At 46.4% G+C, this 72,089-nt stretch overlaps 1 protein-coding gene across 1 annotated transcript; it reads left to right on the top strand.

Annotated features, from left to right (window-relative positions):
• Positions 1-40,138: 40,138 nt before the first annotated feature.
• On the top strand, positions 40,139-54,349 carry CD2 (CD2 molecule). Its single transcript, XM_055586865.1, has 5 exons — positions 40,139-40,280; positions 40,420-40,722; positions 45,426-45,659; positions 50,009-50,131; positions 53,901-54,349. Exons 1-5 carry the CDS (start codon positions 40,220-40,222, stop codon positions 54,194-54,196), a joined length of 1,017 nt encoding a protein of 338 aa, XP_055442840.1. The 5' UTR covers positions 40,139-40,219; the 3' UTR covers positions 54,197-54,349.
• The last annotated feature ends 17,740 nt before the right edge of the window (positions 54,350-72,089 follow it).

The following is a 72,089-nucleotide window of genomic DNA, read 5'->3' as shown; positions in this document are numbered from 1 at the left end:
CCGAGGTCTGTGGAGAACAAAACTGGGTGCTATAGACTAGACCCAGGCAAATGTCCTGAATGCAAAAAATAGAAGCTGAATTCTGAGAACCACAAACGATAAGCAACTTGGATCTTGGGTAGTATTTATGAAAGAATTGTTTAAAGGGAATTTATGAGCACCTATAAAAGGAAGTAGTGAGTTCTAGGAGCCAGTATAGATTCACTCCTATTGTGAAGGCGTAGTAACCATTTTTCTCTTTTTGAGAGGACTATCAAGGGGATTCTGAGCCAGGGTCTGTGTTTCAGGAAGACAGCAAGACTATCCACTCCATATCTGACCCCATAAATTAGAAATTACAAATCTGTGGTCTGTGGTTCCCTGTGTTGTCTCTGCCCAGCTTTTATGATGCTCTTGATGAAGTTGCTGATGGTTAGAGACAGGGGAGGGGGGAGATCGTTCTTGTCCCAGTTTCCTTCTGCCCTCCCACTAGTGGTCACATGAATGGTTATGCCTCCCCGTGGGAGGTAGAGGTGGGTGGGCGTTCACTCTTCTTCCCAGTCACTCAGGCTTGGCCAGGACACTTGCTTTGGCGGACAGGGTGCAAGCAGAAGTTCCCTCTGCTACCCGGGAGCACTTCTAGGACCCGGGCTGCTCTTCAGCCTGAAGCCTTGAACAAGAGGAAACACAGAGCAGAACCATCTCTGCGGATAAGTAACAAGAACAGGAATGAACCTTTATGGGACTTCCCTGGCAGGCCAGGGGTTAAGACTTTGCCTTTCGATGCAGATGGTGCACATGTGAAAGTGTTAGTCGCTTAGTCGTATCAGACTCTGCGATCCCATGGACTGTAGCCCACCAGGCTCCTCTGACCACGGTGTTCTCCAGGCAAGAATACCGGAGTGGGTAACCATTCCCTTCTCCAGGGGATCTTCCCCACCCTGGGATCAAACCCATGTCTCCTACACTGTAGGTGGATTTTATTTTATTTTTTTACCATCTGAGCCACTAGGGGAGCCCAAGATGTCACATAGCTCCCTGCCAAAAAACCAAAACATAAAACAATAACACTATTGTAACAGGTTCAATAAAGACAAGCAAACAAAAAGAAAACAAATGAACCTTTACTGTTACAAGCCACTGATACATTGAGGGCTGCCTGTTACCACAGCCTAACCTAGAAAATGTGACAGAAGAGATAGCCCATGAGAATCTGAACCTTGCACTTCCCTTAAAGAATCAAAAGATCCAATGACGGCCTCCAGGGCCCCATGGCAACAAGTGACTGGAGATGAAGAGCAGCTCCCCTTTCACGTGGAGACCAGTCGCCATCTGCCCACTTTGCTCATTTGCATGACTTGTTGGCCCTTCTAAGGGTCTAACTCAAACTCCCATGCCACCCTCGTATAACAAGAGCCACAGAGAATTAGACAGACGCTTTACCGTCTAAGCCACCAGGGAAGTCCTTGTAATAGCCAGTCCCAAGTAATAAGGCCCTGTTTCAGGCACTTGTCACATGTTCCACATGGCTTCCTTTGCTTCCGACCTCACTCACACACCTACCTACAGCCTGGCAGCTTCTCCAAGCTCCTCGAACACAGAAGGTTTGCTCACAGCATAAACCATGTGAGGAACAAGGGCTGACTTGACCCTCTCCCAGCTTTCATGAGTCGTTGCTGGAATCCATGAGCACTGCAGTTCACCCACTGCTCAGCTCCAACACTGGGAGATCCCATCCACCCTCCTCCCATTCCTGGAAACTTGGGCAAGTGCTTCACAGCAGCGTGTGTGTGTGGGTGAGCTCAGGAGAGGACGGAAATGAACACATCCAGAGTCCTACGCCACGTGGAAACCACCAAGTGCCTGGGAGCAAACCGAGAGTCTTGAAGGGCTATTGCTGACATTTGGGTGGTTATAGCTACCCTCTGGCGGCTTCCCAGGTGGTTCAGTGGTAAAGAGTTCACCCGCCAATGGAGGAGACACGGGTTCGATCCCTGAGTCAGGAAGATCCCCCGGAGGAAGGAATGGCAACCTGCTCCAATATCCTTGCCTGGAAAATCGTATGGACAGAGGAGCCCTGAGGGCTACAGTCCAAGGAGTCACAAAGAGTTAGACACGATTGAGTGGCTCAGCTCACACAACTACTCCCTGCAGACTTTCCCTGTCTTCCCTGGCCTCTCCTAACTGGAGAATGCCAACCCCATGCATCTGAAATGCAGTTGCCTCATCTAGATGTCTCCTCTCTGGACACCCCTAAGGTGCCAAGACTCTAAACACTTAGGTTATGACATGGCAGACCTGAGTGCCCAGGGGGCATCCCAAATATCCTCTGTTCAGACAGACCCCGAGACTCCGAGCACATTCACGCTGCTGGCTTGCGGCAGGAGTGCATCAAGGTCCACCATCCCTTCAGGGTCCCTGCTGGATGGCGAGGGAAGGTAGGATGCAGAGCTCAATACAGATTCAGAGATGCCACTGCCTTTCCCTGGAACCCATGGTTTTAGGAAACTAGACCCAGATGGTACCCACCCCCTCACCTGGCACAGGGAGGAAGAAAGTGGAAACAGCTTCTCAGGCTCCCATTGGCTAGAGCGAGGCCATGTGGTCTGTGTTGTCTTCCAGCTGAGAGGAGTTGGGATCCTGGACCACCCCAGGGCATCACTGAGTATTTGCCTCACCTGTCCTCTAGTCTCACACCCTTGCCAAGCCCATTTACAGGCTGCTGCCAGGAGGAGCCTCATAAAATGCACCCCTGATTATGCCATTCTCCTGCTTGGCCTTCTCTTATGTGGATCCCATGCTTTCAGGATATAGTTCAAGCTTCTTAGCATAACAAGCAAGTCTGTTCATGGTCCGGCCCACAGGCCTTTCTGCCCTCTCCCACGGCTACTTCCCTCCTGCCCCTGAGCTCACACCATAGCAGACTGTTTAGGGCTCCTCACACCCCCCAGGCTGTGGGAAGTCTCCTGTCTTCTCTGTGCCAGAATCTCTTCTTCTGGCTTCTCCCAGCCAGTTCCTTCACATGTCACCTCCTTTGGCAAGCTTCCCAGACCCCACAGCCTAATTCTGATGCCCATCCCCTGAGATGCTGAGCACCCTGGGCTCCCTGTGGCAGAGCAGCCCTCACAGTATGCTCACACCTGTACCCACACCCGCATGAGAGCAGGGGCGCCACACATCGTGTCTGCATTTATTTTGGCATCAATTAATACCTTACTCGGGCTTCCCTGGTGGCTTCAGCAGTAAAGAATCTGCCTGCAATGCAGGGGACATGGGTGCGATACCTGGGTTAGGAAGATCCCGTGGAGAAGGAAATGGCAGCCTGCTCCAATATTCTTGCCTGGAAAATCCCACGGACAGAGGAGCCTGGTGGTCTATAATCCAAGGTATCACAAAGGGTTGGACGTGACTTAGTGACTAAAACGACAACAATAATTTGCTCAGTGTTAAAAACTGCGAAAGGAATCATCCCACATCCTTTCTTCTCCCCACCCCACAAATAAAAACCTTATTGTTTTACCCACTGGTCCTTGAGACTGTTGGTCTGTTCATTCATTCATTCATCAGACATTTATGGAGCCACTACATCGCAGCAGGCACTGCGGCAAGCCCTGAAAACACGTGGCACTGAGCAGCAAGCTAGAGAACCGAGACTATGTGAGATGACGGTGTGTGCTGTGAAGTAAAATAAAACAGTGCAAACTGGGCAGAGAGTGTCGTGGTGGCAGGTGATTTGCTTTCATCGTCCGAGAAAGCCTCTCGGTTAAGATGATGTTTGAACAGAGACCTGAAGGGAGTGAAAAACTGCATAGATATCTGGGTAAAAACTTTTCAAGCAGAGGGAACAGCCAGCGCAAAGGCCCTGTGTTGATCCAGGAGATGCTGTCGTGACAAACAGATCTAAAACTCCACACTAGGATGAAACTGGAGCCTATTATAAGAGTGAAGGAAGCCAGAAAGAAAAACACCAATACAGTATACTAACGCACATATATGGAATTTAGAAAGATGGTAACGATGACCCTGTATACGAGACAGCAAGAGAGACACTGATGTATAGGACAGTCTTTTAGACTCTGTGGGAGAGGGAGAGGGTGGGATGATTTGGGAGAATGGCATTGAAACATGTAAAATATCATGTATGAAACTAGTTGCCAGTCCAGGTTCAATGCATGATACTGGATGCTTGGGGCTGGTGCACTGGGATGACCCAGAGGGATGGTATGGGGAGGGAGGAGGGAGGAGGGTTCAGGATGGGGAACACGTATATACCTGTGGCAAATTCATGTTGATATATGGCAAAACCAATACAATATTGTAAAGTTAAAAAAAAAAAAAACTCCACACTAAACGGATGGCACAACGAATGCTTATTTCCTGCTCATGTTCCAGTTCCATGTTAAGCTACTGGTGATGGGCAGTCTTCATTTGGGTCCAGAGACTCAAATGCCTTCTGTTCTGTGGCTTTCCTGTTTCCAAGGGTCTCGACGACCACTCCATTAAGGGGTAGATGAGGGAATGCAGAAGGCGCAGACGGTTCTTAAGACCTGCACCCACAGTGGAAGTGACAAGCACAACTTTCTATCACTTTCTATCAGAGCGAAGCAGTCAGGAGGCCACCCGTGGATGCCAGGGGTCTGACTGGGTTGCCCTCTACTGGCAACAAGGCACACTGCGGACAGGCATTTTGGGGCCAGCTGGCCATCCCTGGTTGAGTGGAGACACGGGCTGGCAGTTCAAGGGTGAGTAAGAAGACTGGTGTGGCTGGGGCAGAGGAAGCCAGGTTGAGTAAGGTGGGTGGTGGTGGGGGTCTGGCAGGTTGTCCAAGGACTTTGGACTTGACTCTATGAAATAGGCTTCCCAGGCGGTGCTAGTGATAAAGAACCTGCCTACCAATGCAGGAGACATCAGAGATGTGGGTTCAAGCCCTGGGTCGGGAAGATCCTCTGGAGGAGGAAATGACAACCCACTCTAGTATTCTTGCCTGGAAAATACCATGGACAGAGGATTCTGGTGGGCTATAGTCCATAGCGTCGCAAAGAGTCAGACACTACTGAAGCAACTTAATATGCACACTTGCTATGAAATGGAAGCCCTTGGAGGGCTTTGAGCAAGGCAGGGACAAGAAAGGATTTATGTTTCAAAGGGACATTCAAGCTGCAGGGTGGCAAATAGACTGCGGGGGGCAAGGGAGGTACAGGTAGGTGGGAAGTTGGGCAGTCACATAGGGGCAAGGTGATGGTACCCTGGACCCAGTAGGGGGCAGGGTCGGTGAAAATCCTTCCAGAAAGACATCCAAGCAGGATAGGATTGAGACCTCTGATCTATCCCAACTCCCGCCTTCTAAGTCAAGGGAAGGAGCAGACAGTATTTTAGGCTTTACAGGTAGTATCTGCAGCAACTACCCAGCTCTGCTATAGTAGCGTGGAAGTTGATATAAACAATGTGTAAACGGGAGCTTCCCTGGTGGCTCAGGCCGCCTGCCAATGCAGGGGACGTGGGTTTGATCCCTGGCACAGGAGGATCCCGTGTGCCTTGGAGCAACCGGGCCCGTGTGCCACAACTGTTGAGCCCATGCTCTGGAGCTGGGGAGTGGCAACTACTGAAGCCCTTGAGCCCTAGAGTCTGTGCTTCACAGCGGGAGGCCCACGTACAGCAGCTAGAGACTGGCCCCCGCACACAGTGGCTGGGGGCAGGAGGGTAGGGGGGCATGTGCAGCAACGGGGACCCAGGACAGCCAAAAATAAATAAATAAAATTATTTGTTTAAAAAGAGAGAGAGTGAGAGAGAAAGTTCCAGGTCAAAGACTAAATAAATCATTTCAGGCCTATAATTAAAAACAAAGACAATATGTAAATGAATGAGCATGACGAATCTCCTGATAAAGCTTTATTTGCAAAAACAGGAGGTCCAGCCACGAAGCTTCCTGACCCTGATAAACCAGTCACAAATGGCACCATTCTTCTCCTGGCACACCTTTCCAGTCCAGGTGCTGGTGGTGACTGAAGAACACGGCTGAGAACTCTGTCACTGCTCAAAGTCTGTGCGACAGCCACGCCCAATAAACTGAATTTCTTATAGTAACACTAAGGCAGAGGAATGAATCACAGCTTTCCACTGTCTTTGAGCAAGTTCTCTCTTGACAAAGGAAATGGCGTTTGGCAAGACCTTTTTATGATAGTGCAGGCTCATCAGCTATTCTTCTCCAACTAAATACCTTTATTATGTGTAATTAAAGCAGCAACTGAGAAAAGATGCAAATGTGTTCTTAAAAATCTGACTTCGCAGCAGCTGGGAGCTTTGCAACCTTTTAAAAGAGCACGTTTAATGAAAGCACATTTGGCATGTGACAAAATGCGAAGCAGGGGGGAAGAAGAGCTAAAGAGGAGGGAAAAATAAGGAGGCTGCAGCTTAGTGCTCAGGAATTCAGGCCAGTCTAGCAGTCACCCTGTGAGCTGAGCTGACTGCAAACTCCACCCTAGGCCGGCTCTGCCCTCCACAGTGGCTCCTCAGCCCCACAGTTAAGTACTGTAGCAGCAGAAAAATCACACACACCACTTTTCCAACTTGCATCCATATTTTCCTTTGCAGAATTTCTTTCGTTCTTTGCAAGGCTAAGCTGTATGTGTAACAAGATGGGGCAACAGAAACAGGAAAGGAGGCCAGAGAAAGGATGAGAATATAACATCACCTTATTTATGATGGGAGCTGAAATCCAGGAATGATCCAATTCCTGTAGCCCGAGGTGGTCCAGTAGAACTGTCTGTGAGGTTGAAAATGCTCTGCATATTCACTATCCAATATGGTAGCTACTAGTCACATGTGGCTTGGAGAAGGTGATGGCACCCCACCCCAGTACTCTTGCCTGGAAAATCCCATGGACAGAGGAGCCTGGTAGGCTGCAGTCCATGGGATTGCGAAGAGTTGGACATGACTGAGCGACTTCACTTTCACTTTTACTTTTCACTTTCATGCATTGGAGAAGGACATGGCAACCCACTCCAGTGTTCCTGCCTGGAGAATCCCAGGGACGGGGGAGCCTGGTGGGCTGCCGTCTATGGGGTCGCACAGAGTCGGACACGACTGAAGCCACTTAGCAGCAGCAGCAGCAGTCACATGTGGCTACTGAGCCCTTGAAATGTGGCTAGTGGGAACTGCGTTTTTAATTTAATTCCATTTAATTAATTTAAATCTAAATGAATGTGTGGCTGGCAACCACCGTTTGGGACAGCACAGCTGCTACTATATGCATATGTGTGTGTATTAGGCTCCAGAGTCAGACAGACAGAGGTTTTGATCCTGGCTTCCCACTTACTAACTGTGATTGGGCAAGATGCTTATTGCCACTAATCCTTGGTTTTCTCCTTTGTAGGCTGGGTAGAGTTGTGCCTACCTCATGGAGTAGCTGTGATACTGAGGTGAGAAAGTGGAGATAAAGCACTTCACACAACATCTGGCAGAAGGTAAATCCTCAACAAATGTTCACTATTTTTATTATTCCCTAGAAAACTCATTAAAGGACCCACAACCTCCTTCCAGGAATTTCAGAAAGGTAGCTTCTAGGGTATTTGTACTGATCATCCCCATTGAGGCTTCTTGTTATTGATATCTATAACCCTGCAGAGAGCTGATGGCCACCAAAGCAGACCTCTTACCACCTCGAATTATCTTGAGAGTTCCTTGGGGAGGCAAATACTGTAGCTTCCACTCAATTCCACTCAAATATTCCACTCAATATTTGAGCGGCAGTGTGCCCAGCTAAAAGAACATAGTATCCCAGGCTGTCCTGAAATTAAAGACGGTCGATAAGATGTAAGCAAATGTTGTTACGTGCAACTTTCGGGAAGTCTTAAGAAGGCAGCTTGTATGTGCCCGTTTGTCTTTTGTTCTTTCACTCTTCCTCCTATTTCCTTTCTGGAATGCAGATATGATGGCTGGAGCTCCAGCAGCCTTGAAGAAGTGCCCTTGCAGATAGAAGCCTGAACTACTAAGGATGGCAGAGTAAAAACAAAAGAGTCTTGGGTTCACGAACACTATGAAGCTACCATACCAGCTGGGACTGCCCACCTCCAGATTTCTTTTATGTAAAGGAAAACTCAGTATTATGTTCACATCGTTGTTTCTTTTGTTTTCTCTTATATCAGGACCTAATAACAGCTATGGGTAATTATTCCTGAGCAGTGATTAATTGTGTAAGTCCAGGTTTTTATGGCATGAACAGTCAGTGCAAAACAAATTCTACAGCCACAGGTTCTGCATCTGTGGATTCAACCAGCCATGAATCAATTTTTTTTTTAATTCCAGAAAGTTCCAAAAAACAAAACTTGCATTTGCCTTACAATGGCAATTACTTACATAGCATCTGCACTGTATTTACAACTGTTTATATAGCATTTGCATTGTATTAGATATTATAAGTAATCTAGAAATGATTTAAAGTATACGAAAGGGAGGATGTACATAGGTTATATGCAAATACCACACCCTTTTATATAAAGAACTAGAGCCTCTGCAGATTTTGGTATCCACAGGAGATCCTGAAACAAATCCCCCTTGGATACTGAGGGACAACTGTATTTGATGAAACTAAGAGCTGGAGAAAAATCAGTTCAGTTCTTATTCCTCTATCTTGCCTGCAGGGGGCACTTAAGCCTGGGAGTGACATTAGAAATCATATAGTCAATTTTTTTTTTTTTTAATCATCAAGCCTGTTTATTACTTTTTTCTTCTGTGGATCCTATGTTTCAAAATAAAATTTTCTCCACTGATTAAATTCAATCGGTTTATTCATCATGACAAACATTACAACCGTTGTGGATATCTGCCATTTTGGGGGCTCTTCAACAACTTATCCTGTCTCTATATTTGGGGGATTTTCCTAATACGATGGAGCCTCTGAAGACCTGATGCTAGCAAGTATCCAGCAAGTATCCCGGTCCTCCAGCAGCTGGACACAGGCACAGAAAGTTTGAAATTAGCCCACAGGAGGGTCTTACCTAAGACCTTGCATCTGGAGTGACGCAAAGCAACCACCATGGTTTAGAATTCATCCCACAGCATCCTATGCCCTAGAATGGTGCTTCCCATGGGTCAGCGTCTGACGTCCAGTGGCACCCCCACTGGGCTGCTTCTTTGATGGGATCTTAGCTCAGCATCTCATTGCTCAGCTTTCTCTGGTTACTGCCCATTTCTAGAGCCTGGTCCTTCCATTTCTTCTGGAGCTAGCTGACATCTTTCCGATGCACATATTTTTTGCTGTAGTCAATCAGACTTGGTTTCTGTTCTTCACAACAAGGAATCCTGACTGATGCACATGCTGAGCAACATGACTGTACCGCACAGAACTGACATCGCTCTACCTAGATCAAGAGACAGTGTTTACATGAACCAGGGCAGCCTTATCTGGGTAAATGTACACTTTTTTTTTCCACATTTTTCAAAGGAATTTATTAAGAAACAGGGGCGGGGGAAAGATATAAAGTATACAATCAAAGGAATGAAAGAGTTTACAACATAGCTTCTTCAGGCCAGTGGCAACTAAGAAATATTTGCTGGGCCGACACCAAGGGTACAGAGGCCCCAATTCCATTTTCAATCTCATTTCTCTTGGCTGTTAACCCAACCAGCTCGAAACTTCCTCTGAAGAGAAGTCAGATTGTCTTCCAAAACCTCCCCAAACTACTTCCCAATTGCCTTTATGGCCCTTCTCTGCTTGGTCCCAGATTCCTTACCTAGGTTTTGGGTGAGGTCAGCCAGACCCTACTGAGCCTTCTCCACTCTTCCAGTCACTCTAAATCTATTTCTGTTCCCATCTGGGTTCATTTAATTGAACTACATTCATGAACCAGTTGGGCTGGCTTGATCTGCTGCCTTTGGTCAAGTTATCTATTTTTCTAAGCCTACATCTGAACTTGATCCTTCTCCTGTGGGGAACAACTTCTTGAGCAGGGTCTCTCACAGCTCCCTGCCCCAGTTAGTCCAAGGCTACTTTCTCCCCCAGACAGAACTCGGCACCTCTGTCCAACCTCCCACTTAACTTCCAGGTGGCTCTAGTTCTCAGCTAACCCATCTGGGTGGTGGTTTAGTCGCTAAGTTGTGTCTTGACTCTTGAGGCTTCATGGACTGTAGCCCACCAGGCTCCTCTGTCCATAAAATTCCCTGGGAAAGAATACTGGAGTGGGTTGCCGTTGCCTTCTCCAACACTTTTTTTTTTTTAATTTGTTCATTTATTTTATATATTTGGCTACATCAGGTGCTAGTTGTGGCAAGGCATGTGGCATCTTAGTTCCCCAGCCAGGGACTGAACCTGCATCCCTTGCATTGCAAGGTGGATTCTTAACCACTGGACCACCAGGGAAGTCTTGCACGCTTACTTTTGAACTCTTAAAAGCATTCAAAGTAGTTTTCTCCTTTTCTCCATTTCCCACTTTAGGGATCCCACTGTGGATCCCTAAGGACTAGGAACTCTAGCCTGGAAACCACTAATATATTTGTATTTTCTCATCTTACAGATAAATGGAGAATTGAAATGACTTGCTCCATATGTCAAGCTGCAGAAGAACTTCCCAGGAAGGGTCACTAGCCGTTCATTCACTCACTATGCTTGGCCTATGGGCATGAGTTTTCAAGGAACTCAGAGTCAGGCAGGAGAGATGGGTGATTTGAGTGAATGCAAAATCCTACCCTTCTGAGGAAGTACTTTGAGGAAAACAAAAAGGCTCAAATAATCTGGAAAATGGCACGTAAAGATGTTCAGAAGGACACATGTAGACGACAGTGAGTACAGAGGTGTATGCCTGGGGCTTCAGAAATTCAAGCCTGCTGGGTAGAAGCTGCAGGTATTATCTTCTGTTATGGACCAGATGAGAAGATCTGTCAGAACAGGGTGGAGTTCAATGGCAGAACCCAAGATAAAGTTTGGTAGAAGCTTCCTAAATCAGAGAGTGAAATCAATATATGGGGTGTTCTGCTTTAAGGATGTGTCATCAGAAGAGTTTGAGGGGCTTCCCTGGTAACTCAGATGGTAAAGAATCTGCCTGCAATGCAGGAGACCTGGGTTCAATCTCTGAGTTGGGAAGATCCCCTGGAGAAGGGCAAGGCTACCCACTCCAGCATTCTTGCCTGGGAAATCCCATGGACAGAGAAGCCTGGCGGGCTTAAGTCCATGGGTCACAAAGAGTCAGACACGACTCAGTGACTAACACATACACACACACGCACAATCAAAAATGTCTGAATTTGCAAAATAGATTTTTGAGAAGATTATTCTCTTAAAAAGAATTCTCCACTTTAGAGACAGGAAGAGGTAATTATTTCCTGGGTTGTAGAGATTTTAGTTTGCTTATTTTTTCCAACAACATTTGAGGCAGCATTATCATTCCTGTCTCATGGATTAGAAACCAAGGCCCACATAGATTAAGTAACCAGTAAAGGTTACACAGCTTGTGAGATGCAGACCCCGACCTGGGTAGTTTCGTTTTCTGGCTCCAAAGGCCCAATGTTTCCCATTCTACCAGGCTGCCTCCCACAGAGCGCCTCAAAATAATGACACTTGAAATGCATTTGGAAGGCACTTCTAATTGAAGAGACTCAATTTACAAAGATTAGATTTGCACACAATTTTGAGAACACATCCATCACACAAAGCATTATGCAACAGTGTAAGGATAAATAGCATGGATCCCATACAAAAAAAGAGGAAAATAATAGAGGAAGTGTGGTTAATTAATGCAGTAGGAACTGAAACAGAAGCAGAAGGAGCAGAAGAACATGCACTCCCGGAAAATGATACAATAAGCAGCTTCATTAGGAAGACAATTTATGGTGTAGGAGAGATAATAGCAAGAGAGGAAAATGTAAAAACAAATTAGCCTACTAGAAAACACTGATTTGAAAATATTTTACCATGATTGATTTGGAAGGAGCCTCTTGGAATCTGTGGAACTCCTGCTTTCAGAGATGTTAAAAAAAAAAAAAATAGGTCAGCTTTTTGTCTCTGGGTTGGACAGCTTTAGGTGTGATCTCTTTAGGGAACAGGACCAGCTGGGTGTTTTCAAAGGCTCCCCTTTAGTTTATGATTCTAAGGTTCTGCTTATGGGCGCTTTCTATGACTGTCTTTTTTTTAAAGCTGGTAACTCGGTGGCTTTATTTTTTTCCCCTCTAAATTCCCTACAGGGCTTTAACTAAATCAGACCACATTTGGAGTCTTATGTCACGTTCTGGGCACCACATTTTAAAAGGGACATTGACCTGTTCTGCCTCCAAAGAATGGAAGCAAGACAAATGGGTGGAAGTTGCTCGGAGATAAATTCCAACTGAATACAAGAAAACCCTATCTCCTGCTATCAGAGCCCTCCGACAACTGAGCTGGCTGTAGGTTCAGACAGTTTGAGCCCAGCAATTGGAAATGCTGAAGCAGAGGGTGTTTTAACAGCTGTCAAGTTGCTCTGGAAGAGATTGTTTTTTGGTTTTGTTTTTTTTTCCCCACTAAGTTTCATTTCAATTCTAACAGTGTGTGATTGATTGATCATGTAACTCTTCAGTATGTTTTCTCAAGTCGATAGCTCCTTTTAAAGTTCTTGTCTTGATCATTAGACTCTTGTCTTCCCACCAGTGCATGAGTGCATGCATGCATGCTAAGTCACTTCAGCCATGTCTGACTCTTTGAGACCCTATGGCCTGTAGTCCATCTGGCTCCCCTGTCCGTGGAATTCTCCAGGCAAGAATACTGGAGTGGGTTGTCATGCCCTCCTCCAGGGCATCTTCCAGACCCAGGGATTGAACCCATGTCTCTTATGTCTCCTGCAGAGGTAGGCAGGTTCTTTACTGCTAGTGCCACCTGGGAAGCCCGTCTTCCCACCAGAGAGGGGATAAAAAGCAAGGTGGTAAAAACAATATAGAAAGACAGTAACAGCCACAATCTCAGGGTTTTATTGTCTGACGGTGCCTCTCTCCCTCCACTGGGAAAGCAGTGGCCACGAGGTGTCGTGTTGAGGATCAAAGTGGAGGTCTGGAGGCCAACCAGGGCAACCGTGGGCACCTCCAAATGATCCTTGGCAAGGTCCATGCACAGAAATGAGGGGAGCCAAGGCAGGGTGAGGCCACAGGCCTCTCAGGTCCCCACCTTGGTCGGTGGCACCTGTGACTGTTGTAGCCACTTGTTCCGGGAAACAAACTCACTCAGAAGGGCAACGCAGATGGTGGAGTGTAGTTTATTACACCGGCGAGCCCAGGGCAGAGCCTCCTTTTAGCCAAGGACCCTGGCCAGCTTTTGTGAAAACCTTATATACCCTAAGTGTATAAGGTTCCCTGAAACTAGTCAGAACAAAAGGAAAAAGAAAGATACAAAATTAACCCATGATTCATATGCCTTAAGCCTAGGTAGTTAACAGTGGACAATTATCAATAGGCCTGTGGTCATACCCCAATAAGCATAATAGAATGTATAATTCTATTCAGTTACACAGATAATTAGGGTATTCTTTTAGGCAACAGAGAGCCCTGGGGCTCTTCCTTCCGGGGGCCTGGTTTTCCAGATGATATCTCGTTTCTTTAGATACTAGGCATATAGCTCAAAGTCTACAGTCCGGCCCAAGATGGAGTCCTGCTTTCAAGATAGAGCCTCTTCTGTTTCCTCCTTCGTGTCCATCCAGATATGTGATACCTTCCTCTCCCTACCTCCACCACACACCATCATCTTCAGTCCATCACCACATCCTGCCCACTTTCCACCCATGTTCTGTCATCTGAATCTGAACCTGTGCCACAAAGCTGCCTCCAATCTATCTCACACAAATCAGAACCCATCCTGTCAGCCAAAGCTTATGCCATCCAGTGGTGTCCCACTGCCTTTGGGAGAAAGCATCTGAGCTTCATCCCTGCCTGTTGTGGCACTTGTGGACTTCTCCAGGTCAGTCTTACTGGGCTGGCCAAAACGTTTGTTTGGGTTTTCCCGTACCATCACACAGGCAAACCCAAACAAACTTTTTGGCCAACCAAATACTTCGAGCCCTTCCCCCAGTCCCTGCTCCCTCAGTCTGGGCCACACAACCTTCCTGCCACCCCTGTGTTCTCCACCACGGGCCTCTGCCCTGCTCTTCTCTCTGCCTTGGGGACCACTCTTCCTGTTTTAACCATGCGTTCTGGGAAACAAACTCACTCAGAAGGACAATGCAGATAGTGGAGTGCAGTTTATTCACCAGTGGGCCCAAGGCAGAGTCTCCTCTTAGCCAAGGACCCTGACCACTTTTTCTGAAAACCTTATATACCCTAAGTGTACGTGCTCAAACCCACCTCTCCAAATTCCCTGAAACTAGTCTGAACAAAGGAAAAGAAAGATACAATCAAAGTTAACCCGTGATTCATATGCCCTAAGCCTAGGTAGTTCAGTTCAGTTCAGTTCAGTTCAGTCGCTCAGTTGTGTCTGACTCTTTGCGACTCCATGAATCGCAGCACGACAGGCCTCCCTGTCCATCACCATCTCCCAGAGTTCACTCAAACTCACGTCCATTGAGTTGGTGATGCCATCCAGCCATCTCATCCTCTGTCGTCCCCTTTTCCTCCTGTCCCCAATCCCTCCCAGCATCAGAGTCTTTTCCAATGAGTCACCTCTTCACATGAGGTGGCCAAAGTACTGGAGTTTCAGCTTCAGCATCATTCCTTCCAAAGAAATCCCAGGGCTGATCTTTAGAATGGACTGGTTGGATCTCCTTGCAGTCCAAGGGATTCTCAAGAGTCTTCTCCAACACCACAGTTCAAAAGCATCAATTCTTCGGCGCTCAGCTTTCTTCACAGTCCAACTTTCACATCCATACACGACTACTGGAAAAACCATAGCTTTGACTAGACGGACCTTTGTTGGCAAAGTAATGTCTCTGCTTTTCAATATGCTATCTAGGTTGGTCATAACTTTTCTTTCAAGGAGTAAGCGTCTTTTAATTTCATGGCTGCAGTCACCATCTGCAGTGATTTTGGAGCCCAAAAAAATAAAGTCTGACACTGTTTCCACTGTTTCCCCATCTATTTCCCATGAAGTGATGGGACCGGATGCCATGATCTTCGTTTTCTGAATGTTGAGCTTTAAGCCAACTTTTTCACTCTCCTCTTTCACTTTCATCAAGAGGCTTTTCAGTTCTTCTTCACTTTCTGCCATAAAGGTGGTGTCAACTGCATATCTGAGGTTACTGATATTTCTCCCGGCAATCTTGATTTCAGCTTGTGCTTCTTCCAGCCCAGCATTTCTCATGATGTACTCTGCGTATAAGTTAAATAAGCAGGGTGACAATGTACAGCCTTGACGTACTCCTTTTCCTATTTGGAACCAGTCTGTTGTTCCATGTCCAGTTCTAATTGTTGCTTCCCAACCTGCATATAGATTTCTCAAGAGGCAGGTCAGGTGATCTGGTATTCCCATCTCTTCAGAATTTTCCACAGTTTCTTGTGATCCACAAAGTCAAAGGCTTTGGCATAGTCAATAAAGCAGAAATAGATGTTTTTTCTGGAACTCTCTTGCTTTTTCCATGATCCAGCAGATGTTGGCAATTTGACCTCTGGTTCCTCTGCCTTTTCTAAAACCAGCTTGAACATCTGGAAGTCCGCAGTTCACATACTGCTGAAGCCTGGCTTGGAGAATTTTGAGCATTACTTTACTAGCATGTGAAATGAGTGCAATTGTGTGGTAGTTTGAGCATTTTTTGGCATTACCTTTCTTTGGGATTGGAATGAAAACTGACCTTTTCCAGTCCTGTGGCCACTGCTGACTTTTCCAAATTTGCTGGCATATTGAGTGCAGCACTTTCACAGCATCATCTTTCAGGATTTGAAATAGCTCAACTGGAATTCCATCACCTCCACTAGCTTTGTTCGTAGTGATGCTTTCTAAGGCCCACTTGACTTCACATTCCAGGATGTCTGGCTCTAGGTGAGTGATCATACCATCGTGATTATCTTGGTCGTGACGATCTTTTTTGTACTCTTCTTCTGTGTATTCTTGCCACCTCTTCTTAATATCTTCTGCTTCTGTTAGGTCCATACCATTTCTGTCCTTTATCGAGCCCATCTTTGTGTGAAATGTTCCCTTGGTATCTCTAATTTTCTTGAAGAGATCTCTAGTCTTTCCCATTCTGTTGTTTTCCTCTATTTCTTTGCATTGATTGCTGAGGAAGGCTTTCTTATCTCTTCTTGCTATTCTTTGGAACTGCATTCAGATGCTTATATCTTTCCTTTTCTCCTTTGCTTTTCACTTTTCTTTTCACAGCTATTTGTAAGGCCTCCCCAGACAGCCATTTTGCTTTTTTGCATTTCTTTTCCATGGGGATGGTCTTGATCCCTGTCTCCTGTACAATGTCACAAACCTCAGTCCATAGTTCATCAGGCACTCTATCAGATCTAGTCCCTTAAATCTATTTCTCACTTCCACTGTATAATCATAAAGGATTTGATTTAGGTCATACCTGAATGGTCTAGTGGTTTTCCCTACTTTCTTCAATTTAAGTCTGAATTTGGCAATAAGGAGCTCATGATCTGAGCCACAGTCAGCTCCCGGTCTTGTTTTTGCTGACTGTATAGAGCTTCTCCATCTTTGGCTGCAAAGAATATAATCAATCTGATTTCAGTGTTGACCATCTGGTGATGTCCATGTGTAGAGTCTTCTCTTGTGTTGTTGGAAGATGTGTTTGCTATGACCAGTGTGTTCTCTTGGCAAAACTCTATTAGCCTTTGCCCTGCTTCATTCTGTATTCCAAGGCCAAATTTGCCTGTTACTCCAGGTGATTCTTGACTTCCTACTTTTGCATTCCAGTCCCCTATAATGAAAAGGACATCTTTTTTTGGGCATTAGTTCTAAAAGTTCATGTAGGTCTTCATATAACCATTCAACTTCAGCTTCTTCGGTGTTACTGGTTGGGGCATAGACTTGGATTACTGTAATATTGAATGGTTTGCCTTGGAAACGAACAGAGATCATTCTGTCGTTTTTTAGAGTAAATCCAAGTACTGCATTTAGGACTCTTGTTGACTATGATGGCTACTCTATTTCTTCTAAGGGATTCCTGCCCGCAGTAGTAGATATAATGGTCATCTGAGTTAAATTCATCCATTCCGGTCCATTTTAGTTCGCTGATTCCTAGAATGTCGATGTTCACTCCTGCCATCTCCTGTTTGACCACTTCCAATTTGCCTTGATTCATGGACCTGACATTCCAGGTTCCTATACAATATTGCTCTTTACAGCATCGGACCTTGCTTCTATCACCAGTCACATCCACAACTGGGTGTTGTTTTTGCTTTGGCTCCATCCCTTCATTCTTTCTGGAGTTATTTCTCCACTGATCTCCAGTAGCATATTGGGCATCTACTGACCTGGGGAGTTCCTCTTTCAGTATCCTATCATTTTGCCTTTTCATATTGTTCATGGGGTTCTCAAGGCAAGAATACCGAAGTGGTTTGCCATTCCCTTCTCCAGTGGACCACATTCTGTCAGACCTCTCCACCATGACCCGCCCATCTTGGGTAGCCCCATGGGCATGGCTTAGTTTCATTGAGTTAGACAAGGCTGTGGTCCTAGTGTGATTAGATTGACTAGTTTTCTGTGATTATGGTTTCAGTGTGTCTGCCTTCTGATGCCCTCTTGCAACACCTACCGTCTTACTTGGGTTTCTCTTACCTTGGGTGTGGGGTATCTCTTCACCGCTGCTCCAGCAAAGCGCAGCCTCTGCTCCTTACCTCGGACGAGGGGTATCTACTCACCACCGCCCCTCCTGACCTTGAACGTGGAATAGTTCCTCTCGGCCCTCCTGTGCCCGTGCAGCCGCCGCTCCTTGGACGTGGGGTTGCTCCTCTCAGCCGCCGCCCCTGATCTCGGGCATGGGGTAGCTCCTCCCGGCCGCTGCCCCTGACTTCGGATGTGGGGTAGCTCCTCTAGGCTGCTCCTGCGCTGTCGCAGCCTGGCACTCTCAGCCACCGTCCCTGACCTTGGATGCGGGGTAGCTCCTCCTGGCCACCGCCCTTGACCTCGGACGTGGGGTAGCTCCTCTGGGCCGTTCCTGCGCCGTCACAGCCTGGCACTCTCGGCCATTGCCCCTGACCTCGGACATAGGGTAGCTCCTCTCGGCCACCGCCCCTCGGGCATGGGGTCCTCCTGGCTTCTGCCCCCGACCTTGGACGCGGGGTAGCTCCTCCTGGCTACCGCCCTTGACCTTGGACGCGGGGTAGCTCCTCTCGGCCGCACTTGTGGGCTGTCACAGCCGCCTAGGTAGTTAACAGTGGACAATTATCAATAGGCCTGTGGTCATACCCCAATAAGCATAATAGAATTTATGATTCTATTTGGTTACGCAGATAATTAGGGTATTCTTCTAGGCAATAGAGAGTCTAGGTACGAGCCCTGGGGCTCTTCCATCCAGGGGGCCTGGTTTTTCAGCTGGTATGTCGTTTCCATAGATACTGGGCATATAGCTCAAAGTCAACAATCTGGCCCAAGATGGAGTCCTGCTTTCAAGATGGAGCCTGTTCTGTCTGTTTCCTCCTTCATTTCCCCCTCTTGATGCTCTTAACTCATAGTATGAGCATCATTCATAGGGATATATTGCACCCTGACTCTCCGACCTCCAATTTGGGAGAACGACATCAACCTTTGGGTTGGTTACAAAGTTCATAAGACATGGTAAAATTAAGGGTCCACAAAGCAGACCTATCAAGGCAACTATAACAATGGTAAATATAGTTTTCCACCAATAACCCTTCACCCAAGATAGGACCAAAGTCCAAAAAGGAAGATTATCATCAGACATAACTTTTACCTGACCTTTGATGTCATCTAGGGCAGCTGATATATATGGGAGAGGGCCTCCCATACACAATTTTGTACGGAGAAGAGCCATGTGGGGTCATCCTGAGTCTGAGCAGAGCCGTCGGAAACAAGTCCAGGCAGGAACAGTCAGTCTCTAAGATCCACTTGGAGAGTGTCTCTTTAAGTGTCCGGTTGGTTCCTTCCACCATCCCACAACATTCCACTGTAATTATAGCACAGGTCCCTCTTTGTACTGAAACTATGGTTAGTCTCAAGATGATACAAGCAAGTCCTTGTAGCAGTAGTTGATTGTAGAGCTTCATCTTTGTTTCTTCTTTAAGATGATCTTGGTTTCACGGGGGTCAGTGGGGTCCTTTTGTGTAGTCCACTCGGCGTCCTCTGTGTTTTTGTGGTATGCCCTCTTCACCTGCATGTGGAGGATCCAGGGAGTGAAACCTGCAACTTTAACTGCAGTAGGGCTGGTTCAGTTCAGTTTGGTTGCTCAGTTGTGTCCGACTCTTTGCGACCCCATGAACTGCAGCACACCAGGCCTTCCTGTCCATCACCAACTCCTGGAGTTCACTCAAACTCATGTCCATCGAGTCGGTGATGCCATCCAGCCATCTCATCCTCTGTCGTCCCCTTCTCCTCCTGCCCCCAATCCCTCCCAGCATCAGAGTCTTTTCCAACGAGTCAACTCTTCACATAAGGTGGCCAAAGTACTGGAGTTTCAGCTTTAGCATCATTCCTTCCAAAGAACACCCAGGACTGATCTCCTTTAGAATGGACTGGTTGGATCTCCTTGCAGTCCAAGGGACTCTCAAGAGTCTTCTCCAACACCACAGTTCAAAAACATCAATTCTTCAGCGCTCAACTTTCTTCACAGTCCAACTCTCACATGCATACATGTAGGACTGGTTAGAACAATAGTATATGGACCCTTCCAATGTGGGGCCAAGGAGTCGTGTTTCCAGTCCTTGACCACACCTGATCCCTGGTCACAAATTCGTGAATCTGTTCCCCAAGGGGGAATGGCACCCTTTCTTGTACAAACTTAGTTACCTGATTTACTACCTTACCCAGTTGTTCCATCTGCTGTGAAATCTCATCTCCCCTTACCTGAGGCAAACTTGTTGACACCTGTTTTATTATGGGAGGGGGCCTCCCATACACAGTTTTGTATGGAGAAGAGCCATGTGGGGTCATCCTGAGTCTGAGCAGAGCCGTCGGAAACAAGTCCACCCAAGAGCAGTCAGTCTCTAAGATCCACTTGGAGAGTGTCTCTCTAAGTGTCCAGTTGGTTCCTTCCACCATCCCAGAACTCTGGGGCCTATATGCAATTTCCATTTGATATTTAAAGTTTTGCTTACTTTTTATACTAAATCAGCTATGAAAGCCGGGCCATTGTCCGATCCAGTGCTGGTAGGAAATCCAAATCTGGGAACCATCTCCCTAAGCAGGCACCAGGCTACTTTTGATGCTCTTTCAGTCCGGGTAGGAAAAGCTTCTACCCATCCCGAGAATGTACATACTATGACCAGAAGGTAATTGTAGTGTCGGTGAGGTTTCATTTCAGTGAAGTCCACTTCCAGGTGTTCAAAGGGCAGCATGCCTTTTACCTGAATCCCTGGAGGTTTCTGTCTGCGCCGAGAGGCAGCATTGACCTGTGAGCAGGCAGTGACGTTCTGAGATTTTGTCCTTTTGACAGCTGGAGGGCCTGGATTAGAGCATATCGTTCAGCCTGTTGAGTGGACCAGTGTGATGGCAGAGAGCTAACCTCAACGATGGTTTCTTCCATGACTACTGCATATCCCGACAGCCATTGTCCTTGTTTCACCAGGCTGGTGCCGTTGGTGTACAGGACCCAATCTGGGTCTGGGATTGGCTGGTCTCTCAAGTCAGGTCTGTGGGCATATTTCCTGGCAATCATGTGAGGGCCCACCTTCTCCCACAGGAAGGAGACTGGCCGGATTCAGGGCCTGACAAGGCTCAGTAGTAACATGGGGGTTCTCACATAACAGGCCCTGGTATTGAGTAGTCCAGGATGTTGACAGCCATTTATAGGGGTCCCCTCGCAGGAGAGTGTTGACCTCATGCAGGACTTTTACAAACAAATCTTGGCCCAAAGTCAGCTTGGTTGCCTCCTGGACCAGTAAGGCAACCGCAGCGACTGCCCGTAAGCATCCCAGCCACCCAGTGGCAACATTGTCCAGATGATTAGAGATAAGTCACTGGTCTGTCTCATGTCCCCATAATCTGGGACAACACTCCCGTAGCCAATTAGCAAGGTCTGGAAGGCCCAAGGCGGGTGCTGACATAATTGTACTGGGTTTGAGTTCTATTACCAGTGGGACTTGTTTTGCAAGCCTGGGAATGGGGGGGTGGGGGAGTTGTCTTCTGCCCAGACCTCAGGGAATTGTTGAGTTAACTCTCTTCAGAGAATTTTTGAGTTAACTCTCTTTCTTGACTGTTTAGCCCATCCGGTTTCCCTTCTGGGAGATTGTGCAACCTCCATTCATCTTGAGGGGTTACTGAGAGGAAGAGTAAATAGGTGGTTGAGCCCACTCAAACAGTGGGTCTTTCGTGGGGGGAAAGGTCACTTGTGCCCCCAATTTAGACAGCAAGTCTCTTCCTAACAAAGGTACTGGGCATTCAGGGATGTATAAAAATTCATGGGTCACTTGGTGTCCCCCCATCTGACATTTTCAGGGTAAGCTAGAGACACAAAGGCTGCATTTATCACCATGTGAGACCGAGCAGCCTCTGGCTGGGTCTATTGGTATATAAAGGCTATAGGCCTCGCACAGTCTTTCACAGAACTCAGAGGGTGATTCGCTTTCCCTTTGAATAACTTCGGAGGGTTTTGCAATACTCATAGCTTTTCAGGCCCCCATCTTGAGACCTTGTAAAATAGGATATCTCTCCAGGTGGCCCCTCCCTTCCTCTGTGTTACAGTCCCAGTTGGGCCACTCATAGGGGATGGCTAGTTCTGCCCACCACTTTGGGTTTGCAGTCCCCTAAGGTGCCGTTTCTCTCAACCATTTTCTGGCCTCTGTTAGGATCCTGTGTCTTTCCTCAGTGCTGAAAAGGGAGACTAGTAGTTGGATTATGTCATCCTATGTAGGGCGGTGGGTTCAAAAAATAGTCTCCATTAGCCTAATCATGGCTTGTGGCTCCCCCGAGTATGGTGGAGCGCGTCTCTGCTGGTTTAATATATCCGTAGAGGAAAATGGCTGGTAATAATAGGCTACAGAGGGCTGATGGTAGTGCCCCATGCGTCCTGAACTGGAGGCTGTTGTAGCTCTCTGAGGGGCATCTATAGTGGGGTTCTTTCCCCCTGTTCCTTGGCGGAGCACAGCCTCTGTCTAATTGCTATGTTTCTTCCCACTTCCCATCAGTACCCACCGGGAGAGGTGGATACAATCTAGGAGGTCCAGCTGAGGTGGAATTCTGGGGGCATTGACCAGAGGTCTCCATTGCTGGGATTGGAGTCTGCCGAAACGGCGGCTCTACGAACTCCAGGAGAGCTGGTGAAACAGCAGAGGCTGCTGCAGGAGCGTCACCTGGCCCTGGATTGGGCAGTAAGGTGCCTCCGGTCCTGGTGGAGCCCTGGGAGGCAGGCGCGTCATTGTCCAGTATGGGGGAGGGGGTCAGGTCTTCCCCATCCAAATCCTGTAGAATTTGCTTTTTTATCATCAGTCAATTTTTGTGCCATTAATATTTTTCCCTTTCCCTTCTGGATACAGAACCTTGTCCAAGTAGGAGGGTCTTGAGCTAACCCTAGCCATGAGGCAATATATGGATGTTGATCCAGGTGTCCTGGCTCTCCTGTGACTACTGTATAGACTGCTTCCACTATTTGTAAGTTCATGGTGTTCTCTGGTGGCCATCCTGCTCCCATAGGGGGCCATTCGACCTCACAGAGTATGTGGAGGCGGTTAGGCTCCATCTTCACCCCATAGTCTCCTCCTAATCTCTTCTTAAAATTTTTAATCATGCACGCCAATACACTTGCCTTAGATTCACTTCCTCCCATCTTCCTTACCTTCTCGGACCTTCTTCTCCTTTTCCTTTTCGTTCTGTCTACGAAGGTCTCAGTACCCTATGTACTTCTGATATTTCCACTCAATGACACTTAAACTGCCATTCTGCCTCCTTCCTAATTGGGGTGAGAAGAGCCTTACCTGCCAGATCCCAGAGGGAGAAAGGGGATCGGCATGTCTTCACCTGCCGGTCAGCACAGCTGAACCAGAACACCACATGAGCCAAGGCTGTTTCTCCCTTAACTTTTAAAGTCCATTCTGCCTTGGTGGCCTTGATCAGGTGCAGATGAAAATACAGATGGGTTAAATATCCCACATCCCAGGCCATCTCTGGAAAAGCCAATTTGTACTCACTTATGTATCCCACTCCTTCTAGCCTAACAATTCTGAGGGGGTCAAGAATTTCATAGCAGATGGGATGCCTCCTTGGGGAGGGCAGAATACGAGCACACAAAAACCAAGTTTCTTCTCCTAAAACCCCCCTGGCAATTGCTTGGTAATAATTTTCCCCAAGATGGCGTGGACACCACCTCCTAAATGACCTTCACAAAATTCCTTCCTAAGCCCTAATATGTTCGTCAACCTGTGTACCAAGCAATCGTTGCCACCTGCCTATTCCAGGATCCTGTGGGTCTGTGCCCCTTCTAGTCCCTTCCAGGGGGGTGATCAGGCCCCCTCTTCCACCCTGCCAGGTGGGTTCCTCCTCACCTGAGCACTCAGATCCCCTGCTGCCATCCAGTACCTGCTAACATGAAAGGTCTGGGCATTGAGAAGCAGAATCCTTCCAGAAGGGCAAGGCGCCTTTCCCCTTCTAGAAGATTCGAGCTGCAAGGCCTCGGAGTAGTCCCAAATGGGACTTGTCTCTGAGGAGTTTCCCAGCCATGCACCAAATGTTGTAGCCATGCGTTCTGGGAAACAAACTCACTCAGAAGGACAATGCAGATACTGGAGTGCAGTTTATTACACCAGCGGGCCCAAGGCAGAGTCTCCTTTTAGCCAAGGACCCCGACCAGTTTTTCTGAAAACCTTATATACCCTAAGTGTACATGCCCAAACCCACATCTCCTAATTCCCTGAAACTAGTCTGAACAAAGGAAAAGAAAGATACAATCAAAGTTAACCCGTGATTCATATGCCTTAAGCCTAGGTAGTTCAGTTCAGTTCAGTCGCTCAGTTGTGTCTGACTCTTTGTGACCCCATAAATCGCAGCACGCCAGGTATCCCTGTCCATCACCATCTCCCAGAGTTCACTCAAACTCACGTCCATCAAGTTAGTGATGCCATCCAGCCATCTCATCCTCTGTCATCCCCTTTTCCTCCTGTCCCCAATCCCTCCCAGCATCAGAGTCTTTTCCAATGAGTCAACTCTTCACATGAGGTGGCCAAAGTACTGGAGTTTCAACTTTAGCATCATTCCTTCCAAAGAAATCCCAGGGCTGATCTTTAGAATGGACTGGTTGGATCTCCTTGCAGTCCAAGGGACTCTCAAGAGTCTTCTCCAACACCACAGTTCAAAAGCATCAATTCTTTGGTGCTCAGCTTTCTTGACAGTCCAACTTTCACATCCATACATGACTACTGGAAAAACCATAGCCTTGACTAGACGGACCTTTGTTGGCAAAGTAATGTCTCTGCTTTTCAATATGCTATCTAGGTTGGTCATAACTTTTCTTTCAAGGAGTAAGCGTCTTTTAATTTCATGGCTGCAATCACCATCTGAAGTGATTTTGGAGCCCCCCAAAATAAAGTCTGACACTGTTTCCACTGTTTCCCCATCTATTTCCCATGAAGCTTAGTTACCTGATTTATTACCTTACCCAGTTGTTCCATCTGCTGTGAAATCTCATCCCCCCTTACCTGAGGCAAATTTGTTGACACGCGTTTTATTATGGGAGGGGGCCTCCCATACACAGTTTTGTATGGAGAAGAATCATGGGACTGCGGGGTCATCCTGAGTTGAACAGAGCCGTCGGAAACAAGTCCACCCAGGAACAGTCAGTCTCCAAGATCCACTTGGAGAGTGTCTCTCTAAGTGTCCAGTTGGTTCCTTCCACCATCCCAGAACTCTGGGGCCTATATGCTGTATGTAATTTCCACTTGATGTTTAAAGTTTTGCTTACTTGTTATACTAAATCAGCTATGAAAGCCGGGCCATTGTCCGATCCAGTGCTGGTAGGAAATCCAAATCTGGGAACCATCTCCCTAAGCAGGCACCAGGCTACTTTTGATGCTCTTTCAGTCTGGGTAGGACAAGCTTCTACCCATCCCGAGAACATACATACTATGACCAGCAGGTAATTGTAGTGTCGGTGAGGTTTCATTTCAGTGAAGTCCACTTCAAAGGGCAGCATGCCTTTTACCTGAATCCCTGGAGGTTTCTGTCTGCGCCGAGAGGCAGCATTGACTTGTGAGCAGGCAGTGACGTTCTGAGATTCTGTCCTTTTGACAGCTGGAGGACATTTCAGCTCCCTTAACCGCATTCCAAAAAGGGCTGAAGTGTGAGCCTATTCTGTTTCCTCCTTCATTCCCACCTGCTTGGTTTACCTAAACTCTATCCCAGGTCAGTGGAGCTTTCTCAGGGAGGCCTCCCTGATTTTCCTGGTCCTCCCACTCTGGATCCACAGTCACAACGCCCATGCCTCTCCTTTCCAGCACATCTTCCCTTGGCAGCTGTCCCTTCATTCCTGGGGTGATCTGAGCCTCCTGTGAGCCGCTGGTCTCTGGGAGGGCAGAATCACATCTGTGTGCTCAGCTGGCACTTCCTTGAATAAAGGAAGGGGGAGAAGAAGGTGATGAGGCACTGTGTGCTTCCAGGGGCCTAAGGGCTATCTGGACATAGCACATGGTCATCAACAGGGTGCTCGCCAGTCCTTGAGGTCCCCACCCCACCCAACTCCCTCCAAACCTCTATAACCACCAAGTCAGGAAGTCCACTGTTTGGTTAAGCCCTGACCTCACACTTCAGCCCTTTTTGTAATACGGTTAAGGGAGGTGAAATGTCCTAATGCTTGAGTTTAGCTAAAAGTTTAATCTATTTCTAAAACACTCTAGCAAGAAATATTTGCGCTGCAAGAGAATGTGAGGCAGCCAGAGGAAGGCGACGTTGGAAAGATTTAGAAACGAAAAGGAATGACTTTTGCCACATGCTGTTGGTGCCTCTTGTTCTTACCACTTGGGTTGCTGCTGTCTGAAAAGAGCTCCTTTGCCCCATGTCAAACATCCCAGGCATCTGTCAGAAGCAAGCACAGTAAACTTTAGAAGACTTCCCTGGTCCACCTGAGTAGAGTTGGACCTTTGACTTTGAAGAGGGAATTCATAGGGCCTGGCCTCCATCCTAGGCATGTTCATGCTGATCATGTTTGGCCACCTCTCCAATGGACTCTGAGCTCTGTGTTTAGTGCCTATGAAAACAACAACAGAAGGATAAGACTCCCTCCGGACAGGCCATAAATTTTTCCATACCTATTAGAGTGTCACCTTGGGCTTATTGATTATTGGCCAATTGTTTAAATGTTTGAGCACATAACACATGAATGATGGGGTTATTGGGGTTGTATTTACCCTTCCTTTGTTTATGTAAGTCTCAAGGAATTTGGAGTGGTGGGTTCAGACACATACACATGGGGTATAAAAGATTTTCACAAATGCTGGTTGGGGTCCTTGGATAAGAGGAGACTCTGCCTTGGGCCCGCTGGTGTAATAAACTGCACTCCACTGTCTGCATTGTCCTTCTGAGTGAGTTTGTTTCCTGGAACGCGTGGCTACAACATCCACTGGGGCACTGCCTCCAGATGTCCACCATGATTGCATCCATCACACAGTATTCCAAGGATTTGGGTATGTGTGATGTCTCTCTTATGGGGCCACAAACTCTCTGAGAGCAGTGCCCTTGATGGCATAACCTTCTATCTACAGTACCTGTCATAGAAATTGGCGGGGTAAGTTAGGATTTCTGGTTGCAAGTTATAGAAATCAACCTGATCTCCCCACTTAGGCAAAACAGAAGTCACTCGTGCTTGGTCAGCCCACCCTGACCTTCATGTTGTTGTTAAGCTGCTCAGTCGTGTTGGACTCTTTGTGACCCCATGGACTGTTGTGTAGCCTTTAAGGCTCCTCTGTCCATGGGATTTCCCAGGCAAGAATACTGGAGTGGGCTGCCATTTACTTCTCCAGGGGGTCTTCCCGACCAGGGATTGAACCATGTCTCTTGTGTCTCCTTCATTGGTAAGGCAGATTCTTTACCACGGAGCCTCTCCATACTTCCTCCCAATTCTCAGAAACAGGCCAGTCTTGTGGGTGAGCTCTTCACAGAGAATACGCCAAGAAATGGGCACTAAACACTGGATACTAAGCCTGGAAGGACAGAGGACCTGAAGCAGGGTAGGAAGAGTGGGAGGGGAGGGGGCAGCCACACTGAAGACCAGCAACTTAGTTGGGGCCATTACAATGGTTCCAAATTCAGCTTAGGAGTCTCTCCTCCCACCTCTCACTCTTCTTCCTTTCCTCAGCCCCATCAGTTCATTAGACTCAGGAAAGCAAGGGCACCACACTCACTAGCCCAGCGCACGTGCTGGGCTGGGGCTGACCCACGAACCCGAGGTGTTGGATCCCACCAAAGTGCCTGTAAAGTTTGCGGACCGTGGGGCTAGACACCTCCTCCCTGCCAGCAGTTACTTCATTCTTCTCTCAACTTGTCCTTGCTTTTTAATTGCTCAATTTCTTCTCTTTGTTTTCCTAGTTAAAGGCTAACAAAGAATGAATTGAGTATTTCAGTCGTTTGTGGTCATCATTAATTTCATGGTCCTCTGAATTTATTAAGTCTTATTTCCCCTTCATAATCTCCTTTCCCCTGATATTGGTAAAAAGCACATCTTATTCTCCTTAATTGCTTTGGCTGGTGTGATCTAATTCTGATTTTTCACCACTCTTATCTTTTTCCCAGGAAGCTTGAACTGATGCAGAGTGTTCTCGTTTAATTCTCTCCCTTTTTCTCCACACATGGGAGTGTGTTTCTCTGTGACTCTCCTCAGTCTTTGGAGGAAGCTGCACTGATTGTATTTTGCTTCCCCTTTAAGTGCTGGGTGGCCTGGGCTTTAGTTATGGGTGGGCCCCCTCCTTTGCTACCTGTTTCTCCCCTGAAAACCATCCAGGTTTCTCCAGTTTTCCATCTGCAGCCAAAGTGCTGTTTGCCCCTCAGCTGCTGGTGGTTCTTCCCCTGGCTGTTTCGCGGCTAGTACAGAAAGCTATGCCTGGGGCAAAACAGGCGTGGAAGCTGTGGAGTCAGATGGGCCGCCTATTAGCAGCTCGGGGCATGGACTGCTGGGGAAGCTAATGACTGAAAAGATGCTGCCCACCTAGCAGGGCCAGTGGCCGTGGATAATTAAGCGCTTGCTATCAGTGACAGTGAAACATCATTCCTGATCTAAAAGTCTACCTGAGTGTTGTCCATCTCTCATTTCTGAACTGCAGGCACCTCGGTTTTAAGTTTCTCAGGTGCATTTTGCTCATGGCTCTCATTCAGCATCTATTTTGTTCTGCCTTGGCTTGTGGTCAGTCGTTTGTGTGTGTCCCAGATGACAAAACCTATCTCATCATCTCACCCCTTGGCAACGTAAACATACTTGGATCCCATGGCCCTCATGTCTATGAACACGTTGCTTAAATTATTCTAGAATTATCTCTGGCCTCCCCTCTCCCTCAGCCTTCACATGTAACAGCTCCCCAGTTTGCAGCTTTGTCGTATACGTCTTCCTGTTTGCTGAGATGCCCTTGCTAAAGTCTCCCTGGTTGCAGCGCCCATAGTGGAAGCCACGCTGCACCGAGCCCCCTGCTCTCAGCAGCCACTCTTGAGTTTTGGTCCTTCACCTGCAGCTCGCCCTGCACCAAGGGGAAGCTAACACCACCCACTGCTCTAGGAAGGGAGCTTGTGGTTCAGCCTAACCGAGTCAATGTGATTCCCTTCCCTGGTCATTCTCATTGATTTGGTGTGAGCACAGGACCCTGTTCAAACCAACAAGGCCAGAGAGGGCATCTATTGAAGATTCTTTGGAACAAAATCTTCCTTACTTTTCTGAGCAAGCTGATGGGCCATAGGGGTTGGTGGCCATCGTTACCAGCCTGGGGAAGAGCCCAGCTGAAAATGAGGCCAGCACAGGAGAGAATGGCACCAAGAGACATAGAAAGGCTATGAGTCTTGGTTCTAATATTTGAGCTCACGGGTTCAACTGTGTTGGACCACTCTAGACCTACGGTTGTTGTTTAGTCGCTAAATCATGTCTGACTCTTTTGCAACCCTATGGACTGTAGCCCACCAGGCTCCTCTGTCCATGGGATTCTTCAGGCAAGAATACTGGAGTGGGTTGCCATTTCCTTCTTCCAGACCCAGGGGTCCAACCTGTGTCTCTTGCTTAGCAGGCAGATTCTTTACCACTGAGCCACCAGGGAAGCCTGCAGCATCCTATACCCTACATCCAAGCTGTAAACACATCCCCCCAGCACTGCCTTCGAGATACATCCATAATCCAGCCCCTCCTTGTGTGTCCGCTGCTCCCTTCCCAGTCCTTAGGCTCAGGCCACTGCGACACCTGCACGCTGAACCCCTGCCTCCATCCCAGCCTAGTGCACTAGTCTCCACAAGGTAGCCTGAGTGATCCTGTTAAAACCATAGGCCAGATAATACCACTGCTCTGCTTAGAACCTTCTAAAAGCTCTCTGTTTAGCTGCAAGAACTTTTTCTTCACTCACAGGCCTTGCAGGACCCACCTGCTTCCCTCTGACCTCATCTCCCACCACTCCTGCTCTAGCTCGGCCCACTCCGTGTTCACTGGCCTTTGACTCCCGCCACAGGGTCTGTGTGCCTGCTGTCCCCGCTCTCTGGGACACCTTCCATCAGGCCTCTGCACAGTTTGCTCCCTCTTGCCTTTACAGCTCTGCTCACCCGCTGCCTTTCCAGTTAGGTCATCTCTGGCCAGTCCTCCCTAAAGTAGCCCTTCCTTGTCACTCTGTATCCCCTTGCCTTACTTGATTTTTCCTTATATCACGCATCACTTCCTGAAAAACGACATATATTTGTGGCTATTGTTATCTGTATCTCCTCCTTAGCATGCACATCCTATGAGAAACTTGGGGTGTTGAGTTTGCTGCTGTGCACCCAATTCTTAGAAAGGCAGCTGGCACATAACAGAGACTCAAAGTGTTGTCAACTTACTGATTGAATGAATGAATGAAGTAATCACTTCCCTATTATGAATAAGGCATTTTCATTTGACTTGATGCCACTTGTAGACAGAGAGTCCTAATACAGTGTTCAAGTAATAGTTGCTTAAAAACTGGACAAATACCTTAGCTTTGGTCAGATTGTAAGTTGTCTTCAAATATTAATAATAACAATATCTGGCCTGCAACTACCCCTGTTAAGTCCCAAGTCAGTGTCGCATATGGTGCCCCTTGTGCAACACTTATACGTCAGTTTTGCAACACAAACGGGGCGAATCGTGTCCTCCTCCCACATCACAGGCAGAGCGTGGTTCGGAGGTCATGAGAAACAGAGCAGGGACCAGAGCCCACACTGCCTTACTCCCAGCCACAGCTCTTCTCGGTTTTGCATTTCTGTCCTCGGATCTGCAGTTTCATAGCCTGACACTCCTCCACAGCCCCGGGGGAGTGCTCAGAGATTCTGGTCCATGCGGTCTCTATTTAGCTAACATTTCCAATTCCCTCTTCTCCGAGAGCCAATAAAACTGAATTTTTCCCGCATGAGATCGTGGGCTCTTCGGGGAAAAAGACAAGCAAGCATATGGTCTCGGGAAATCAAATCTGCCTTGTGGGATAAAAATTTTTCTCCCTGTAAGTCAGCCCATGTATAACATTCCGTGCAGCTGCCTTTTATATGTTGGGGGGCGCGCGGACAGCAGGCGCGTGCTCCTGCTTGAGTGGCCGCAACACATGGCGAAAAATCCTTCCGCAGCCCCTTCTCCTCTGGAGTGGTCCCCAATCCCCCACCCCCACCCCGACCCGCTATTCCCCACGGATGACATTAGCTCCCTTTTTAATTCCTTTCCCCTCGCTGCACACTCTGATGCTACTCCCCAACTCCCAGTGGATCTGTGGAGACTTATTCGGTTTCACGTGTAATAGATAAAACAGCAGGGGCTTCTAATAGGAAAACGTTTTCCAGGCTGCAAAAGGCTGCAGAAAACCACAAAGCTGCCAATATGGTTCAGAGTTTATTAATACCTACTTGGCACAGTTTTGGCACCCGACACTGCCCCATCCCCCGTGGAGAGAGAGGAGGGGCTAATTGTATGTTTATAGACACAGCCCACGGTGGAGAAGGACTAGGGTGTAGCCCCCCTTTCCCCGGGAACTGTTCTTTTCTTTTGAACAGTTTTATTGATGTATGATTGATATGCAAAGAACTGCACATATTTAATGTACACGATTTGAAGAGTTTGGACATATGCAGAGATCCATGATGGCATGCTCATGGTAACAGACACTGCAATCTAGGTAACAGACCTAACAACACCTCCCGATGTACCCTTGTGTCCCTTTGTTTGTCTGTCATAACAACACTCAACATGATGGTACAGCCATTGTGGAAAATAGGATGTAGATTCCTCAAAAAATTAAAAATAGAACTACCGTGTGATCCAGCAAGTCCCACTTCTGGGTTTATTCCCAAAGAAACGAAAAACACTGACTCAAAGAGATAGCTGCACGCTAAGTGCATGGCAGCATTACTTACCATAGCCAAGACATGGAAGCAACCTAAATGGTGAACTGCTACGGAAAATAGATAATTCAGCCATAAGAAGGAGGAAATCCTGCTATTTGCGGCAACATGGATGGACCTTGAGGGCATTATGCTAAGTGAGATAATTCAGAGGAAGACCAAAACTGTATGCGCTCACTTAAATGTGGAATCTGAAAAAGTCAGACTCAAAGAGAGCAGAACAGTGGTTGCCAGGAGCTGCAAGTAGGGGCAATGGAGAGATGTTAGTGTACAAACTTCTAGACATAAAAGGAATACTTTGTGGGGAATCTGACATACAGCTTGGTGACTACAGTTGACAATACTCTATTATGTGCATGAAAGCGGCTAAGAGTAGGTCTTCAATATTCTTACCACACACACACACACACACACATGCACACACAAAGAGAATTAAGTGAGGTGTTGGAGCTGTTAACTAACTTCACTATGATAATTATTTCGCAACATTCCCTCTTGTATACCTTAAATTTATACGAGGTTATATGTCAAGTACTTCTCAGTAAAGCTGGGGAAAAAGAACACAATGGTGAGATCTGCCCTCTTCACAAACGCTAAGGTGCACACTCCCCTATTGTGAACTGCAGGTGCTGTGTGGAAGAGCTCACCTTCAGACCTTACTTATCCGACGTAACCGGAACTTCCCCCCTGCTGAACAATGACTCCCCATCGCCCCTTCCCTCGGCTCCTGGCAGCAGCGTGGTGTTCTCTGCTTCCGTGTGTGTGACTATTTTAGGTACCTCGAACAAATGGAATCAGGCAGCCTTCTGTAGCATAATGTCTGCTATTATCTATGTTGTCAAAATGGCAGGGTCTCCTTCTTTGTAAAGGATGAAAAATATTCCATTGTATGCATATACCACAATTTCTTTTTCCATTCATCTGCTGATGGACACTTGGCTTGTTTCCATATATGGGTTGTTGTGAATCATACACTCTCATGCGCATCAGAGCTTGGTCTTTTAAAGGCCGAGAGACACACAGGCAGTAGACCTCTTTGCTAGAGCACAGTGTTAAATATAACTTAGGTCTTCATCCTTATTAAAAACTCATGTTGGGACTTCCTCAGTGGTCCAGTGGGTAAGATTCCGTGCTGCCAATGCAGGTGGCGGCGGTTCAATCCCTGGTTGGGGAACTATGGATGGATCCCACATGCCGCAACTCCGAGTTCATATGCAGCAACTAAAGATCTCACCTGCCACAACTAAAACCCAGCAGAGCCAAAAAGGTAAATAAATATTTAACAAAACAAAACCCCAAAGCTCATGTCTACAGTTCTCCTGCTCCTGCCTTAAGGTTCATTGTGGTGGCGTTTTACAAGGCTGCTGTTTTTTTTGAGATGCTTCCCATTAAGACATGGCGCTCCTCCCCTGAAGTCTGAGCTCTGTGACTCCTTCAGCCATCTGAGTGGTGGGAATGATGTTCTGGGACTCCTAAGACTAGGTCATAAGAGGCCAGGCCCTTGTGCCCACTCCTCTCAGAGTGCTGGCTCTCTGGTGGCCCCTCGCTCTCAGAAGGAATCCCTCACACCGCCCCGGGAAGGGGCAAGGGGGTCCTCTGGCCGACTGCTGCAGCCCCCTCCCAGGGCAGGCTTCAGGCCCTGTTGGACCTGCCTCTTCCCAGGCCCAGCTCTCCCAGCATCCCTTCAAGTGGAGGCTCCAGACGTGCCAGCTCAGGAAGAGTCGTGCCCACAGGTTCTGGGATCAGAACAGCATGGTGGTTGTTTTATGCCACTAAGTTTGTGATGGTGAGTTATGTGTCCCAGGACCCCATGGCCTCACCTCCCCACACCCTTGTCAAATCTATAGAGTCAAACTGCAGAACAGGCTCCTTTCACATTGTTTTGACTCTGCAGAAAGAATGGGACTTCAAGGCGGGCAGCACGGAGTTGCTCCTGCTCTGAACAAAGCCTCCTATGACTGCCTACCACCTGTCTCACCTCTGTCTTAGACCTTTTCTCCTCCCCTTACCCCCCTGCCCCCATCCACCGCTGCTCCACCCCAACAAGTCTGCATTTGCACCCCTCTCCCCAAACAGGCTGCGGTCTCACCCCCCCCCCCGCTCCCCCCACCTCACTCTCTCGGGCCTTTACCCAACGCTACTTCCTCAGTGAGACATTTGTGGTCACACTCTCTAAGAGTGCAAACCCTCCACCCTCCCCACACTCCCCCTTCATTCCTTATTTTTCTCCCTCATTTTCACCATCTAAATGCTTATTTATATGTTACTTATTTCTGTTGTATATTGTCTGTGTCTCCAGTAGAATGTAAGTTCATTGAGGGGTGGGTGGGTGGGGAGAACATCCCAGGACCCAGGAGAGTGCCTGGCACAGGGAAAGTAGGCGGTCAATAAATATTCATTGAATAAATTCAAAGCTATGTGACCAAGTGTTGGTTTTGCTCTTGTCCCTAGAAACAAACTGAATGTGTGCCTGTCACAACAAATATCGGTTACACAAGTTAAGTGGAAAGCAGGAAGAATGGATGGCCTTACAAAGTAGGAGGAATTTCATCCCTTGCCCAATCCCCACATCCAGCATCACTGCCTTCTTCTCAGCCAAACTGGAATGCCTCTTCCCCTCGCACTGAAGTCTGTCTGTATCTGTGCTTCCCTCCTCCCGGGCCTTCAGCCTGGGATGTCCTTCACTGACCCCTTGATGAACTTGCACCCTGTTAGCCTTTTAACAGTCAGCTCAGGCATCACCTCTCCCAGCTGGAACCGCTTTACCCTCCCATGAACTCCACCTGAGCCTGCCTGTAGCACTTCGCATGGGTACCAGGGCCCATGGATGTCTGTATCACCTCCGGATGCGTGTCTCACCTCCTTCATCCGTCTGAGATCCTTGGGAGGACTGGGGCACCATGTGCCCTGCTCACTTCTTTTCTAGTTTCACCATCCCCGCCCATGGGCAACCTCAGACACAGAGGGGTATTGGGAGTTTGAGACCATGAAGGAGGGGTTGGGATAGGAGAAGATGTCAGGAGAACCCCATCCTCAGATTCGGATACCTACTATAGTAGTGGCAGAAAGAATACAGTTCTTGGATCAGAGAATCCGGGTCACCTCCGGCTAAGTCGTCACCGAGGAAGCTTTAAATTCTTTAAGCTTTGGTTTATTCATCTATGAAAATTCTTACAGTGCAAGGATATTGTGTGGATGAATAAATATAATTTTTAGAGGGGAAAAGTGTAAGCAAAAACATTATACAAATACTATTCATATGCAAAGTGTGTTCTAACCATCAGCAGTGACATTAGCAAGGGTGCAGTTCAGGTTGTGACCAGAGGGTGGCAGCAGCAGGCAGCTTTGCCCCAGGATCCTTTGGAAAGAAAGCAGCCCCAGGAACTGCTGGATCCTGGTGCTGTGATTGGTGATAGTTTTCTTTTCTGCTCAGCCCACCTGACTCTGAAAAGATTGCCTTGTCTTCTGTAGCTGGATCTGACTGTGCCTGAACTAAGTCCAGAAACCTCCTTTTGATGATTTCCCCATATGTTTTTTTTTTTAATTGGTGGTATAATCACCTTACAATGTTGTGTTCTTTTCTGCTGTACAATGAAGCAAAATCAGCTGTATGTATATCTATATCCCCTTCGTGTTGAGCCTCCCTCCCACGGCCCCATCCCACCCATCTAGGTCACCATGGAGCACCACGCTGAGCTCCCTGTGCTATAGAGCAGCTTCCCACCTATTTTACACATGGTAGTTTGGGTGGGGAAGACCCCCTGGAGGAGGAAACATCAGTCCAGTCCAGTATTTTTGCCTGGAGAATCCCATGGACAGAGGAGCCTGGTGGACTGCAGTCCATAGCCTCCTAAAGCGTCGGATAGGAGAAGCGACTGAGCACATAGTGTATATACTGTCAATCCCAATCCATCCCACTCCCCAACCCTCCACACACAAACGTATCTGTTCTCTACGTCTGCATCTCTAAAATGGTACAGATCCCCACAAGTTTCTGATGGCCACTCTCACCATCACGTGTAAGATTTTCATTGGTTACCTTATCTAGCCCTCATCACAACCTTTTGATCAAAATTGAGCAAGCAGAATGACTGCCCCTCCCCCTCCTTGCCATTTCAGACTCATTGAAACTGAGGCTCAAAGAGGGACTGTGGGGAGCACACAGCTAGCAAGTAGGCAAAGTCAGAGCTGTCTTTAAACTGGGTCTCCCAGCTTGAATCCAAGCGCAGCACTCCTCCTTTCACCTTCCCTATTCAGCTCTTCATGCCGCCAGCATTTCCTGTGTTTTGCTGTTTGTTGGAGAGGTGTATGGACTTCCAGCCACGGTGGACCCTTCTCAGGGCTCAGCCAGCTGGGGTCTCCTTCCTGCTCTCCTCAAGTGCTGGCCCTTAATCTGTTTTCCTCTTTTCTTCAGCCAGCACCAGCTTCTTGTGACCTGGGCTCATGTCCCCAAGCCCAGCAGCTGAGAAGGGCTCTGTTTCACTGCTTCTTAGCTCACAAGTTCACAGGCCCTGTTGGTGATCCAGCTAAGCAATCCTGAGAAATAAATACGGGGAAGACGGCTACAAAAATAAAAAGCAGAGAAAAGCAACATGTGCCCTAAAAAAATCATAGTTTCCTAGGTCTTGTCAGTCTTAAGTCCCCCGCTTTCTTGCTGGACAATGCTCAGAAGCCCTGAGAGCCTCCAGCTTTCCTGACTTTTTTATGAAGGCAAAGTGTCTCGATGTCGTCCCTTCCTTTATTCTCTTAAGTAGACCCCTTATCCAGAGCGTAATGGCAGACGGGAAAGAAAGCTGATGTTTGCTGAGGGTCTCCTAGGGTCCAGGCACTGCCCTAGATGCCCGACACCCATCACTTCATCTGACTCACAGTCAGCTTGAGAATGTGGAAACTGAGGCTTACAAGCAGGACCTATCTGCCTAGATCTGTATAACTGGTACACGTGGGCCGGCTTGGTTTGGCTCAAAACTCGCTTCTCTGTAATCACATGATTATACGGCTAGTGACAAACATGTATTCCATCTTCTCTCAGAGGAATTTACCCCCTGGGGGACTTCCAGTCTCAGTGACTCTCATTTCAGGCATCCAGACTTCACACAGGAACTTTTTCCGTGGGCTGATTCTCTCCTGTCTGCTGTGTGGGTGGGAAACGCAGAAGGAAAAGGAAACTCAAGTTTTTGCCCCAGAGAAGAATAACACTTGACAATGGACTTGGTGCTCAGAGATGGAGGTTTCCCACCTTGGAACATACATGGGTGGCTGATTACACGAGGCCGCCTTTGCGAGAACAGCCAGTCGCTGCCTGGCAGTGAGCATAGCTGGGCACTGGTGCTGATGCAATGCTAATGTGAGGCCGAGTATCAACGGGACCAGGCTGCAAACACTCACACACGTGGCCTTTCTCATCAGCACTGAAGCTACAACATACTCGGCTTTGAGTATAAAATGCTACCTGCTTGCCTCCTGTTTCACATTCTCACCTGAGCTTGTGGGAAGGCATAACGAGGGCACAAGCAGAGGTACCAAAGAGAAGAGACGGCTGTTAAGTAGGAAGGCAAAGCTGGACTTAGTGACTCCTAAGTTGAGGGGGCACATGAAGGGTGAGAGGCAAAGATGACCCTGAAGTAGGAAGCAGAGAGTGTCCCAGAGCCTGGGGATTAGGCTGCTGACTCGGACAAGGCGGACAGGAACACCCTAGAAACTCCATGGGCTCAAGACCCTCAACTGAAATGCCGAGAAGAGACCAGATCACTTCCTGAATTTCCTGCTGCTCTAAAATCTGACAATTCAGCATGTTCGGTTGGGTGTGAACTGCCGAAGTGTTAACAGAATCTGATTCTCTCTCGAGAGCTTTCCCTTGGCACAGAGCAGGGACAGCAGGAGCAGGGACCGTAGGTATCTCGCTAGCCAGGGATAGATCTGTGAAAATGTCTTCCACCCCTTCACCTGTTTCTTGCTCTCTTCGACTATTTCCCCAGGAGTATTAGTTTAGATAAGAGTCAGTGAAGATAAAGCAAGAGACAGCTCCCAGAGGGCAGTGAGGATGGAGAGGGAAAATTTGGAATGAGTTATCGGTGGATTTTCCCTGGAAGCTCACACACACAAGGGCAGGAACTGCACCCATCTTCGGTCCTGGGATTTTTTACCTAAGCAGAAGGTCTACTTATAATGAAAAAGAGCACTTGAAAAGCAATATATATTCAATTTAGAAATGTCAGAATAGCAACAACAACCAAGAACAACAGAACAATAGGCATTATCCCACCACTCAGAGACCAACACCCTAGTGAATGTTCTTCCAAAAGATACACAAACAACACACCACGCTTTTTAAGAAACAGAAATAGGATTATATTGCTTATTGTGACCTTTTTCTCCCCATATTCAGTTAGTTCATATCATGATTTAACAGATTTCCTCCTTTCAAATATTTAAATCATCTGCAGTTTTGAGTTATAAACAATTCTACAAGGTATAAATTTTAGCCAAGTCTTGTAAGTCTTTCATTAGTTCCTTAAGATAAAATCATCCTTGTGGACTTGCTAGGTCAAAATATGAATATTTTTGATGCTTCTAATTCATGCTGAGAAATTGTCCACCAGAAATTCTACATCTGCTTGTGTGTCTACTGTCCATATTCTAGAATGTCTGTTTTCCCCATCATCAACACTGTATATTTTCATTTTTAAATAAAAGATGAAAATACATCTACGTTAACATTTACATTTCTTTGCTTATTAATAAGTCGACTCCATTTTCATAGGTTTATTCGATCATGCTTCTTTTTTGGTGAATAGTCCTTTGATGACCTTGACCCAGTTTAATATCAAGGTGTCTATCTTTTCTTTCTACATTTACATGAAAAATTTAATTTTGAGGATATTAACCTTTGTTATATATCATGCAAATAATTTGCCCCTTTCAGTACTTTGTCTCTTAAATTTCTTAGGGCTTTTCATGTACAAAGGTTTTAAATTTTACATGGATTTATTGATCCTTTTCTTTTTCAGTTTCTGTCCTTGAAGTCATGCTCCTTCAACATTCAGAATTAGGTGAGATGTCAGTGTTATGTGGCAACCTGGATGGGAGGGGAGTTTGGGGGAGAATGGATACATGTATATGTATGGCTGAGTCTTTGCTATTCAACTGAAACTATCATGACATTGTTAATCGGCTATACCCTAACACAAAATAAAACAATTAAAGTTTGAAGGAAAAAAAAAATTAAATGAGATGTGAGAGGAGCAGGATTGATTAATATTTCAGAGAGAACAGACATCTGCTCTCCATTTGTCCCATGAGAGCTTAGGAAAATTATCAGAAAGGCCAAGGCAGGGAGCACCATGGCCATCACCACGTGGTCTGGACCAGGACTTGGGAGGCTGTGGTTGGCGGCTGGCTAGTGGCTGAGCCACGTATAGGTAAGGGGCCTAGAGGTAAATCGTTTCTCAGGATCTGCATATGCTTTGGAACAGATGCGTCCTAAGTACCCTTCATTAAAAACAGTTTTTATTACAGAATGAATATGTTCACTATCAAAATTTCTAACTTCACCAAAGTTGATATAATAGTGAAAGTTTCCTTTTTGCCTCCTCCAAATCCAAGTCCTGAAAGGGATGTGCTGTGGAAAGTTTGGCATGAGTCTTTACAGATTTCTTCCCATGTCTACACTATTATAGTATAATACAATACAATATAATATATAATATGCTCTTAGAGCTACTTCATTCTATTTTAACTCAACCAATATTTCATCATATGAATATACCACAATTTTAGTTGTTTGAAAATTTTTATTACCAAAAAAGCTATAACAAATTTCCTTGGACAGAATTTTTGCACATTTATTCAAGCATTTTTGAAGGTTAGGCTTCTCAAATTAAAATTACTAGGTTAAATATATATATATATATTTTAAAGTTTAGTGGAAACTGCCAAAACCCATCCATGGGAAGTATACTTTATACTCCCTCAAGTATTATATGAAGGTTCCTGCTTCTCCCAACATTCCTGTCAATAATGTAAATCACTATCTTTTCTAATTTTACCAATTTGAATGTGAAGATGGTGTTTTATGACTTATATATATATAAAATAGCTATTATATATATATCTGTAGCATTAGATATCTTCCCATACATTTATTGACATTTTTTCTATAATGTATTTCTTCTATAATTTGCTTGTTTGTATTCTTTGTTGATTTTTAAAACCAAATTTCATTTGTCTTATTGATTGATAGGAATAATTTATGTATTTCAATAGTAATACTTTTTCATATATACTGCAGTAGAGGGCATAGAAGGCAGGCCATAAGGTTGAATCTGGCTCTTTGTTAACTAAAGGGTGATTCTGAGTGGCTTAGTCTGTTAGTTCCTCTTCTCTTTGACGAGCATAATAAAACCCACCCAAGGCTGCTGTGAGGATTAAAACATAATAAGAAGACACACTCACAAATATACCTGCTTTAGCAAAGAAGTACATCAGCCAGGTTGGTTTTCTGAATTGTATATGCTTATGTGTGAGTGTGTGTGTGTACGTCTGTTTTCTATGTTACCTAAAGAAGCAAAAAAGAGAGGCACGTGGTTAAGCTCACAGGGGGTGGATTCCACTGATGTTACTTGAGTTCCTTTTGCAAGAAGAACACAGAATCACAGAAGGAAACGATCCCCAAAGATGAACCTCGCATGTGAAATCTTAGCCAGCTTCCTTCTGATTTTCACTGTTCCCACCAAAGGTAAGTTGGTGTGAGGGTCTTCACTCTCACTGTTAGATGCTTCGTTGGAGACCCTAAACTGAGCATAGAAGTCAGAAAGGTCACAGCCCTGCTTTTCCTTGGTAGCGAGTCACCTCAGCCACTGTCTTGCTTTTTGTAGGTGAAGACCCTGAAAGCACTGTCGTCTGGGGTGCCCTGGATCATGACCTCAACCTGGACATTCCTGGTTTTCCAAGAAGTGATAAAGTGGCAGATATAAAATGGAACAGAAACAAAAACAAGATTGCACGAATAAAGAAAGATATGCCACTTCACAATGAAATGGACAAATATGATATGTTTACAAATGGAACTCTGAAAATTAAAACTCTGATGAGAAACGATAGTGGTCTCTATGAGGTAGAGATTTATGATTCAAATGGAGTAAACCTACTGAGCAAAAAATTTGATTTGAAGATTCAAGGTAAGTCTTTGACCCCTAAATTCCTCCATCTCAAAACGGGTGCTATTTAGCAAGCCAAAGAGTAGCATTTATGCAAGGTCCGCAGCCCAGACGTTGGTCTTGGGGAGCCCTAAGGGAAACCGAATGCATTCCTCCTGCCTCGATGCAAGCTCCAGTCTTGTGGGAGAGAGAGACGCCACAGCTAATAGACCCTCATGTCTGCACACTCCACCTCTCCAGAGGTGGTGGGGATGCTGATTTGAGTGAAGGATCTAGATTGACATGGCATTAATTAGGAGGAGGGGAATCAGTGGGCAGAAGGGGGAAAAGGTGACCATTTCAGGTGGATGATGAAGGATAAGCTATGAGGCTAGGAAGGGGAGGCTGATTGAAGGGCAGTGGGTCTTCTGTCCAGAGAGACAATTTCAAGCCCAGATGTCCTGAAGGAGTGTTGGTAAGGCAGGAAAGGGCTGGAAATAATGCATTAAAGGATGAATGGTTTCTAATCTGCTCAACATCAGCATGATCAAAGGTAGAAGGTGTTTTTACTGGTATCTGTAGAAAATACACAGGGTGTGGCTCCATATGTCTATGCGTTTACTGGGAGAGCAGTAGTAGCTATGGAAGATGAAAGATGGAAGACTAGGCAGGGAGCTGCTGCTTTAATCCAGGGGAAGCAGGAAGGGGCTGCTTGGTGAGTCTTAATTCAGGCTTCAGGTTGGAATCAGCTGAGGTACAGTAAAATTTACCAGTACTAAGTCGCATCCCAGATCAATTAAATCAGAGTTTCTTGGCTCAGAGCCTGGGCATTGTAGGCGCTAAACGCCCCAGGTGATTTTAAAGCACAGCTGAAGCTGATAACCAGTGGCCTAGACCAAAGGGTGCCTATAACATGCCTGAAGCTTGCTTACACTGAGGGTCATGTGTGGAAAAAGGATGAACAAAGTGGCTTGAGTTTGAGAGAGAGGGACGAGAAAGTAGAATTGAAATGACATTGAAGTTGCAAGTCCAGGGGTCACTTGGCAGGGCATAGATAACAATAGAAGAAGAAGCTGAACTTTGCTTGGAGAAGAAGATAGGAACCTGAGCCTGAACACAAGCCAGAGATTCAGTGAGCAAATAAGCATTTCTGTGCTTGACACAGGAAATGCTGCCAAAGGAAGGGCCCCCTCCTCCTACGTAAAGTCACCCTCCTGCCCTGCTCTTGAGCACGCGGATCTGGTAGCAGCCCCCACCCACAACAGTCACAGACATTGGCAGCCCCCCTGCAGATGACAACTTTCCACACCTAGTCCGGCACCAGAATACAGACTACAGCTCAGAAATGGGGTGAGATAGATGCAGCCAGAACGGGCCTCTGTTGTGGGCTCTGGGAACCACAGATGTCATAACTTTGGCCTGTTTCAAACTTGAGCTTCACATCATGTATCATTTAGTATTGCCTGGGTGATAATGGCTACCGGTGATGTGTGATGTGCTTTGCTACATGCTCTTACTTAAGGATCCCAACAATCCTGAGAGGTCTTTATTCCCTGATCAACTTTGAGGAAACAGGTAGTGGTCTGATGGGAGCAAAGTCAGGATCCAAACGCAAGGCTGGTTTTAGCAAGGATGGTGACATTCTGCCCTCACCCTGCCCCGACCCACCCCTACCCAATCAGCTTTATTGAGATATAACACACGTACCATAAAATTCACCCATTTAAAGTATATGATTCTATGGCTTGTAGTGTATTTACAGAGATGTACAACCAAACAGACAATCAATTTTAGAATGTTTTCACAACCTCAAAAATAAATTCTCACTCTTTTGCCAAAAGACAGAGATCTTTCCATGACACAACTTCCATCTTGTTGTGTGTGTATGTGTGTGTAAATGTTACAGAGCATGTCAATTTGTGATCCAGTCACCATTTCTTGCCACATGGCCTTGGGCAAATTCTCTATCTGCTCTGAGTCTGATTTTCATAATTATAACCCTATGGGGTATTCATGGGACAAGGCTTCAGGGCAACAGCTAACCGTACGTGCGTCAGGCCCCTGGGACACAGTACCTGTGTCCTCAGTGCTAGAGTTCTCTCTGTTCCTTCAAGCTTCTCTATTTCCAATCTTGGTACCCACAACTCCTTAACGAGGGGGCTGCTGCCATTAGCTGAGGAAGTCCCCTTAAAAACAGATGTTAGTGGAGAAGGAGGTCGTCCTAGCAACCTGGAAATCAGAGCGCGCTCATCTATGAGCTGTACCCTCACTAGATACAATCATGCCTCTTGTACGAAGCTGTCTTACAGAGAGCATATGTACAAAGATATGCTTTCAAGTGGCTGCACATTGTTGGGTAGTTTATGTCAGTGAAATACTGGAAAGGATCTTAAAGTCCCCAGCAGTTAGAAACTTACTGATTAAATCCGAATGCGTGCATGCTCAGTCACTCAGTCCTTTCCTACTCTATGATCCCATGGGCTGCTAGGCTCCTCTGTCCATGGGATTTTCCCAGCAAGAATACTGGAACAGGTTGCCATTTCCTTCTCCACGGGATCTTCTTGACCTGGAGATGGAGCTTGCGTCTCCTGCGTTGGCAGGCGGATTCTTAACCACTGAGCCACCAGGGAAGCCCTTAAAATCAACAATATATCATTTAAAAAGATGGTGGACATGTATATTTATTGGTGTTCATAAAGTAAAGAATTTCATAATAGATCAGTAAAGGGAAAAAGGCAGACTAAAAAATCATATGATCCAATTTTATTTTTTAGAACATTATATATGGCATGTGTGCATAGAAAATATTTGTTAGATGCATTGAAACATTGATAATTATTGACTGCATGATAGAATTGCAAGTGATTTTTAATCTTTTTGAAACTTTTTTGATATTTTATCAATTTTTACAGTGATGTGATTTACTTGTATTTTTTTTTTACTTGTATTTTTAATTGGAGGATAATTGCTTTACAATATTGTGTTGTTTTCAACTGTACAACAACATGTAGATTTATAAATAGAAAAAAAAAAGGAGTATTTCCATTTTGAAAACACAAACAAACTCCTCAACTCAACCCCTAGAGCATGCACTGACCCTGTCTTGGTGTACAGGGATGTTTTTCCATCCTCTTCATTCGGGGTCGCACTGAATCTCTGGATGGGAAAACACTTAATTTCTGCATACCTATATTCTGGGACAGAAATGAAATTTGGCGAGAAAGTTCATGGGGAAGATATGATTGTTTGGGAGTCAGGGAGGGAGGAAATCATTAAGAAAAAAAAAAAAGGTATCCATCTGCATGATGAATGGAAGGCTGCTGAGAGAGAAAGATGGCAACTCTGAGGAAAGAAAGGGAAGGCAGGGTGAGAAAAAGGGCAGAATCTGGTCACAGCTCACAAGTGGTGGAGTATGATTTGAACCTGGTCCAAATGACACCAAGGCCAGGGCTTTTTCTTTCGTGACACAGCCTTCGAATATTATCATGTCAGAAAAGGAAAGGCAGGGCGTGTGTGATCACAACAGCTACCACCAATATTGTCTGTGCTCAGCCGCTCAGTCGTGTCCAACTCTTTGCAACCCCATGGACTGAAGCCCAGCAGTCTCCTCTGTCCATGGAATTTTCCAGGCAAGAATACTAGAGTGGGGTGCCACTTCCTGCTCCAGGGGATCTTCCCTACCCAGGGTTCGAACCCCTGTCTCTTGTGCCTCCTGCATTGGCAGGTGGGTTCTTTACCACTGTGCCACCTGGGAAGCCTCACCACCAGTATTGCCAGAGCCCACCCATGTGCCAGGGCTTTGTCACCTGTCAGCCTTGCTGTGCAGGTGGGGAACGTCTTTCTTATCCTTATCTATGGGTGAGGACCAGTGAGGTGTGGGGAGTGGCCCAGCAGCTCTGGGAGGATGAAGAGGCTCTGTCTGTCCAGAGCTTGAACAGCACCACTGCTCCCAGGATCTGCCGGGGGAAGGAGGAGGGAGTTTCCATTTGTGACCAAGGCCCCAGGCTATACATGTACCAGTTTCTCAAGGGTCAGCTTCCCAGTTGCTCTTAAAGCATTTCTGCCAACCCTCCATCCCCAACAGACTACTGTGCCATGTGGGGATCGCGACATGGTAAACCTCTTAACTGTATGACTGAACTTGAATTTGGGAGGGTGAGCTCCTCTCCTGATTTGCCATTTATTAGTGGGTACCTTTGGACCATCCATTTAACCCTCCCAGACCCTTGGGCACTTCATCTATAAACAGGAAGAAAAACATCAGCCTCTCTGTTTGTTAGGATGAAATGATATCATATATGTGAAAGCATTTTAAGGTATAAAGAAAGAAAGTGAAGTCGCTCAGTCATGTCCAACTCTTTGCAACACCGTGGACTGTGGCCCACCAGGCTCCTCCATCCATGGAATTTTCTAGGCAAGAGTACTGGAGTGGGTTGCCATTTCCTTCTCTAGAAGATCTTCCCAACCCAGGGATCAAACCCAGGTCTCCCACATTGCAGGTAGACACTTGACCATCTGAGAATATGATGTATATTTTACTGATATATCTATAAATATCAGAAATAAATTTATTCTGAATGTGCTGTATAAATAACATAAAATAGAAATGATATTTTTAAAATTGCTAGGGATCTTTGAAATTGTTTCCTGGTCCCCAACTAACTCCATTTTCCCTCTCTAAATAGGTATATTTTTTACAATCAGTAAGTTGCCTGACTTAGGTTGGATCTTTCTTTTCTTTTCAGAGATGCTCTCAGGACCTGAAATTAACTGGATCTGTATCAACAGAACTGTGAGCTGCAAGGTAGAAAATGGAAGTGATCCTGAATTACAACTGTTTTTAAATGCGACCCGTGTCAGACAAGGTCGTCGGAAGCTCATCACCTTCACGTGGAACACCAAATGGAATAAAACATTCAAGTGCGAGGCGAGTAACCAGATTGATAAGAAAGTCAGCACAGAAATCGTCGTGTGTCCAGGTGCGTGGTGGGCACTGGTCAGGTGCCACAAGTTCATGTCACAGTCTAGTCTTTAAGGCCGAACAGGCAACGACTGCTCCAGGGCATGGGTGCTTGGCCTGGGAGGCCGCTGTGGCTGAGGATGAGAACTGAAAACATCCCTCTTTCCCCTGGAAATCTCCAAGGGAAGGCTTAGAGGAGAGAGCGGTAGTGTTCCCTGTTTACCCATCTTGGGATTCTTCTCACAGAGCATGGTCTAACCTCAGGAAATTAAAAAGGTGCTCTCCTAGGAGAAAGAATTGCTGAGTTGAAGAGATAAAAGGAGCTGAAATGGTTATCTCATATAGACGGCCCCTTGCCAGAGAGGCAAACTGACTTGCCCATGGTCTCTCAGTTAGTCAGGGACGATGACTGTGACCCCAGGGCAATGATGGAGAAGGGAGCAAGGAAGATTCCTTGCTGGAGGGGTGATGGTCAGCACCTCCTATCAGAGGCAGGAGCAGAAAGGCTCCTTCTAGAAACCCAGGAAGTGAAGGACTTGGAGAGAGGAAAAGCTTGAGGCCAGGGAGGACTATGAACCCAGGTGGGCAATGCTCTTACTGCCTCAAAGCAGACAGCTCAGCACGCAAAGTTCTGAAATTTCAAGAGTCTAAGTTCTTTCCTGCTCCCCAACTTGACATGACCCCCAAAAGTAATTTTTGAAAGATGGCCTGCTCTGGCCTGGGAGACTGGGGTCTGGACTTCTAGTTTCGGTCTGTCTAAATATATCGGGATGGCCTGGACAGAGTCCCTTCCTCTTTCTGGGCTTCAGCCTCCTGGGCCACAAAGAAGGTAAGCCCCGTGATCCCCAAGCATCTACTCATCTGATACTCCACGATTATCTTCCCAGTGCTGCCTGGTCAATCCCCTGAAAGGAAGCCGAGCGCGAAACAAAACAGGGATCTGGCCAGATTTCCTTAGTTTCTGTAGCAATTTTGGCTGGTCAGTGACCCTAGGAAGCAACCCTGAGCTGGTGTGAAGTCAGAAGTAAGACTTTAATATACACTTTGAATTAGTTATCAGTTGTGTAACAATCGACCCCGTATTTAGTGGCTTAAAACAGCAAACAGCGTTGAAGATAATAATCTCAAGTTTCTGTGAGACGTTGAATCTGGGACTGGCCTAGCTGATGGTTCTGGCTCAGAGTCATTCATGAAGCTATCATTAGGGTACCAGCAGGGGCTGCAGTCATGTCAGCCAGGTACAAGCTCTGCTGAGGGAGGAGCCACTTCCAAGTTTACTCACGTGCATTCGGCTGCCTCCCAGTATGGCAGCCCCTTCCCTCAGGGCAGCTTGAGAAACAGCAGCAGTAAGGGCCCAGCACAAAAGCCAGGCTCTTTGGTCTTTGTGTACTTGGTCTCAGGTCCCATCACTACTGCTGCGCTCTATTCATTCAGGAGCCACTCAGTAAGCCCGGCCCACATTTAATCAGAAGGGGTCACACACAGGTAGAAATCTCAGGAGGCAGGGCTCAATGGCGACCATCCTAGAGTCCACAAGTCACATGCTCAGACCAGCGTCACGTCACCTCCTATGAAATCTCTGACTCCCAGTCATCCCTCCCTGCCCCCCATCACTAAGGCACAGTGAGTGAGGTAGCCCCTCCTCAACTTCACAAGCTCTTATCCCCTTTCAGGATGCTCTTAATTAGAGTTGCCAGATTTAGCAAATTAAAAAAAAAAAAAAGTGTAAATATTTTTTTTGGTCACCCTGCATGGCATGCAGGATCTTAGTTCCCCAACCAGGAATCGACCCCACAACTCCTGCATTGGAAACACAGAGTCTTAACCACAGGATCAGCAGGGAAGTCCCTAAAAAGACAGTATAAGTGTGCTCCAAGTGTTGCAATGGGACACCCTTATACTAAATCATTATTCATTGTTTATTTCTAATTTAACTAGTCATCTCCTGTATTTTATCTGGTAATGCTACTCCATGTGTATTTTAACCAGATCCCAGCAGTATAAAAATGTGTGTGCATTAGGGATGGAGGAAGAGAGGAAGGGCTTTGAGGGGAGCTGGGGTTCGAAGACTGGAACCTTCCTGTCACCTCCCTGTGGTGCAGAGTTGGGGGAGCCAGGTGGGGGAAGGGGCACTAGAGAGATGGGAGGAATACCTAGGGCAAGCCTGGGGAGGACAAGGTTGCTCTTGAAGACCCTAAAGTGGATCTGGATGCATCACCCTAAAAGGCCAAGGCAGAGAGGAGCAATGACATGATTAACCACTTGGCTCAAAACAGATAAGCATGTACTTAAAATCAAAATAGTAGAAGGAGGGAGCCGGTTTAGATACGCAAAAGGACTCTACCACATGAATTCATGGGCATATCATCTCTGAGAGGGAGTGCAGAAAGGAGTGTGGCTGGATTTAGTGACTGAGGACATAGCTTTGCATGACAGCCATGTCTGAGACATGCTGGAACCTCCCCCACAGAAAGCACCCAGAGGCTGTGCTGGACAAATCTGTGAACAGACTGCGTAAGGCACACCTACATTCCCAAGTGTGCCCAGATAAGGGCACGCTTGTCCCGTCTGAAACCCTGAGGAGACAGGCTGGCAGCTGCATGGTTTAGCCCCGTGTTCCTCAACTGGTCCTAGGCTTGCCCTCAACCCCCCCAGGTCAGACCCTGGGAAGGCCTTGGCTGAGCCCAAGGTGGATTCTGATAGCCCTGGCCCTTCCTCCAAGCAGGCAGAACCTAAAGGGCCCTTCTGCCTTTCCCAGTCCAGTTTCACAGCAGGTTAGGATTATGCCTGCTTTTCTAATGGAAGCCCCTTCATCCACAGAGCCTAGAAAGTCTGTGTAACAGGCAAGCAAAGAATGGGTCAGAGAGAGAGACACTTAGGAAGAAAAGCAAGGATTAACAAACCACTGCAGTCTGAACACCTGTTTAGTTTGGTTTCTGAGCCTCTGGCTTGCTCCTGGGGCCCATCCTGGGCTTGACGGGTAACAGTATCTTCCCAAGAATGTTAGGCTGGAGAAGGGTTTCCTTGTGATGCTGGGCCGAGCTCTGTTCATTCTCAGGATGGACGAATCCCCTGAGCCCTGGCCCCAGCTGCTGACTCTGTGACTGCTATCGACTCACAAAGGGGCAGATGGCCCAGCATCCCTCTCAGGAAACAGCTCCCAGAAGTGCCAGTGCACGGAACTGTAGTCAGGGCAGGCTCCATCCTTGTGTGTAGTTTCACACTTTATAAAGCACTTTCACATCCATTATCTGATTGACTTCCAACAGCCACCTATAATGTAAATTCATTATCTCCATTTTTTCAAAGACAGGAAGAGGCTCAGAGAGGTGAAGTAACTGGCCAACGGTCACACAGCTCCTACCTAGAAAAGCCTGCACTCAAATCCATTTCTCTTACAGACTTTGTTATCCTCATTGCATTACAGCAGCTGAAGGTCTGTGAGTTGAAGATCGAGTTCACTGCTGCAGCTAACTCACTGTGTGTCTGAGTTTCTCTCACAAGCCAGGGAAAATCTGGGAGAGGGTGCTGGCTTTGAGGTTAATAGCACCCCACTCCAGTACTCTTGCCTGGAAAATGGCTGCAGTCCATGGGGTCACGAAGAGTCGGACATGACTGAGCGACTTCACTTTCACTTTGCACTTTCATGCATTGGAGAAGGAAATGGCAACCCACTCCATTGTTCTTGCCTGGAGAATCCCAGGGACAGGAGAGCCTGATGGGCTGCCGTCTATGGGGTTGCACAGAGTCGGACACGACGGAAGTGACTTAGCAGCAGCAGCAGCAGCAGCAGCAGCAGCAGCAGCTGGGCACATGAAACATGGATCCTGTCTTTGGAAAGTGCCTTGTCATGAGAGTGAGGAAAAAGCAATCATGATGTAGGAGGACAACCAGAGATGAAGCTGGATAAACAGTGCAGAAACATGAAGATGAGGGGCTGCTTAAAGGAACCACTCAGGAATGGATGCTGTGTGACCTCAGGCAACTCATCTTTCCTCTCTGGGTCTTGTGAGTAAAACCAGAGATTACACTAGATTTTCTCTAACCTCGTTCTCAGATCTAAACTTCTGTGACGTCCTCCTTGAGAGGGGACAGAGCCTTGGCTCACGAAGAATCAGGCATTTCTGGTCCAGAAGAACAGCTCTCAAAGGAGCCTTGTGAGAGGGCTTATTGTGAACCCTGCACTCCTTGAGGTATTGACCTTGTTCACCAGCCTCCATGAGCTTAGCCTCCGTAAGGCTGAGAAGTCCCATCAAACTCTTTCATCCTTAAGATGGGAGGCAGGAGTCCTCGAGTCCTTGGCCAGAGCAATGAAATGGCCCCTCTTCCCAGGACCTCCCATCCATGCCGCATCTGTTCCTCTTGCAGATGAAGGTCTGGATTTGTACCTCATCATTGGCATTTGTGTAGGAGGCACCGTCTTCCTCATCTTCGTGGCACTACTCATTTTCTACATCAGCAGGAGGAAAAAACAGAGCCGCAGGAGAGATGGTAAGCTCCCCCTTCTTCTGTCCCACCGCAGGCCCAGGTGAAATCCCCGTGGAAACAGCTCATGGGGCTGGCACCCAGAGTCTGGAAAGAAAAAACTGGAGATGGGTAGTTTCAGAATGTCAGGGCCTTCACCGGCGGTTACAGTTTGTTCCATTTTGTGGTTAGCTTGAATTTTGAAAAACAGATTCTCAGTGGTGACAATGGGGGAGATTTGAGAAGCTCAGTCCAGGTTGGCCTCACTGGAATCCACCACCCGAAGCTGACTCGGTGCAAAGCTGGGTGGACATGCTTTGAATGAGACATGTGTATCTATGTGGATAGAAAGATTAGCTTCAAAACACCATTTCTGTGAACCAACATCTTGTCTTCTCCTGAGGAGGGTGGCCAAGGTGGGTTCAGGACCAGTCTCCTAGGATCACAGGTAAAATTTCAGCACACTGGGGACTCACAGGAGCACATTTGTTCTAAAACTGGGTGTTTCTATTCCCTTTCCAATTCACTGTTCCAAGAGTGTCAGGGCTGTGAGTGTTTCTTCCTTGAACCAGTCCTTACAACCCACTAAGAATGAAAATGTTATGCTCGTGAGGAGCTGGCTCAAGGAGCATCCAGGCCACCCAAAGCAGTGTGTTCAGAAAATGATGTTTCTGTGGACACTGGGATGAGGGTGTTAGGGAGCGATGCTACATGTGGGTCCAGCAAGGGGTGTCCAGTCATCAGCAGGACGTGAGGCCAGGTGGATGGGTCCTCAGGTTCTCATAAGCTCACATTCACAGCAGGACTGGTCCCGCCATGTGGGGTCTCTCCCTGGAGTGGGCCTGGCACTCCCAGGCCAGCTGCCTCTGCAACCGCCCAAAGACCTAGCCTGCACCTCCCCAGGCAGTGGTGGCCTTGGGCCACCTTTGGATTTATCTTCCTTACTTTAGACGTCTTTCCTCAGGCCTCCCTCTGGCCACTGCTCCAGCATGGCCCCAAGCTCCCACCTCCCTCTCTCCTGCACCCACCACCCCCGTGGGTTAGTCCCATAAGCACACACGGTTTCCTTGGCCTTACTCAGGCAGTTTTCCATCCCCATTCCCCCTGCAAAGGCTCCTTCCCCACTGCTTAAGAGTCAAAGATCCCATGCTTGGACCTCACATGCCACCCGGTGGCAAAACAACTGCTCTCTCATGAGGCTGAAATGACCAACATGATGATCAACTCACGTTGACAAAGCAGTTGGCTGTGCCAGACCCTAATCTGTAATATGATGCTTTTTAAAAATGTATTTATTTTTAATTGGGGGTTAATTGCTTTACAGTATTGTGTTGGCTTCTGCCATATATCAACATGAATCAGCCATAGATTTACCCATGTCCCATCCCTCTTGAACCTCCCTCCCTATTTTGATGCTTTATATTCACTATCTCATCCAACTTTCTTCATGATCATATGAGACAGATTATATTCATTCAGGTGAAGTTTAAGTTCAGTGAGGTTAAATGCTTTGTCCCAAATTCTGTGGCCAGTAGGCTGAGTTAGGACAAGGGTAAGGTGAACAAGGATCCCCGGGTACAAAAGTTGAGGAGACCTCCACCCCCAGGGTTGACCCTGCCTTTGCACAGCCCCAGGCGTTAGGGCCTCCTTTGGTTTTGTGCCCTGGGTGGCTGTTTGCTTCATCTAGTCCAGGCCTAGTGCTGAGCAACCAGGAGATGCAGTGAGAGAGGAGCACACTGAGGCTGGAGGGATTCCATGCAGGCGTGGAGCAATGTGGGCTGTGGCTGGAGTGTGGGCATGGGTGTGCTGGGGCCCACAGTCCTGCTCTGACTGTGGGCTGCACAGAGCTCTGATGACTTGCCTTGTCTGTCCAAGCCAACCAGAGGCATCAGCCCCTTGGCCATACCCCTCTCTTCCTCCCAGAACTCATGGGGCTCTTTGTCTGCATCTCTCTAGTGGCCCTGGGCCCTTACCAGAGACTGACATAGTGATTTGCAGTCCTGGTTTGTGCTGCTTGTTGACTTTAGGCTATCTAAGAGAGTGCTTGTGTCTGAGCCATCACAGGCACTTAGCAATGGTAACTAATACCCGGAAGATAGGGAATAAGTGTTCTAAAAACAAATGAACAAAACAGCGGGTGACCAGACTAGCAGTAAGCAAATGGCCAGCTCCAGCTTGCAGTCCAAGGATGGAAAAAGGCTTTCCCACGGCCCCATAGCTGGGACCTGGGGTTGGGGCTCAAAGTCCTCTGCATGGCCTCATGGCACCACCTCTGCCTCCTGAAGGCACCAAAGATGGCACAGAAGATATATTTTTCCCTTTCTGTGCATTTCACTTTTTGTGCTCATAGCACAGCAGCAGCTCCTCACCAAAACCCCAGCATTTGGCTTTGAGTCTTCATGTTCAGAGTCACCCACTCCCTGGATTTCCAGCAGTCAGAGGAGGGTGCTCGGGCTTTCCTGATGGCTCAGCTAGTAAAGAATCTGCCTGCAATGCAGGAGACCTGGGTTTGATCCCTGGGTTGGGAAGATCCCCTGGAGGAGGGAACGGCTATCCACTGCAGTATTCTGGACAGAAGAATTTCATGGGCTGTATAGTCCGTGGTGTCACAAAGAGTCAGACACGACTAGCAACTTTCACTTCACTTGTCACCTGAAGTCACAGGGTGGTGCTCAGAGAGGGCACGTGTTTCCTAACATACACCCCTGTACTGATGTGAGCAGCCATCCGCCCCGGGGAGGGATCCTCTTTCTAGCTTTCTAGAGAACACTGTGAGCATGACTTTGGGCACAGGGAAGGAAATACCTAACTTGTAGCCCAAAGGGGGCCAGAGGGGCCACCGGGGCCCTCCAAGCCTATGGCACCTGAGCATCCTCAGATTTCCTGTGTGACTTTAAAACAGCAAAGGAAAATTACATTTCTCTGAGTCGTAGGCCTGTCTTCACGGATTGCCATCACAGAAAGCAGAAAATCCCAGAGAGGTGAGTGACCAGAGGAGGAATTTTTCTTCCAAGTCCAAGAGCATAGGGCTGGCTTATGAATTTCTGAGAAACTAATATGTTTCTAAGGACTAAACAGCCCCTTGCATATATCCCAACCCCTCGCCAGGATGTGGGTGAATTACAGAAGTGGGTGAAAGGTAGATCTCAGAGACCCATCTGAAGGCAGGTGGTTACTAACATCCTTTCTGACTGTGTGTTAGTTGCTCAGTCGTGTCCGGCTCTTTGTGTCCCCATGGACTGCGGCCTGCCAGGCTCCTCTGTCTGTGGGATTCTCTAGGCAGGAATGCTGGAGTGGGTTGCCATATCCTTCTCCAGGGGAGCTTCCTGACCCAGGGATCGAACCCAGGTCTCCCACACTACAGGAAGATTCTTTACCGTCTGAGCCACCAGGGAAGCCCCTCTCTGACTGCTACAGATCCTATTATAAGGGCTCTGACCCTGAGTGGTGCTACGGTGTGATGCCTGGGGTGACTTTGAGGCAGGGCTGGGGTCTGAGTGCCCTCTCTGCCCTCCGGAGATCCAGGCATCAAGTTCTCCAGCGGATTCCTTGCCTCTGACTCCCTGAGTTCTCTGAAGCCCTGGGCTGTCCCTCTATCTTGCTGGTGGGCCTTTCTGTCCTCCCCCTCAAGACCTGGAATCTCTGGCGAGGAGAGGTGGCTTCTGCCTTCTCATCGTATCCTCCCCAGAGCAGCTAGCATGCTGCGGTGTACACAGGAGGTGCACTCGGTATTGTTATGCCCATCCTGATTTTTGCCAAGAGAACTCTTCAGAGAACTCTTCTTTGATCCTTGCAGATGAGGAGCTGGAGATAAAAACACAGAGAGCGATCCTTGAGGAAAGAGGCCGAAAGCCTCAACAGACTCCAGTCTCAACTCCTGCAAATCCAGGCATGTCCCAAACTCCTCCAGTACCTGGCCATCGTTCTCAGCCCCCGACTCATCGTCCACGGGCTCTTGGCCCCCGTGTCCAGCCCCAGCAGAAGAGGCTTCCTCCGACACCAGGCACACAAGTTCAGCAGCAAAAAGGCCCTCCCCTCCCCAAGCCTCGCGTTCAAACGAAACCTCCCTGTGATGCCGAAGAAAACTCCTAACTCTGCCGCAGCTGTCCTCTTCCTCTCATCAAAAGAGATGAAAACCCGTCCTTTCCCATAAAAGGCACTGTGGAATTTCTCCACTCCGGGCGTGCACGCCCACACCTCCATCCTCCAGCAAGGCTGCTCTCCAAGCAGACCACGATCGCCTCCCCAGCCCGTGAGCCACAACCACGTGAGTCGGAGTCTGTGACTTCTAACGCAGCCACGCTGCCTGACGTCTGCAGTCTCTGGCCCCCTTCCCCAATCACCCCTTCTCCAGGAAGGGAAAAAACAATAAAAGTGCGCACACGAGTACTGGGTGATAGAGCACAGATTCCCTCTCAGAGCACGTGCCCATGTCAGATGTCAAGCAGTCACTGTGGCCGTGTCTTGTACAAGCAGCTTCCTGTTTGAGACGCTCTTGGTTTTCTTATGTGCCTGGTGGACACTTGCCCACTGTATTGGGAGTACCAGTGAAATAAAAGCCTTGACTTGACCCCAGGTGTCATCTAGTGCTGAATGGGAAAGAGGCTATTTGGTGCGGTATGAGAGCGCCACCAAATTTGGCCATCCCATTTCAACCAGTTCCCCTTCATCCCCCACCAGAACAACTGACATCCACTCCCCAGGTTCCAGGTGCAAAGCTGGACCCACGGCCTATTGGTAGATTTGTATAAGGAATTGAAATCTCTATGCACAAACTTCAATAAGAAGCACCAGAAAACATAACCTCATTTGCAGTTTTACTTCCTTGGTTCTTCAGACAGTTTCATGGTGAAGCATCCTTGAAAAGAGGGGGATCCATAAAGACTGGAGGTTCCACGAGCCTGTCAGGCAACATGCAAAAGGAGCAGGCTGAGACACAACTCGGTGGAAGCAAACCCCAGGTCTTAAATAACCATGATTAAAAGGTCAGGCCCCACCCTCAGCTGGCAGTCATGCTAGTTGCACTTTGAGGGAAGTGGGGGAGAAAGAAAAAGAAAAAAGCAGTTTACAGTTAAGGTTCTAAAGCAATAGATGGTGAGAAGGCACCTGGTTGCAATGTTGGCACCGTGCTGTTTGCGGTCCCCTCCGCCCGCCTTCTCCCAGCCTCTTAGACTTGTTAAACCCTGTCAAGCTCTGGCAGGAAGCTCTGAGGTCTAAACCACAAAGTCTCTGTACATTCAGGACTTCCTGTGAGAGCTCGCAGAGGGTTGAGCTGCTCTTTTCTCTGAACCAGGGCTTCTATTGTTTTAACACCCAGAGTTAGTTATTAAGAATAATGATGAATGAAAGCCCATTGCCTCCTGAAATTCTAACATGGAGTCTAGTCAAGTGACAGTCATCATGAGATCTACTAGGAAGAGAAAGGAAGAGAAAGAGAAAGGCCCCCCCACTTTCTCCTTCCTCGTTGCAGTCCTGTGCCATTCCATCAGCCATCCTGCCAGAATAACTCCTAACCCATTCCCTTCCTGAAGCCCTCCCCGGCCTTTCCAGCCCTGCGCTCTGCCTTTTTTCCACAATCTGTGGCATACATATGATACAGTGCCTATAACTATTCAATCTCTACATCACTTACTCATTCAACAAACATTTATTGAACTTGTACTACCTACCAGGCTCTGTGCTAAGTGCTAGAAACACAGAGGCATGCACATCTTTGCTTTCAAGGTGCTCAGGTTGGGGGAGGGGTGGACTAATTACAGGATAAATGTAACCGTGTGATAAGTCTAGGTTAGAGGCCAATACAGGAGCCCAGAGGAAGGACTTGGAATCTGGATTGGTTGGCAGGACTGGGGGACCCAGAAGGCTTCCCGGAGGAGGTGGCCTTTGAATTGAGTTGTAATAGTGTTCTTGCCTGGAGAATCCCAGGGACAGGGGAGCCTGGTGGGCTGCCGTCTGTGGGGTCGCACAGAGTCGGACACGACTGAAGTGACTTAGCAGCAGCACCCTGTAGAGGGAGCAGCAGGGGCAATGCCCACGCTGACTATCTGTTGAGGTGAATGTTATTCCTTTATCTACTACTGTGTTTCATCAGTTTGAAGACACTATTGATTTTAACTGGCGCCATTATTTACAGACCATTTGAAAGAAAAAGCACTCTCAATTGCACTTTAACAAATGCTAAGATACAATCAATTTATAGTTTCAACCCTATTCCTGAGGTGTTAAAATGTGAAAAAAAATGTGTTTAGAATTAATGAAATGCATAGTTAAAAAGCCTCCTGAGGACTTTGGCCATTTCTCAGCATTGCCCCTACCACTTTACTGAAAATTTCACTGGCCAGTTGATTCAGTGGGTGAGTACAGTCTTGAAAGAAAAAGAAACAAACATCTGTAGCATCTATTGGGTTGGCCAACAAGTTTAGGTTTTTCCATAATGAAAAACCCAAACAAACCTGCTGGCCAACTCAATACATATGTAAAATACACTTCCTGGCCTGCTGGAATCTCCGCCATGAGGCAGAAAACACTGGCCTTGCTTGAAATTTGTGCTGATGTTGTGTGACCTCCCACTGACCTTGTCCCGGAGTGTGGACTTTCTGAGATGTGGTTGGGCCAGCTACAGAATAGCTTGTGAAGCCTGTGGGGAAAAAAAAATGATGATTCAGTAGCTTAGGTTGGGGCCCAAGCCTCTGTTTTTAACAATAACAATTCTAAGGGGTTTTCAAGTAGGGAACCACTGGTCTCCTGGTCCTGTGACTGGTCAAACCTGAGGACTTGATAGATAATACAGCACTGTAAGAAAAACAACAGCCCAGTTAAACAATCCCCCGTAGATAACATCTACTGCAAGGAATGAAGCCTGGTTGAAAGACATATTTAAGTAATTGGAGACACTGGAACACTCTAGAGTGTCACATGAAGGAAAATTCCAGTCTTTTTTGATAGATTCCCTGCTCTTCCTAAAAGCAGTCTGATACCAGCCGCTGGGTCAGCCTAGCTCAAGGGGACCTTGGCTGTGGACTGGCAATTTCATCTCAGTCTTTCCTATGCAGTCTCTAGTGTGGAACTCAGCTGTGCTGGCTGGGCTGCAGCCACATGGTTCCTCAAGCTCACCGACGTGTCTCCCACGACAGGGCTATTGCACATGCTGACCCCACTGTCCACACTCCTCACCTGGCCTTTCATCTATCCACACTCTTCTCTCAGGACTCACATTGAGGGTCACGAAAGAGACCTTTCCTGAAGTCTGCTGTGACATGAACCTGATGAGACCATTTCATCTCTGTGTCTCACTCTGTGGTCCTCCAGGTCAAAGGAGGGGGAGGCCTACAGGTATTGCAGCCAAAAGGTTTTGACTCTCTCTCACTGGCTTTGCGAGCTTGAGCTATTTACTCAGCCTCTTTGAATATTGGTTTCTTTATCTCTAAAATGGAGATAACACCTCTCAGGGTTGAAATGAGGATTAACTAGAAGTAATATGTGTAAATGTGACTGGCATGTCCTGTGTACAGAAGAAATCTAATAACTGTGAGCTTTCTTTCTGGCTTGATATCTGAGAATGAATACACTGGATAGCAGATATAAATGGCCCAGTTATTAGAAAGAGACACAGCCCATTTTGAATTAATAAATAAGCACCTGTAAGGTGACTTGGGCTTCCCTGGTGACTCAGTGGTAAAGAATCTGCCTGCCAATGCAGGAGATGCAGGATACATTGATTTGGTCTCTGGGTTGGGAAGACCCTTTGAAAGAGGAAATGGCAACCCATTCTAGTGTCCTGCCTGGGAAATCCCATGAGCAGAGGAGCCTGGCTGTCTTTGGTCCATGGCATCACAAAGAGACTGAACAACAACGAGGTGACTTAGTGTGCTGTGAGTGTGATTCACCTGAGTGAGTTTTGTAATATCTGGCCACCTAAGACAAACAGATAAAATTCTATTCAGTTCAGTTCAGTTCAGTCGCTCAGTCGTGTCCGACACTTTGCGACCCCATGAATCGCAGCATGCCAGGCCTCCCTGTCCATCACCAACTCCCGGAGTTCACTACCAGACATATTAAAAGTGAAAGAACATGATCTCTGAGACTGCCCCACAAAGCCAAGTTTGAGCCACCAGCCACCTGCCACTTTGCTGGCTGCCCTGATGCAGGGCCACCCTGATGACACATCTGGACACCACGCCACAGATGGTTTAAAACCACAAAATGTGGTTTATTCACAGCAACACAGAGCAGGGGTTGGGGAGGCAGGGGGCAGCCCTGTTGTTTCTGATAGCCTACCTCTGATAAGGTCTGAGATCTCCCCAGGGGTCCGAGCTGGCATCAGAAAGAGGCTTACAGCAAATGCTGGCAGAGGGCAATCGATTTCATGAATTGTATCGAACAATCAAGCAGTCCCAGAGGTCCCAAATGAACTGTGACAGCAGAACCCAGCCAATGGACTGGGGAGGTAAAATCTGGATTGTAGGGTGCATGTATGCTAAATTGTGTCCGACCCTTTGCGACCCTATGGCCCATAGCCCACCAGGTTCCTCTGTCCATGGAATTCTCCAGGCAAAAATACTGGCGTGGGTTACCATGCTCTCCTCCAGGGGATCTTCCTGACTCAGGGATTGAACCCGTGTCTCTTCCATCTCCTGAATTGGCAAGTGGGTTCTTTACCACTAGTGCCCACCTGGGAGCTGCCTTCAAGGTGAGAACAGGGAAGGAGTGATGGCAAGGCTGTGCAGTTTCTAGTCAAGGGTAACAGCTTAACTCATGTGTTAGCCTTTACTCTCTTCTGAAACCCAACAAAAATAACATTAAGCTTAAAAAAAGAAAAGACATCAACCACAAGGACAAAGAGAAGGAAGAAAACGTAGCATAATTAAAAACAGAGAGATCAAAGACAACATTTCTGCTAAATGTTGCCACCAGGCTCTTCCCCAACCTAGTTTGCAGAAATCAGACAGAGTATTCATGATATTTTCAGGCAGAATATTGGAAAAGATTCATCACATCAAAAAGAATCTTATCAAATAACCTTACTGAAAAAGATCTAATGATGCTGACGTCCAGAGTTTCCCAATAAAACCACCCAGCTAAGTGGACCCAGAGTAAAGTTTGCAGTCATTAAGCACCTTCTACTCAAAGAGATTTTGGTCTTTACTCTTCCTTCATCTCCAATTACAGTCACACTAGGGATTAGGGTTTCAACATATAAATTTTGGTGGATATAAGTAGTCCATAACAATGCTGAAGTGCTGTCTAATGTTCCTAAGGGCCAGAAGGCTCTATGTGTCCTATGGAGAAAGACCCATGTGTTACATAAGCCTCACTACAGCATGAGTTACGGTGCTGTTGGCCATGAGTTCAGCGCTAATGTGGCAACCATGTATTCTAAATTAGGTGTCTTTGAACAGAGACACACATAAAATAAAGTTATGTATTGATCACTGGATAAAAATGTTGTGACCAGAGGCTCACAGGAACTGTACTTCCCCCGGAAGCAGAGGTTCAGGATTTGCTAAGTCAGTGTTCGTAGTGGCTTTAATAGAACACAACACTGTGAATAATGATTGACTGCATATATGTTTCTTTTTCCCTCTTGCACTGCCTTCAGATTCACTCCCCTCACTCTCTCTGCCATCACCAGGCTGACAGGACTGTTGCCCATGATCGCTGTGGTGATGAGGCACCCCAGGCAGGGCCAGGAGAGCACAGATGGTTTACAAATTCCCCTGACCTACCCCTTTCTCCCCCAGGCTGTGGACATATATCCCCTCGGGTCCCCTTGCTCACACTCCTGCTCACAAAGAGCCTTTGGTCTTCTCAGAGGGTTCTGTTTTATGTGAGTTTTTCCTATCCATGTTTTTTTCCCTCCAATAGATTTGTAGTTTGCCAAGAGTTAATTTTGGAGGACGGGACCATCAGCACGAGCTGGTTCATTGGCTTGTCAGAAATACAATCAGGGAGGATAGTAGTAACATGATGTAAGAACAACCAAGTGGAAATATCAAATTTGAAAAATACAGGAGTTGAAACAAAAGACATAATAGTTGGGATAAGTAACAAGATAGATACAGTGAAAGAATAAATTAAGAAGCTGTAAAGTAAATATAAAGAGATTTTAAAAAATAAGAGAAATATTTAAGAGATTTGAGGGATAAAATACCAACAGTCAGATAAAAGGTATCTCACAAGAGGAAAAACAAAAACAAAAACAAAGGGGAGAAAATGAAGACTATGATATGGAGCCAAACAGAAAACATAGTAACCCTCCAAATTAGCTGCGTTACTCTGGAGTAGTGAAGACTAAGAGAAAATTCTGAAGTGTTTCCAGAGACAGAAAGCAGCACACATACAAAGAAACAAGCATCGGATTTACTTTATACCTCTCAGTAGCAACAGGATGTGAGAAGATAAAAAAGCAATGCTATTTTTAAAATGTTGTACATAGAATTTTATATTCAGCCAAATTGACATTGAAATGTGAGGATGTAAAAGAAAATATTCTGGATATAACAAATATATTTTCTGACATACAAAACCTCAGAAACTATGCTATACATAGACTCATTTTGAAAAACCGCTAGAGGAGATATTCAAAAAAGAGGAAATAAACCCGGCAGATACTGTGGAGAAATGTGGAGTTAGGGTGATCAAGGAGCCTAGCAAAACTGTTGAGCCAAAAAAAAAAAAGTGAGGGTTAAAGAAAAAAAGCAAAGGAAAAACGATGTTCATAAGAATCCAGAAGTAAAATCTGACCTAGGCTACATTAGTTTGGTGTGTGTGTGTGTGTGCTGTTTCCTCTGCTGTTGTGTGTATTGTGGGTGAGATGGGGGAGCAGAGTCCAAACAGGTGAGACAGCATGTTAAATTACCTTCCTTGTCAGAGAGAGGAAATAGACATTGACATTCAATGAGTCAGGAAGAATAAATAAACAAATATGTATCTCAAGGTAAGGGCAACCTCTGTACGAACAAAAACTAAACATGTTCTTTTAAGCCAGCAGAAGAAAATCACATCCACTCAATAAACAGTAAAGAAGGTTAAAACAGGGAAAAAAAATATATCAGTAATGGAAACTAGAAAATAAGAAGGCAGAAACAAGTCCTAATATAGAGATTATAATAAATGTACATGAATTAAGCTCACAAATCAAAAGACATCAAATGTCAAATTGGACATTTTAAAAGATCCAACAGTGTATTATCTACAGAGGAGACATTTACAACAAAAGAATATAGAAAGGCTGAATAGAAAAAGATACCAAGCAAAAATAAGTAAATAAACACATATCAAGCTAAAAAGATGAGACTGCTGCTGTTGCTGCTAAGTCGCTTCAGTCGTGTCTGACTCTGTGAGACCTCATAGACGGCAGCCCACCAGGCTCCCCTGTCCCTGGGATTCTCCAGGCAAGAACACTGGAGTGGGTTGCCATTTCCTTCTCCAATGCACAAAAGTGAAAAGTGAAAGTGAAGTTCCTCAGCCGTGTTTGATTCTTCGAGACCCCATGAACTGTAGCCCACCAGGCTCCTCCGTCCACGGGACTTTCCAGGCAAGAATACTGGAGTGGGTTGCCATTGCCTTCTCCAAAAGACGAGACAGGAGTCTTAAAACTTGATGAAAGAAAATTCAAGGGACAAGGAAGGAAATCATACAGTGGTAGAAAGAACAGTAGAGCAAATACATATGAACCTAAGAATATTCCTGAAAAAACATAAAAGACAGGGGCTTTTCTGGTGGTCCAATGATTAAGACTTCACACTTCCAATATAGGGGCATGGGTTTAATCCCTGGATGGTGAACTAAGATCCCACATGCTGTGGGGGGTTGCCAATATGTGTGTGTATGTGTGTGTGTGTTTATATATAATGAAAACTGATAGAACTTGATAAAAAACATCCAAATTAATAATTTTGGTTGGAAATTTTAACATAAAAAATCATAGAGGAGAAAGCTGAGTCTTCAGAAATGAATAGGTTAAACAGAGAAAAAAATAAGCAGTGATACAGATGATTAGAATGTTTCAATCAAAAAGCTCATTTCATCTATACCCAATAGAGTACATATTCTTTTTGAGTACAGATAAAAGAGTTTTAAAAAATTAATCACATACTAGGCCACAAAGGAAATTACAAGGAAGTCTAAAGAATGAGTGTTATTCAGATTACATTTTTCAATCATAATGAATTAAATTGAAAAATATTTTTTAAGAGACAGTGAAAAGAAATCTATGTCAGATTATCAGAAAACGTTACTTTTCTAGACATACATTATTCCTAGAAAAATAGAAGACATATTGTTAAGTAATTCTTGGGTTAGTACTAAAATCACCAAGGAAGTAAATATGTAAAACCAAATGATAATGAAACTGCTGCTGTTGCTGCTGCTAAGTCGCTTCAGTCGTGTCCGACTCTGTGTGACCCCATAGACGGCAGCCCACCAGGCTCCTCCGTCCCTGGGATTCTCCAGGCAAGAACACTGGAGTGGGTTGCCATTTCCTTCTCCAATCATGAAAGTGAAAAGTGAAAGTGAAGTCACTCAGTTGTGTCTGACTCTTAGCGACGCCATGGACTGCAGCCCACCAGGCTCCTCGGTCCATGGGATTTTCCAGGCAAGAGGACTGGAGTGGGGTGCCATTGCCTTCTCCGATAATGAAACTACTACATGTTAAAATTTGAAGACCACATTTACAGCAGTACTGAGAGATAAATATGTAGTTTTAAGTAGATTTATCAAGATATTATACAGGTGGAAAGCAAACGAAGGCTAGTAGTCAGGAGGATGAGAAAAGAATAAGCAAAGAAACAGAAAGAATAATAATAAAGATGGAATAGAAATTAGAGAACTAGGGTTTCCCTGGTGGTCCAGTGGTTAAGAATCTGTTTTGCAATGTGGGGAACACTGGTTCGATCCCTGGTCTGGGAAGATCCTACCTGCCACGTGGCAACTAAGCCCGTGAACCACAACTACTGAGCCCTCGCACCTGACAGCCCATGCCCTAAAACAAGAGAAGCCACCTTGGTGAGAAGCCCACACACTGCAAGTAGAGAGTATCTCCCACTCACCACGACCAGAGAAATTCTGAGCACAGCAATGAAGACCCACTGTAGCAATAAATAAATAACAATTAAAAACAAATATTTTAAAAGAATCAATGAAATAGCAAATCACAATAGCAAAACTAGAGAATATTAATAAAAAAATAAACGAGTGTTTTAGAAAGACTAACAAGACAGCCCTGTGGTGAGACCACTTAGGGAAAAAAAAGAGAGCTAGAAGATTCAAATAAAAAAAAAATGCAGAATGTAAGTGAGGGAATAACTACAGAGACAGCAGAAATTTACAAATTATAGAAGAGTATTATGAATAACTATACACTAATATTTTTAAAACTAAGGAAATCTGTTACATTTCTTGAAAAATATAAAAAGCAATATTGGCACAAGAGACACAAAATTAGAATAAACTGTGAAGTGTTTAAAAAAATGGATATATTAGCACTCTCCCTTTAAAAAAATTTCCAGTATATTTTACAGGTGACTTTTATGAAATGTCCATGGAATGCTAATTTCTATCTTATACAAGTAATTTCAGAAAATGGAGAAAGAGTGAAAACTGCCCAGTTCAATTTATGAAGTTAATATAATATTGATTCTAAAACTGAATTAAGAGTAATATAAAAAAGAAAGTATGAGTTCATTTCACTTACAAATGGAGATTTTTAAAAATCCTAGATAAAATATTAACAAACAAAGCCATCATTATATTTTTTTAAATGTATCATGATCAAATAGAGTTTATCCAACAAATGCAGGGAAACATCAACTTAAAAATAATGTGGCCTTTCTTATGGTTCAGTGATAAATAGTCTGCCTGCCAAGCAAGAGACCTGGGTTCGATCCCTGGGTCAGGGAAGATCCTCTGGAGAAGGAAATGGCAACCCACTCCAGGATTCTTGCCTGGAAAATCCCAGGGACAGAGGAGCCTGGTGGGCTACAGTCCATGGGGTTGCAAAGAGTTCAACTTGACTTAGTGACTAAACAACAGCAGCAGCAGCATCAATAAAATGACAAAATAGCTGAAAGGAGAAAAATCATAATTATCTGATTAGCATATAAAAAAAGCAATAACATTTGACTAAAAGCTTTAGCACAGTAGGACAGCCATGGTCACTAATTGGCTCCCCTTGGATTGATTTGAAAGTTGACCTGGCTGCATGGTTGCCAAAGTAAAGACTACATTTCCCATCCACCTTTGCTACTCGATGTAGACAAGTATTTAGGCTCTCTCTAAAGGGATGTGCTCTGAGCCATCTGGCAGTGCAGAGTCAAATCAAGAATTCACACAGCATTTGACCTGACAAATCTATCCTTGGGTGTATATATCTTAGAGAAATATCTGCACAAGCCCATATCTATTCTTATAAAGAATTATAGGTAATCTAGATGGTGACCAAGAGAATGGTAAGCATATTATACAATGCTTGTGCTTGTATAGGATTCTATACAATTAGAAACAAAAAATGGAATGAGTACACAGCAGTAAAGAGACATCTTAAAAATAATACAGCTAATAAGTTAGTGTTTGCCAGGGGAAAGCAATTATAAAGGGATAGATGAGAGAGTTCTTCATGGTGATGGAATAGTTCAGTATTTATCGATTCATCGCATAAATCTGTACCTGGGACTTAATTGCATAGAGCTACACACACACACACACACACACACACATACACACACAGAATTCATGTGAAAACCAAATAAAATCAGTGATTTAGTCAATAGGATTGTACCAATATGTAGTTCCTGGTTTTGAAATTGTAATATTGTTATACTATAAGATGTCACCATTGGAGAAATCTGGGTGAAGGATTTACTGGACTCTAGGTACAATTTTTGCAACTTCCTATGAATCTATAATTATTTTACCATAAAAAGAAAAAAAGAAAGTTGGGTGGATAAGTCTATCGACTATTCCAGAACAATGAGACATTTTTGCAATAAATTATAAGACTAAAGGAGAGACCAAAGGCAAACCAGGAAAAGCCATCCATATAAATACTATGCAATCAGAGTCCAGAAGCAATTGCAGAACTAGGGGCAAAGGTGTCCGAGATGTCATTAGATCTTTGCTCTCCTGCTGTAATGTCATTTCCTGACCAAGAATATTATGATACACTTGTATGGCAGAAGATTGGTATTTGGCTCATAGGGTATGAGACTGTAGAGAGCTTGGTCCTCAGTCATTAATGCTCTGCTCTCTTTATTACAGCAGTGAATAAATCCTAATCTTAAAAAAAAAGTTATAAGAAGCTTCCCTGGTGGCTCAGTGGTCAAGAATCCACCTGCCAATGTAGGAGACGCACGGTAGATCCCTGGTCCAGAAAGATCCCATATGCTGTGAGGCAACTAAGCCCGTGCACCACAACTATCGAACCTGTGCTCTAGAACCTGGGAGCCGCAGCTACTGAGCCCACACGCCCTAGAGCCTGCACTCCGCAACAAGAGTAGCCACTGCAGTGAGAAGCCCGCGCATCGCAGCCAGAGAGTAGTTGCCGTGCGCTCTTCACGACTAGAGGAAAGCCTGCGTGGTAACAAAGACCCAGCACAGCCAGAAATAAATGAGTAAACAAAGTTATAAAACCAAGCTTTTAAAAACTTATAAAATACCAGCGCTGCTTAAGAGACATTCTTATTTCCATGTCCTCTAAGAAAAGGCCAAATGCTTTACTGCCACGCTTTGAAGCACCTCTCACCCTCACTCCGGCCTGCCTCTCAAGTACCTTCTCACATTTATCCCTATTACTAAATTCTAGGTATGTGAACTTTCTTCAGTTCTTTTCAATGTATTTAAACTCTCACATCTAGCCCTTTGCATATACCAGTCTCGCTTCCTTATTTGCCTAATTTCTATTTGTCCTTCTAGTTCCGGACTAAATATCCCTCTTCTTGCCTCAGACCCCAGTCATGTTCCCTAATGGGCTAGAGTACTAGGCCCCCATCCCAAATGCCTCACAGCACCATGACCATCCCCTTCCACAACTTTCCTAACACTTTAGACAGTCACTTGCTTACTGCTTTCTTTTGTGCTAGACTATGTGTCCTGGGTCTCTCTTGTTTGCCTCGAAGTCACCAGTACTTAGAACGGTGCTTGAACCATAGTAGGTGCTCAATAAATATTCTAAGCAAATTCATCCATTTAATCATCAAAATATATTTGCACAGACGTAACTGGTTCAGAGGGCTTCCCAAGTGGCTCATCGGTAAAGAATATGCTTACAATGCAGGAGATGCGGGCTCCATCTCAGGGTTGGGAAGACCCCTGGAGAAGGACATAGCAACCCACTCCAGTATTCTTGCCTGGGAAATTCCATGGACAGAGGAGCCTGGCAGGCTACAGTCCATGGGGTCACAAAGAGTCAGGCTTGACTGAGTGACTAAACAACAGAAACAAAGCGGAGGAGTCAGAGGCCTGCCTCAGAACCACATCGCCTGACCAGAAGTACTCAATGTGTAAGTTTTTCTCACAAGAACAGGACGTGCCTGGTCAGGCCTCATCTGGGAACTAGGACAATGTTATGTCCTTAGATCAGGCGATGACCAGGACCATCTGTGAGAAGTGGGCAGGTGGCAGCCAGGGAAGATCTCAGAGACCTGGTCCCCACGTGGAGTGCACTTAAGAATCTTAAACAGGGAAGCTACCCTGAGGGATGGGATGGGGAGGGAGGTGGGAGGGGGGTTCAGGACGGGGAACACATGTACACCCGTGGCAGATTTGTGTCAATGTATGGTAAAAACCACTACAATATTGTAAAGTGATTAGCCTCCAATTAAAATAAATAAATTAAAAAAAAAAAACAGGGAAGCAATTTCCAGAAAACAGAAATACCAGTGTGGATATTTATATCTTTTCCACCTCCACAATTAGCAGACTGAAAGTTGACCCTCAGAAGACTCTGGGAGAAGGCAGGTGGTCTGATGGAGAAGGCAATGGCCACCCATTCCAGTACTCTTGCCTGGAAAATCCCATGGACAGAGGAGCCTGGTGGGCTGCAGTCCATGGGGTCGCAAAGAGTCGGGCACAACTGAGCGACTTCACTTTCACTTTTCCCTTTCACGCATTGGAGAAAGAAATGGCAACCCACTCCAGTGTTCTTGCCTGGAGAATCCCAGGGATGGCGGAGCCTGGTGGGCTGCCGTCTATGGGATCGCACAGAGTCAGACACGACTGAAGTGACTTAGCAGCAGCAGCAGGTGGTCTGAAGAGGTGGGTTTCCTGCCAGAGAGCTGCCCACAGAGACTCTAGCTGCTTCCTTTTTCTCTGTTTCAAAGTCAGGCCACTGAGACTGATTTTATGAGACGCTGCTGGGGTGAAACTGGCTGCACGTGCCTTAAGAGTGCTGAGCTGACATCAGCAGTAGCCTGATGACAGGAGAGCATCTCACCTCAAGTGGGAACGCTGAATAACCTGTGTGTGAATGAGCAGGTCCCACGTCACCATCTACCAGAGGAGGCAAACCCTGACAGGAAAAGCAAGGTAACTGTAACCTCGACTGGCCACACTGGTCATCAACACCTGCCCTCAGAGAGCTGATAAAAAGACCCAGTGTGACTGTTGATTACACACACAAACACGTTTCCCTAAGAATGTAAGGGGGGAAAGGAGCAGAAACTCCTGTTCTAGGAGCGGCCTATCATCAGTGTGTCCTGCTGCTCACTGCCCTGGGGCAGGGTCTTCCGTGAGGCTGTGAGAAGGTGAAGTCCCCTCTATGCTTCAGAGACCCATGTCTCAGGGCCAGGGCAGGAGTGCTCAATGGTATGATTTCTAAGGGACCAGGAAGCCCCTTTCTCCCCCATCCCCTCGATGGCTCCCATCCCCCTGGCTGATAACTGAAATCCCACTGTGAAAGTTTTGAGTTTTTCAGCGTGGAGCAGGAACAACCTGAGGACTCAGAGCCACGTGTGAGACCATCAGACCGACCAATGATTTTAGGATGAGCATCCTGACTTTTCAGTGATTAGGTAGCTATGTCAGTTTTCTCGCTGACATTCTTTTATTCAGTCAGGCAGGTACTCCAGGTTCTAAGATACCTTTTTCCCCCCACATATTCACTTCATTGGGAAGCAGACTGGGCCTGTGCACATTTTATTTTTCCTGGGCGTGGAGAAGGTCTCTCACCTCTGGCTTAAGGGTTTAAGCCCTACTAGAATGCAAGTCCTCCCAGAAGAGTGCATAAAGAGAATTTTTGTGTGGAAAGAAGGCCACGTTGGCACTGGGTGCCAAAGGTGTGGAAAAGGTAGAATGAGGTTGGGGGGCTGAGGGTGTAGTTTAGGGCATGAGAATAATGTGGGGAGGGGATTGGGGCAAGCTTTGCCCCCTCAGAACCAGACCTGAGCCTACCCTGCTCAGAGTACATCAGGCCTTGGAGTTCCAGAGCAGAGGGGCTGCTCCTGACAGGCAGGGTAGCAGGCCCAGAGTTTTCCTGAGCAGCTGGCAGGCCCATGGAGCCACCTCTCGCCCCATGGGTAGCCTTCAAGAGCTGCTTGGAAGGTGAAAGAGAAATCTGTTCTCTTCTAAGGAGGAAAGTCCCCTGTTCTAAGAGAGAGAGTGTTTCCACTACCCAGAGCCCAGGAGAAAATCCTTAGGGAAGAGGCAAGAGGAATCTTGCTCAGTGGAAGCCATTTCAGGGGAGCATCCCTGAGGAGGAGTCTCCTCAGTCATCATGCATTTCTGGGGTGGGCAGTTCTGTGGGGAAGTGCCCAGGGGAGCACTTCTCAGGGATAGCAGTCCTGAGGGGGCGCTCTCCTCAGGGACAGCTCTCCTCAAGGAGAACTTGTTTTCTCTTCGACCCTTCCTGTCATGTGGATTCTAGCCATCTCTCAGAGCCAGATCTGTTTCTGCTTCCTCACAGGACAGGATCACATACCATTATTTACACCCTCATGGAAATTCAGTCATACATTCACAACAATGCTTCCCCTCAGCTGGCCGTGAGCCAATTATGGAGAAAGCTGGCGCCCTCTAGGAATCTCAGCAGGTGTGTGAAGAAGAGGGCAAGGAAGACAGGAGAGCCTTTCTCCTTCTGTCTCAAACCATACTCTGCTGGTCCCTGCCTGGAGTGTAGCCTTCTTTTAGGGCTCCTGGAGAGACTGGGGGCAGACAATCAAGCCTCTCTTCTGTCTGCTGCCCTGGAATGAGGAAGCAGCTGGCCTGAAACTCTGCACAATGAACTGTTATAACTTCAGCCCAGTGACCTAAAACCTCAGGCTGTCAGGACCTCTGAAGAGCACCCACCATAAGAGTGTGGGATACCTCACACCAGCCAGAATGGCCATCATCAAAAAAATCCACAAACAATAAGTCCTGGAGAGGATGTGGAGAGAAAGGAACCTTCCTACACTGTTGGTGGGAATGTAAACTGGTACAGCCACCGTGGAGAACAGTATGAGGGTTCCTTAAAAACTAAAACTAGAGCTACCATATGACTCTGAAATCCCACTCTTGGGCATATTTCTGGAGAAAAACATGATCCAAAAGGATACATGCACCCCAATGTTCTTTGCACACTGTTTACAAGAGCCAAAACATGGAAGCAGCATAAATGTCCATCGACAGAAGAATGAATAAAGAAGATGTGGTACATACATGCAATGAACTCAGCCATTAAAAGAATAGAATAATGCCAGTTGCAGCAAATGGTTGGACCTAGAGATTGTCATACTGAGTGAAGGAAGTCAGAGAGAGAAGGAGAAATATTGTATGATATCCTTTATATGTGGAATCTGAAAAGAAAAGATATACATGAACTTACAAAACAGTAAGAGACTCAGGCCTAGAGCATGAACTCAGACACACTCAGACCTGTTATTCTCACAGACCTAGAGAATGAACTTATGGCTGCTGGGGGAAGGGCAGGGAGGAAGGGATAGTTAGAGAGTTCGGGACGGTCATGTACACACTGCTATATTTAAAATGGATAACCAACAAGGACCTACAGCGTAGCGCATGGAACTCTACTCAGTTTATGTGAAAGCCTGGCTGGGAGGGGAGTTTGGGGGAGAATGTATGGCTGAATTCTTTTGCTGTTTACCTGAAACCATTATATCACAACATTGTTGACCAGCTATACCCCAATACATAATTAAAAGTTAAAAAAGAAAAAGGAATCTGTGATACAGCATAGGTGTGGAGGGACAGCCCAGTGACCTCCTAAGGATGAACAGACCTTGACAGTGGGGAAGGAGGACAACATGAAGCAATTCTGAATTTTCTCTGGCATTAATGAGCATATAAAATTGCTTGAAACATTCAGGAAAATGCTCAGGACCCTTCTGAAGCTACCGTGCCTCCTTTCTCTTCCACCTTATATTTTGTTTGCTAGTTTGGATTTCAGTTCAGAGAACTGGGAAATGGTAAGATGTGCTTTTCATTTTGCCTTTCATTAGGTCATCCATTTCTTCAGTAATTTTCTATACGAACATCTATCAGGCCAGGTACTATATGAGGCACTGGGACTAGAAGGATGAAAAATATTATATTGTGGTTTTCTCAGGATATATGCCCAATAGTGGGGTTCTGAGTCAGATGATAGTTTTATTCCTAGTTTTTAAGGAACTCTCCATACTGTTCTCCATAGTGGCTGAATCAATTTACAGTCCCAAAGGAGGGTTCCCTTTTCTCCACATCCTCTTCAGCATTTGTTGTTTATAGATTTTTTCGATGACGGCCATTCAGATTGGTATGAGGTGATACCTCATTGTCGTTTTGATGTCCACTGGCAGATAAATGGATAAAGAAAATGCGGTACATATATACAATGGAATGTTGTTGTTTAGTTGCAAAGTTGTGTGTCCTTGTGCCATGAATTGCAGCCCATCAGGCTCCTCTGTCCATGGGATTTCCCAGGCAAGGATGCTGGAGCGGGTTGCCATTTCCTTCTCCAGGGGATCTTGCTGACCCAGGGATCGAACCCATGTCTCTTGCATTGCAGGTGGATTCTTTACCATTGAGCCACCTGGGAAGCCCACAATGGAATATTACTCAGCCATAAAAAGGAATGAATTTGAGGCAGCTGCAGTGAGGTAGATGAACCTAGAGCTGTTATACACAGTGATGCAAGTCAAAAAGAGAGAAACAAATATCATATATTAACACATCTATGTGGAATCTAGGGGACTTCCCCAGTGACTCAACTGTAAAGAATCCACCTGCAATGTGGGAGCCACAGATGTGGGTTCAGTCCCTAGGTGGAGAAGATCCCCTGGAGGAGGGCAAGACAACCCACTCCAGTATTCTTGCCTGTGGAATCTCATGGACAGAGGAGCCTGGAGGGCTATACAGTCCATGGAGTCACAAAGAGTCGGACACGACTGAAGCAACTTAGCATACACGCATGTGTGGAATCTAGAAAATTAGTACTGATGAACCTATTTGCAGGGAAGGAATAAAGATGCAGACGCAGGTGCAGAGAATGGACTTGTGGACACAGTGAGGGAAGAAGAAGGTGGGACAAATTGCGAAAGTAGCGTTGACAGATATACACTATCATGTGTAAATAGATAGCTAGTAGGAAGCTGCTGTGAAACACACGGAGCCCAGCCTGGTGCTCTGTGATAACCTAGAGGGGTGGGATGGGGGGATGGGAGGGAGGCTCAAGAGGGAGGGGATATATATGTAATTATGACTGATTCTCATTGCTGTAAAACAGAAACCAGTACAACATTATAAAGCAATTTTCCTCCAATTAAAAATAAATTGTAAAGCAATTAAAAAAGATATTATAGCTGGCCTAGAAAACTCACCATCCAGTTGAGGAGCACACACCTTAATTTCCCAAGTCTCATCAGCCGCCCTGGGAATAAACAAGAGTGGAATGACAGTATAGTGGAATCTGACTTGGGTCACTGGCGAGCAATTGTTGAACATCAAGCCGCACTTTGCATCTGGGAGGCAACCCCCCCGGAGCTACAGTTGTCTCCTGCCTTGCCTCCTTCGTTACCTT

This window comes from Bubalus kerabau, chromosome 6 (genome assembly GCF_029407905.1).
Source record: "Bubalus kerabau isolate K-KA32 ecotype Philippines breed swamp buffalo chromosome 6, PCC_UOA_SB_1v2, whole genome shotgun sequence".
In the NCBI taxonomy this organism is placed as follows: Eukaryota; Metazoa; Chordata; class Mammalia; order Artiodactyla; family Bovidae; genus Bubalus; species Bubalus kerabau.
Note: the sequence above shows the minus strand (reverse complement) of the source record. Positions and strands in the feature narration are given on the sequence as shown.

Excerpts from the sequence above, each read along its gene's own strand:
- CD2 (XM_055586865.1), top strand. The coding sequence starts at position 40,220 with ATGAACCTCGCATGTGAAATCTTAGCCAGCTTCCTTCTGATTTTCACT. Across the intron at positions 45,660-50,008 it reads AGAAATCGTCGTGTGTCCAG|ATGAAGGTCTGGATTTGTAC; the intron begins GTGCGTGGTGGG and ends TTCCTCTTGCAG. Across the intron at positions 50,132-53,900 it reads ACAGAGCCGCAGGAGAGATG|ATGAGGAGCTGGAGATAAAA; the intron begins GTAAGCTCCCCC and ends TGATCCTTGCAG.